General features: G+C 42.7%; 3 protein-coding genes across 6 annotated transcripts; all 3 read right to left on the bottom strand.

Annotated features, from left to right (window-relative positions):
* Positions 1-26097: 26097 nt before the first annotated feature.
* Positions 26098-35267, bottom strand: get3 (guided entry of tail-anchored proteins factor 3, ATPase). Its single transcript, XM_079500027.1, has 7 exons — positions 35068-35267; positions 33826-33973; positions 32135-32283; positions 30303-30453; positions 29375-29482; positions 28650-28847; positions 26098-27866 (listed from the first exon to the last, which is right to left on the bottom strand). Exons 1-7 carry the CDS (start codon positions 35208-35210, stop codon positions 27738-27740), a joined length of 1026 nt encoding a protein of 341 aa, XP_079356153.1. The 5' UTR covers positions 35211-35267; the 3' UTR covers positions 26098-27737.
* A 1789-nt stretch (positions 35268-37056) lies between these two features.
* Positions 37057-38943, bottom strand: LOC306921686 (noggin-2-like). Its single transcript, XM_079498931.1, has one exon. The coding sequence runs from the start codon at positions 38868-38870 to the stop codon at positions 37944-37946; it is 927 nt and encodes a 308-aa protein (XP_079355057.1). The 5' UTR covers positions 38871-38943; the 3' UTR covers positions 37057-37943.
* Positions 38944-39649: 706 nt separating this feature from the next.
* On the bottom strand, positions 39650-56776 carry LOC306922587 (target of Myb1 membrane trafficking protein). 4 transcript variants are annotated; one of them, XM_079500293.1, is made up of 15 exons: positions 56615-56776; positions 53929-54013; positions 52929-53007; positions 52687-52836; positions 51792-51926; positions 50295-50459; positions 48600-48716; positions 46655-46791; positions 46236-46287; positions 45073-45205; positions 44569-44641; positions 43172-43247; positions 41369-41422; positions 41219-41261; positions 39650-40650 (listed from the first exon to the last, which is right to left on the bottom strand). In XM_079500293.1, exons 1-15 carry the CDS (start codon positions 56685-56687, stop codon positions 40505-40507), a joined length of 1518 nt encoding a protein of 505 aa, XP_079356419.1. In that variant the 5' UTR covers positions 56688-56776; the 3' UTR covers positions 39650-40504. The 4 variants fall into 4 exon arrangements, with proteins under 4 accessions (XP_079356419.1, XP_079356421.1, XP_079356422.1 ...); XM_079500295.1 differs by having other exon boundaries at positions 45073-45208; positions 46245-46287; XM_079500296.1 differs by having other exon boundaries at positions 46245-46287.
* Between the last annotated feature and the right edge of the window lie 15313 nt (positions 56777-72089).

Raw genomic sequence — 72089 nt, 5'->3', positions numbered from 1 at the left:
CAGATAATTCTGTGGGTCCTTGACTTGAAAACATTTTGAGAACCACTGCAAAATAGGTTTTTCAGCATGATTTAGAAGTCATTTGTAGAAACTTGTAGAAAGGTCTTATTTAATTCATTAATGTCAAATGTTAATGATTAATGTAAAATTCTGCAATTCAAAATCAACACTAGTGTGTGTGTGTGTGTGTGTGTGTGTGTGTGTGTGTGTGTGTGTGTGTGTGTGTGTGTGTGTGTGTGTGTGTGCGTGTGCGTGCGTGCGTGCGTGTGTGTGTGTGCGTGTGTACACTAACTCAGTGGTTCTCAAACTGTTCAGTTGGAATTATATTTGATATGGAGACCCCAAAAATGAATCATATTTGAACTGGAGACCCCCAAAATGAATCATATTTGAACTGGAGACCCCCAAAATGAATCATATTTGAACTGGAGACATCCCACCCTGAGAAGCACTTGGAATTGTAGCAGTTGAGTTCTCAGTTCCACACAGCTTAGAGATTTTCAATTATCAGTGTTGGCCAATATATATTACTAATGACATATTACTGCTTTAAAAAGCATTAATGTTATATTACGTATTACTTGGAATCAAGAGTAATATATTACATATTATATTACATATTAACCCCCGACCTCCTGCAAAGAAAATGTACAACAAAACAATCTGTTTAGCCAGCTCCTTTAAAACTGAGTCAAACTAAATAATATAAAACAAAAATTGTCTTTCATCTTTTTCTGCTGCATATTCCACATTGTGTACAGTAGATAAAATACAGCAGTTAAATCTCTCTTGACCTTTTAAACTAAATGTTTTCAAAAGGCAGCCAACAACACTGTTTACTCTGAGTAATATGTAATGTGCTATTTTTTACATATTACATGTTTTTGGTTAAATAATTCCTTACAGTACTCAATGCTGGGTTAAATAATAATATTACAGTGATATACAACAAGTAACTCGTTACTGTCCAACTGGCTATTATAAGTACTCTGAGTACTATTATAAATACAACAAGTATCCTTCATTCATCCTCATAGTTGTCGTTGTCACACTGACCTGGACGTCACTGCCGTTGATGTTCATGACACTGATCATGCTGCGATAGGGGGGGGTCTGTTGTGTCTCCTCTACCCAGTAGATCTGCTGCTGCTGATAGTCATAGTCCAGATACCATGCGTTCTTCAAGCCCTGTCACACCACAGCAGTTGTGTTAGTCTCAGACTGGAATACATTCCAGCATGTCAAAAGCAGTGTGTGTAGAATATTGTATAGGATTACATGTGTTGTTAATTATGTCCAATGGTTTTCACCTGTTTGAGCTCTGTGGAGCTGGAGCCGTTCAAGCTGATCCTCATCAGGTTGTCTTTGTTGGCTAAGATGAAGAAGGGCTCAACCTCTGGATAAAGTGAGACATTACACTTGAGTTGGTCTACTTTTAGAAATACACAAACCCTAAAGACAAACAGACAGACAGACAGACAGACAGACACATGTGCACACCCACAGTCCCACACCCAACCACACACTCGCACGCACGCACGCACGCACGCACGCACACACACACACACACACACACACACACACACACACACACACACTCTTACCTGTGGTGTCATGTGATGGTGTAGCATGGAGAGCTGTGGAGAAACATAACAAACAATAAATGAGCTTCAGTGTAACAACAGCTGGTTGGTTGTACGGTATTTGTGGTTTATCTGTTGAAATACACGTGAAAGATGTCCTTTGGTTCTCCTCTTCGCTGCTATTTATAATTTATTTGCCCCACCAAGATGGGAATGAGTAACTACGATTTCTATCGGAGCTCACATGAAATGAAAATGGCTGGCAAGCAATAGTTTGTTGTAAATTAACAGGTTGGCTCGCATTTTGTGATTTGGTCACACGTACAGAGCTTCAGAGCACAAACCAGGAAGAGCAACTTCCTGAAAGAGAATTACTGCCTGTTTACTCTGCCACATGGATATGCTGTGGCACTATGTGTGTGCGTGTGCGTGTGTTTGTGTGTGTGTGTGTGTGTGTGTGTAAGACTCAACTGTACTCTGCCAGTCCACATGGATGTGTTAGGGCCGATTCATACTCCTATTTTACCGCTGTAGTGCCGAAATGATTTCGGCTCGTCAGACATTTTCAGTAGCACCGAAGAGCCGACTTTAGGACGGTACCCGCGCCCCCCCGAACCTCAAATGACGTCACATTGTAGGCTCTACAGAGCCGAACCGACTTTTATTCGGCTCTAAAATAGGAGTATTGTCAATGTACACGTACAGTACAGTACAGTACAGTACAGTACAGTACAGTACAGTACAGTACAGTACAGTACAGTACAGTACAGTACAGTACAGTACAGTACAGTACAGTACAGGGGTCAGCAAGTACGTTTGACCAGTAGACAATCATTAGTATTGTTTCTAATGCATTAGAAGGCGGACCAGAACATGATAAAAGTCTATTAAACAAATATATATCACACTGTTCACATTGTGAACAATGAATTCATGGACTGACCAGGAGGAGCTGAACTCATTTGAATATGAATATGTGCATGTGAATAGTGTTGTGGCACAGACTTCACTTGCGTCATTTTGCCAAATGAACGGAGCTGACCAACATGAAAGGTAGAGCATAAAGTGATCATAATATCACAGAGAGCCAAGGTATGACGAACAAAAACATTGTAGTACAATAAATAAAATAAAATAAATTGTATAGATCAAATATAGTAGATACATAGAACATTGATATGATGTTTTGTTTTGTTTTCTTTGTTTAGTTGTTTAGTTTTTTAGTTTTTGTTCTTTTCTGTTCTGTCTTTGTTCCTGTTGACTGTTTCGTCCTGTCTTTCTTTGTTTTGTTTTTTTCTTCTTTTGTTGTGTTTTTTTTGTTTGCTTTGTTGTATTATTTCACCTATGAAAGCCATTTATATGTTGGAAGTGTAGGCACAATAAGCTTAGGCTTCAGCCTACACCTTTTTGGTCAATGTTTATTTTGCAAAAAACAAAGCAGGCACTGTATGAATCTGTTTTAATGACCAAAATAAATAAACTGAACTGAACTGAGAACTGTATCATCTTCTGTAGGCTACTCATCACAGCTCAGAGGTACAACGGGTCACAGAAGGACTCCATTTCATAGATTCACTGCAATGAGCGAGTTGGTACAGCTGGAGAGACAACATGGAGACTCCAGGTAGTGAATAAACATTCTGTAGCAATGAGTACCATCAGAATATAGAGCTATTTAACACTTATTTTAACCAGAGAAAAATCACATACACTACCTTAAGTGTAATATATGCTTTGTTGTTCAACGGGTGTCGCAGGCTGGTAATAGCAGACCTACAAGCTCACAACGCGTCATGGATGCAACGTGTGTGTGGCATCCATACTCACTGAGTGAGCTTATATGACTCTTTTTGATACCTAGACAGTCATGGCAGCAAGACTAACTGTTCAGGAGAGCAGAAAAACTGTTTTTTTTATTTATTATGCAAAATGAGTTATTAGCACAGGCAGACTCTTCACATACTAGAGCATGTCTGAAATGAATGTCAGAGCTTAAATCGACATGTAAATATTAAATAAGTGCTTAAACATGTAGCTAGGTGTAATGTTAGAGACCACAGAAGTGAACCTTTCAAGCCTGTTTTCTGCAAAACATTACTCTATAAACCATATCTCCAAAACTGGCGGTCCAAACTGAACAGCAATATAATATGTCAATTTGAAGCTATATGATTCCCTGCCTTCACATGACATGAAAAAAACCCAACAATGTCTCTATCTCTATTGATTCAATAAATAAATGGATGGAGATGTTCAACAGATGAGCGATCACAGCCACACCCAGCCATCCTGGCTCCGCAGCTAACATGATTGACAGTTACAGTTGGAACCACAATGGGCCCTTACGGATCAGTAGAGTGTACAAATGGAACCCAACCGGTCCATTTGGTTGCATGTGTATACGCTCTCAGAGTTATGGGCCGGGGTCCCTGAAATAAAAAACCTTTGAGAGGCATGAGGCGCTGTAATCTCAATTCACGCACTGAGACCTATATAGTTTCAACCATGAGCATCACAACAAAACAAACAATTTCCATGGTGTTCATGATGATGACAATATGAACCGTATACATACGTAGCTCTCACAGTGAGCATAATTCAATACACTATTGCATGTATGGCGTTCACACACACACCTGTCTGCCATGCCGGGCATGATGGTTCAATGTAACTATATTAACCCTAATAAATTAAATAATGACATTATTGGCTATTTCCCCTCAATGAATTGAATTGAATTGAATTGAATTGAATTGAATTGAATTGAATTGGGGTGTTGTGCTAATTCGCTTATTTCCATCGCTCAAAAATCATTTTTTTAAATATATCCTCTCTTCGTAAATAGTATCCCAAGCGGCACACTTTACTACTTATTTTGATGGAAATTAATGCGAATTAGCACAAAAACCCAACGCCCCGTTGAGGGGAAATAGCCAATAATGTACTTTTGCACAAAATAACACCTGGACCTCTTTGGTGGGGACGTAACAACTACAAATAAAGGTAAGAAAGCCTTCTAGCATGGTATTCTCCTATAAGTAGTTCCAGTCAGTTGGTGTGGGTCTGGCGGTCACGCATCAAAAATAAATGAATCCACAAAACTAGCGTCATTTGTATTGTTGATCTATTTCTACCATATAGCGCCAATTTAGTTCAACATTGACCTCTCTGTCACATACATGGAACTATGGTTTTGTGCTGCTGGCGTGGTGATAATGGACACAAAAGTTATTTCCACGTGACAGAGGATTCCAAGTTGAATGAAATGTGCGCTATATGGTAGAAATTGGTCAACAATACAAATGATGCTAGTTTTGTGGATTCATTTATTTTTAATGTGAGGCGCCCAAACCCCCAGACCACTTAATATTCACCAAAACCAGGCCAGACTTCCCACCACAGGACTCAGGCAATCAATGAATACCTTTGCAAACCACTACATTAATGGCATGTATTTCCTATACAGCTTTACGTCCAAAAATCGGAACTAACCCTTTAAGTTCCTTCCCCTGCACACTGTCATCCAAGTATGAGAAAACAGGTGAACTTAAAGGACCACTTCACCACTTTTCAACCTATCTTCATATAATAGGTCTTCACTAATAATCATGATACAATGGCACAATTTTTTCCACTCAGGGAGGCAATTCAGAAACCCGTCCACCAGTGACATCATCGTTAGGCAGATTTTTTTTTAAACAATATTTCTTTACAAAAATGTTTAGATTTGTATTATCATGAGAACGATGGCTTCCATTTTCGCATTGCAACTTTTCAGGACTAGAAAGCCTGCAGTTTCTATTAGCTTGGATTCCCCATTGATGATGTCACTGGTGGACGGGTTTTGGAACTGCCCACAGCCCTCCTATGAGACACAGACTGGTGCCATTTTATCATAATTATTAGTGAAGACCTATATTATATGAAGATAGGTTGAAAAGTGGTGAAGTGGTCCTTCAAGAAACATTTCAACTAAGGTTGAGTATTTAAAAGCCTTTATTTGATTCATGGCTTTTAACTTGGCAAAGTTAAAAAAACAAAACAAAAAAAACAAACAAGGCTCAAGAGCCTTCATCAGGGTCCAATGCGTCCCCATAATAAATAAAGGCCAATAAAAAATGTGTTGGTCATTTTTTTCGCGTTGCCAAGCTAAAAGCCATGACTAAAATAAAGGATTTTAGGAGCCGAGTGCCTTGGAATGTTTTCTCATACTTGGAAGTCAGCCTAGTATACTACTACAAGGGAAGGAACTCATGTCTTTACACACATTTTAATTCTTTAACCCACAAATTAATATTAATTTACAGGGAAACAAATGTAACAGGGTTAGACATGCCATGGGCATGTCAAGGATATACATTATAGAACCTTCTCCTCCGCACAGACAAACTGCCTATAACATCTTAGACAGAGCAATAGTTGTTATAGGCCTTTCTCTTGTATTCAGACCACTCGTTGTCAGTTTAGCACATTTTGGGCGGGAACCCCTTTTGGTGTAAGCTTTATGCTATGCTTTAGCTATTGAAAAATTGCACATCTACAAGCTCATAGCGCGCCACCGAGTGGCGCGCTACGAGCTTGTAGGTCTGCTATTTTTGAAAAATCGACTGACATAGAAACATAGCTTTTTCAGAAAACTGTCAGGATGTATAGAAGACATTTGTAGAATCTGATCTCAGGTCAAAATGGGCTAGGTTGAGACTGAGAGGCCAGCTTATATTTTCAGAACCCAACACAACAGCTGTCGTACGATGGAGTATATATAAATCACCTGTTTGTGTCTCAACCCCACCGCCACCCACAGAAAACTAATCAGCAGCTTGCACCAAACCAACCCACCCTCCCCCTCCCTCTGCCCACTATACCTCCCCCTCCACCCGCTCCACCACAAGCCAAATTAGACCAAATGGAGGACCGTTTGCCCCTGCACCGACTTCAAATTTGACACACGTTCCACACCCCCACAGGGGGCCACTTCCTCCCTGGGATACACTGTTGTCCAGAAACGCCACAAAAGGCTCTGGTCGGCAGTGTTGATTTCGTCGACTAAAGCCAAGACGAAAAATGTTCGTCGGCTACCTTTTTTCACTGACGAAAACTAAATGAAAACTAAGCTATGATGACTAAAACTGAGACTAAATATACTGACAATTTCGTTGACAAATAAAAACTAGACTAAAATGTTAGGAAGGGAAGTGGACAAGAGATCCAGTATAAGTCATTTTACACTTGGTTGCATGCTGAAAATAGCAGATCTATACAAGCTCACAACACGTCGCAGCGTGACGCGTTGTAAGTCATTACGGCGGCATCAAGGCCCGCCAAAATACATTTTAGTCGACTAAATCAACTGTAGATTTGGTCGACTAAAATCTTATGATATTTAGTCGACTAAAACTAGACTAACACTAAAACATTCCAGGTGACTAAAATGTGACTGAAACTAAATGAAAACTAAAATCTAAATTTGCTACCAAAAACCACACTGCTGGTCGGGCTCTGCCAGTGGACCTAATGAGCCTAAGTCCCCTCAGCTGTAGAACTCCCAGCCTCTGCCTCAGCCAATTGATTGCCATGGCAACCACACACATGTCATTTGGTTACTTAACCAGTCCACTTTTCACAGTCAGTTTGCCTCTACACAAACTTCATAACACTTAAAGGGATAGTTCAGATTTGTTTTAACTTAAGCTGTATGAAATACTTGCCATTAATATAGTGGTTGCAACTGTATTAATTGATTGCCCGAGTCCCGTGGTGGGAGTTCTGCTCTGGTTTTGGTCAATATTAAGTAGTTCCGGTCATTTTGTGGGGGGCACTGCATGGGGCCACGCAGTAAAAGTATATTAATTCACAAAACTAGCATCAATTATATTGTTGACCTATTTCTAAAATATTAGCGCAACTTTCGTTCAATATTTTTTGGGGGGTATATGGACACAAAAAACATAGTTCCGTGTGATAGAGGGGCCAAAAATTAACGAAAGTTGCACTAATATTTTAGAAATAGGTCAACAATGCAAATTACGTTAGTTTTGTGGATTAATTTACATTTAATGCGTGGCCCCCTGTGCCCCCCACAAAATTACTGGAACTACTTAATATTTCACCAAAACCAGAGCAGAACTCCCACCATGGGACTCGGGCAATCAATTAATACAGTTGCAACCACTATATTAATGGCAAGTATTTCATACAGCTTAAGTTAAAAAAATCGGAAGTATCCCGTTAAGCAAATCTGGAAATCAAATCAATAGAGCACCAAAACAAAACTCCGGATCTACCAAAGCTGCGTATACACTATCAACACTACTACTGTATATGGTCCAGAATGCTGGAAATTAACCACAGAAAACAACAAATTATGCACTTTCCACACATCATGCCTGTGCAAAATCCTGCGTATATTCTGTCCCAGTGTCCCAAGACCATCTCAAACAATAACCTCCTCAACATCATCACCCAACAAGACAACATGCACAGTATAATCAATAAACAGGTGGACCTGGATTGGCCATACATGTGCTCAGAATGAAGAAAGAGTATTGGTGTACCATGTGCTCTATGCCTGGCATTGAGTCCCCGGTTCCATTCCCCAGCCTGGAGAACCTTTGCTGCATGTCACTCTGACTCTGTTTCCTGTCTCTCTGCATCAGTGGTTCCACAAACATTTTAGCTCATGACCCAAAAGAGAAATTAGTCGTTTGCCCGGGACCCGAACTAGTGAAAATAGAAGATCTACAAGCTCACAACTCATCGCTTCTCGCCACGTTGTGAGCTTGTAGATCGCCTATTGTCACTACTTTTGAAAAACATCTTTGAATTTGTTTTTAATTCATGGAAATGTGTGAATTATGGGGGATTATTTTGTGGGAAAGTTGTTTTGGAATAATAATAATTAAAAAAAAAAATTAGGAAACAAAACATTATATTTACTCGTGTCTGCGACCCATAAATGGGCCCCGACTGAGTGCTCTCTCTACACTGTGGACTATCAATACAAGCAGAAAAACCTCCAAAATAGGATACGGCACAACATCACGCCATGTCTCCACACACACACACACACACACACACACACACACACACACACACACACACACACACACACACACACACACACACACACACACACACACACACACACACACACACACACACACACACACACACACACACACACAGTGCATGTAAAGCAAACAGCAGTACTAAATGTGTTTAAGCGTCATGGTTCTCTTATAGCCGTACTAATAGGTCATGGTTCTCATAGCTGTACTAATAGTAATACATCATGGTTTTCAGTGTCATTTCACATCCACATCAAGCAACAAGTGTCATTCTAACAGAGTGTTTACCTGAGCTCCAAAGCAGGAGGAACACTATCACTGTCTCATCCATGTCTGGATTCTCTCACACTGGATTCTCAACTGGAACTTCACCGATCTGCACCGACTGGTCCTGGCTGGGATTCTGGTCAACACTCTCTGAACTTCACCGATCTGCACCGACTGGTCCTGGCTGGGATTCTGGTCAACACTCTCTGAACTTCACCGATCTGCACCGACTGGTCCTGGCTGGGATTCTGGTCAACACTCTCTGAACTTCACCGATCTGCACCGACTGGTCCTGGCTGGGATTCTGGTCAACACTCTCTGAACTTCACCGATCTGCACCGACTGGTCCTGGCTGGGATTCTGCTCAACACTCTCTGAACTTCACCGATCTGCACCGACTGGTCCTGGCTGGGATTCTGGTCAACACTCTCTGAACTTCACCGATCTGCACCGACTGGTCCTGGCTGGGATTCTGGTCAACACTCTCTGAACTTCACCGATCTGCACCGACTGGTCCTGGCTGGGATTCTGGTCAAAACTCTCTGAACTTCACCGATCTGCACCGACTGGTCCTGGCTGGGATTCTGGTCAACACTCTCTAAACTTCACCGATCTGCACCGACTGGTCCTGGCTGGGATTCTGGTCAACACTCTCTGAACTTCACCGATCTGCACCAACTGGTCCTGGCTGGGATTCTGGTCAACACTCTCTGAACTTCACCGATCTGCACCGACTGGTCCTGGCTGGGATTCTGGTCAAAACTCTCTGAACTTCACCGATCTGCACCGACTGGTCCTGGCTGGGATTCTGGTCAACACTCTCTAAACTTCACCGATCTGCACCGACTGGTCCTGGCTGGGATTCTGGTCAACACTCTCTGTCGTCTGTGTGTTTTATTAGTGACACATGTCAGCTCGTCATATCTCTTCATCAGCATGTGGTGTAAATTCACACCTTTCTTGTTTACTGCTGAAGCTCCTCCTGCCCTACATAGTGAGTGTGAACTCTGCATGCTTCACATACATTAGAATAGGCCTACATTCATTTAAACAATATACAGAAACACAAACTGCACAATATAACTCAGACATATAAAAGAAAGAAAGTCAAGTATATTCTGCTAATGCATGTCTGAACAGTATTCTTTTTCTAAGTGTTGCAGTTTGGAAGTGCTCGTTAGATATCACTCAACTGCATACCACCTGTTTTCAATTTGCACATAACGCAGGAGGCAGCAGGACATTGCTTTACTAAAAACAAGTGCTTCCAAACTCTGATGGCAAGATGGCCGCGGTCTGCAAATGGTCAATAGACCCTGGTGAGCTGACCTAAGGGTCCTGCCAGGCACATAGGCCTACTGCTTTAGCAGCTAGGTCAGTCATAATATGCTGGTGCTTGACCATGCAGAGCTCTATAAGTGAGCACTAGGACTTATAAATTATCCGTGAAAGCGACAGGGAGCCAATGCAAGGAGGCTCCCTAGCTAAACTGGGGTAATGTGACACCTTCGGCTGGGCCTGGTTAATAGCCCGAGAGTAGCATTTGCGATAAATTGGAGGCGGTCTAAGGATGCTTTACTGAGGCAGGTGAAAAGTGCATCACAGTTGTCCAGATGAGAGGATACAAAAGCATGAATTATGATTTATAATTTGTTGTGTGAGACAATAGACCTGAGCTTAGGAATGTTCCTGAGTTGGAAAAAGCATGTGCGGGTTCCTGAGGTTGGAGCGCACGTTCATTTTGGGGGGACCCAATACAGTCAGCCAACTTAGGGGCGATACAGTCAGAGGCAACAATGAGAACCTCAGTTTTGGCCTCGTTGAGCTGAAGGATGTTTTTTGCCACACAGTACGTCCTGAATGGCAGACGGACACTCCTTTAATATATTACAATTAAAATTAAAGTAATCTGGACTGTCGGGGTTAAAAGAAAAATCCAACTGTACAGTAAATCGTCCGCATAAAAGTTGGTAAGAGTTAATAAAGCATTATTTTTTCATGATTATTAGTGAGGACCAATTATGCGAAGATTGTTGAAACGTGGTGAAGTGGTCCTTTAAAAGAGCTGTCTCTATGGAGTGTTGCTGGTGAAAACCAGACAGAAATGAAAGGCAACTTGGAGAGAGACTTGACCAGAGACATGCAAAAAACATCTTTCAGAAGAGAGTTTGGGCTGTCTAATAGACTGGGTGATGTTCTGGTGCTGCTCTGCTATAGGTCATGAAGAGAGGTTGGGCTGTCTAATGGACTGGGTGATGTTCTGGTGCTGCTCTGCTATAGGTCATGAAGAGAGGTTGGGCTGTCTAATGGACTGGGTGATGTTCTGGTGCTGCTCTGCTATAGGTCATGAAGAGAGGTTGGGCTGTCTAATGGACTGGGTGATGTTCTGGTGCTGCTCTGCTATAGGTCATGAAGAGAGTTTGGGCTGTCTAATGGACTGGGTGATGTTCTGGTGGTGCTGCTCTGCTATAGGTCATGAAGAGAGCTGGGCTGTCTAATGGACTGGGTGATGTTCTGGTGGTGCTGCTCTGCTATAGGTCATGAAGAGAGCTGGGCTGTCTAATGGACTGGGTGATGTTCTGGTGGTGCTGCTCTACTATAGGTCATGAAGGGAGGTTGGGCTGTCTAATGGACTGGGTGATGTTCTGGTGGTGCTGCTCTGCTATAGGTCATGAAGAGAGGTTGGGCTGTCTAATGGACTGGGTGATGTTCTGGTGGTGCTGCTCTGCTATAGGTCATGAAGAGAGGTTGGGCTGTCTAATGGACTGGGTGATGTTCTGGTGCTGCTCTGCTATAGGTCATGAAGAGAGGTTGGGCTGTCTAATGGACTGGGTGATGTTCTGGTGCTGCTCTGCTATAGGTCATGAAGAGAGGTTGGGCTGTCTAATGGACTGGGTGATGTTCTGGTGGTGCTGCTCTGCTATAGGTCATGAAGAGAGGTTGGGCTGTCTAATGGACTGGGTGATGTTCTGGTGCTGCTCTGCTATAGGTCATGAAGAGAGGTTGGGCTGTCTAATGGACTGGGTGATGTTCTGGTGCTGCTCTGCTATAGGTCATGAAGGGAGATGGGTGTGAATCCCGGCGGTGGTTGGGGCGGACAGGTGGGGTGGAGGCTATTATGCCGGCCCTATAACACTAGCAACTTTGTTTGCAAAAAATCACACCTGTGTGAACTGAGCGGTGCAACTATACATGTATTGTTATAGTTACTGTACTCTACTGTATTGTAGTGCAGGGGTTCTCAACGTTTTTGGCCGGGGACCCCCGGAAATGCTTTGGCAATGTCTCGGGACCCCCGCCCCGCCGGCTCCCGACCCCCAATATAAATCGACTGCTACAATAACCTTTATAATAGAGACAATACACCATAAATAAATACTGAAACCAGATATAATCATTAGGGAAGGTGTATACATGTATGTGTAGGCCTACTATGTAAACTCTTAATTTCCATTGTCCAGCCATTCAGTTGCGAAAAAAAAGAAAATATATATATTTATTTTTAATAATTTGGAGACCCCCCAAAATAATGTGTCGACCCCCCGAGGGGTCGCGACCCACGGGTTGAGAACCCCTGTAATGTAGTGTACTGTGCGGGGGTCCCCGGAACATCCAGACCCCCAGGAACGCGGCCAGGGTGCCGGGCCGGTTCCGGCGGGCCGCCGGAAAAATAAGTCGCTCTCGCCACTTCAACCTATAGCGTTAAAATCAATTAAAAGCTGTTGTGGACTTCCACATGTGCTCCACACTCTGCATCTGAAGTGACGAATGTCCTCATTTAGCCATGGAGAAGTATTTAAAGTGCGAACAGTGCGGGATGATAGAGGAGCAATTACATCTAAAATGGCTGAACAATGGAGATTAAAAGAGTGAAGTGAACTATATCAATGTCGGATTGTTGGCATTTGTGAGCAGAGGCTGCACCTGCACCAATGAACTGCTATCAAAAGTAGGGGGGAATCTTTCTGCCGAGGGGCCATTTAGCATGAGCTTAAAAGCTAGAGCTGTACCTGCCCGTCGGCCTATACTTGGGAGCGATACAATGTCCGTTGTCATAGCACCCGTTTTAACTATCTGTCTGTGTCCCTTTTGTGCCCATACTGAACAGTATATGGAGATCTCTGTGGTATGCAATACCCATTGTCATAGCACCCATTTTAACTGTCTGTCTGTGTCCCACATAGTCCAGTAATAATGTAATTTGACCTCAATCTAATTGCAAAAAAACCAAACTCAGCTGATTTTGCATCTTCAATATATCCTGAATAACAGAAAAAAAGTTGCCTGGAATTGTCTGAGGGGAAAGGGTTGAAAAGGGCCTGTACAGTATGGCCACCATTGACATCCAATTATAAGGCAATATTTTCTAAATTTCTTTTTGCTTTAAGTAGCATGTGACATGTCTTCATGATGCTGAATCCATTCCAAGCATTAGTTTTGCACAAAAACACTCATTGGGCTAAATGTGGCCATAGCAACTTGCCCAAATGTGATGATGTCAGCACAATTGGGCAAGTTGCTATGGCCAAATTTAGCCCAAAAAGCAATACCATAAGATATGCCTCATTATATAGGCAAAATCTGTGAAAAATGTGGGAATTGTTAACACAATTCCAATAATGCCAATTCTCCTGCACCAAAGACGTAACACACCAAAAGGCAGACACAAGCCAGCCAGCTACTGGTGGCCTTGCACAGCACCATATTAATCCGCCAGCAGTCAGGTGTCTGCACGGCTGTACTGAATGAGGGTGATTAGGGGGGCGTCGTGTCACATAACTAGGGATACGCAGGGGGGGAAATAAGCTCAATCCACTAATATACAATAACTATCATCAATAAAGGCAGAGAAGCCCAACAGATATCTGAAAAGTTTTGCATTTGTTCACCAGATTATAAGTAGCAACATGGTGTCATAATATACTGCATCTACAGTTATTGACATATAGAAAACACAACATTATGTTTGTACAGAGATCGGCAGAGAAGCAGGTGTTCTTAGTAAGGCTCAGGCTTGTGGTCGGCTTGAAGGTTTCGCGAATTCACGCGTGTCATTTCTGGTAAATAAGCATGATGTACATCCTGCTCTGTCTGTGACCACATCCTCTGCTCTAGTGCTGCTGTCGTCTATGTGTTGATTAGTGACATGTCAGCTCTTCATATCTCATGTTCAAGTTCATCATCATGTGGTTTGGATGTATTCACACCTTTCTTGTTGACAAGAAGCTGAAGTTCCTTGTGAGTGTTAACTCTGACGGTCTGCAAGCAAGTGCACACACACGCACGCACCGTGCACGTCGCACGCACACACACACACACACACACACACACACACACACACACACACACACACACACACACACACACACACACACACACACACACACACACACACACACACACACACACACACACACACACACACACACACACACACACACACACACACACACACACACACACACACACACACACACACACACACACACACACACAGCCACACAATCAGTCTTAAAAGCTACTGCTGTACCTGCCCATCGGCCTACTTGGAAACGATACAATGTCCGTTGTCATAGCACCCGTTTTAACTATCTGTCTGTGTCCCTTTTGTGCCCATACTGTATATGGAGATCTCTGTAGTATGCAATACCCATTGTCATAGCACCCATTTTAACTGTCTGTCTGTCTGTGTCCCACATGGAGATCTCTGTATTTGTCTGTCTGCCTGTGCCTGAAGAGTGCAAACTGACTGTGAAAGGTGGACTGGTTAAGTAATCAATTGGCAGGTGTGGGGTTGCCATGGCAATCAATTGGCTGAGGCAGAGGCTGGAAATTGCACAGGTGAGGGGAGTTGGGCTCATTAGGTCCACTGGCAGAGCCTTTTGTGGTGGTTCTGGATAACGCTGCATGCCACCGACTCAAGGCCGGGCACTGCACTCCCTGTGGGGGTGTGGAACGCGTGTGTCAAATTTGAAGTCGTACACATGTCGTACACACACACACACACACACACACACACACACACACACACACACACACACACACACAACCTCAGCAAAGAAAGAAAGGAAGGACAAAAACTGCAGGGGCACTGATATCTTCGTAATAATAAAAAAGATAATATTTAAAACAAACATACAGGCCTATAGGAAGCAATGCTTTCTAAACTAGAAAACATGAATATTATCACACAATCACCAACATATTTGACCTAATAGTCCATTAAATTATTTCTGAATGAGGGTGATTAGGGGGGCGTCGCGTCACATAACTAGGGATACGCAGGGAGGGGAAATAAGCTCATTCCACTACATATGCATTCACTAATTCTGCATATTATATTCTTGACATATAGAAAACAACATTGTGCGTGTTCAGCGAATGTTTGTGCAGAGATCTGCGGAGATGGTTGTTGCAGAGAGGCAGGTGCTTTTTGCAAGATTCAGGCTTGTGGTCAGGTTGAAGTTGTCACACCGATGTACAGCCTGCTCTGTGGTATGCAGCTGTATGGCATATTCATCACCTCAAATGTAGTGATCTTTTATAGACAAGCCAGATGTATTCACACCTTTCTTGTTGACAAGAAGCTGAAGTTCCTTGTGAGTGTTAACTCTGACGGTCTGCAAGCAAGTGCACACACACGCACGCACCGTGCACGTCGCACGCACACACACGCACACACACACACACACCCACAGATGGACACACACACACACAAACACACACGCACAAGCACACACACACACACACACACACACACACACACACACACACACACACACACACACACACACACACACACACACACACACACACACACACACACACTTTTATCTACCACCAAAATGCACAACCCCCATCATATTTAGTCAACTGTCATTTCTGGAGAGGACTGAATGAATGAATGAATGAATGAATTACACTACAGTAAGGATATGTTCACACTACCTATCTTTTATGAATAAAACAAAAAAAATCAATTGTTTTTATTTTATTTCTTTTTTCTGTTTGGCCATCATGCGATTCGCCAAATATAAAAATCATCGTATTAAACTAGTAGGTGCAGCATGTGAATGTAATCAACATTGAGCAGCTGTATGGCATATTCATCACCTAAAATGTAGTGATCTTTTATAGACAAGCTGCCAGAAATGAGCACCGGATCTCTGTGTTAGTTGTTTGTCACCCCCCCAGCCTGTCAGTCAGCTGCTTTGCCTAGCACTAGCAGTGCCTACCGGCCACGGCTGCTGCTGTGAAGGTGTCTCAGTGACTGATAGCAGTGCACAGCCAGACCATCAGCTCAGAGGAGTAGCTCTGTATATTTGTGTACATTCCACAGGCCACATCTATCAGAAGTCAATTTATCATACTATCATACTATTTGCTATTCTTTTATAAGCACTCAGTTTGACCAGAAAAATGTTAAAAAAAAGAAAAATAATGTTGTGCCTGTTTCTTCAAAGGACCGTAGTGTGTACACTACCTAAGGCCTGATGGCAGACTGTTTGTGTCAGGCTGTCATTATGTAACTGTAGACGTCCTATAGGCACTGACTGGTTGTTGAAGACCCTGCACGTCCTCTTTGCACCGTAGATGAAAAGCTCTTTTAGCCCTGTTGACTCTCAACCCTTTTCATTGCAAGGACCTCCGGTTTGATATTCGGCTATGAACCCCCATTTACTAAACGCCAAAATATCACAGCATTGGAGCGCAAAGCTGTAGAAGAACTTAGTAAAAATGATAAAATCATTATTAAGTCTGCTGATAAGGTCCATTGTTGTCCAATATACCAAAGATTATATTGATTTTTGAAAGAACTTATGTGGATGACTGCTCTGGCTGAACCGTTTACCACTGATCACAGTGGTATACAGGGCTTCAACCCTGTATGAATTCCCTGGTGATGTTTGAGGCGTCTATTTCTTCTGTAGATATGTTTGGGTTGGGCAGGATCATCTGGGATGGAGAATAAGGAGAGAAAAATCATAATTTTTTTTAAAATAACATGCAAGCTGCATGTGTTGTATTATCAACTGACAATGTTCAAATTATAGTCATGACAGCAGCAACTGCCAGGCAGAGATTGGCCATTGGAACAGTCCTGGCCTGCCTGATGACTTCAGCTGTCTCTGTCTGTCTGTCTGTCTGTCTGTCTGTCTGTCTGTCTGTCTGTCTGTCTGTCTGTCTGTCTCTGTCTGCACACACACACACACACACACACACACACACACACACACACACACACACACATACACACACACAGCTTATCAACAGTTGATTTAGTGGTGGGAGGACGCATTACTCTGTTACTCCACCGAGTAAACTGACAACATTTCTGTACATCTGCTTTCTGTTGAAGTCAGATGAAATAAAAGTGTACAGTTGTCATAACAACATGCACTTACCTATTCTGTGTAACTTTAACACAGGCTGCTTCAGCATGGCTTCCTGGTAGATCTGTTCCTTCTCTATTCTGTGTAACTTTATCACAGGCTGCTTCAGCATGGCTGCCTGGTAGATCTCTGTCTGTCTTTTTTTTTTTTTTTTTTGATTGATTACTTTATTGAAAAATAAATTTCAAAAGGATAGAGTCACAAGAAAGCCGTTAGGCTTGTTTCCGTTGTGGTCCTCTTGGGGAAAGGGGAAGGGGAGCAACCTCCTCTGTCGCTCCTCTGATGCAGCTGAACCCAAATAGTTCATCTCCTTCGGTCCACTTTGATGGACGACGACATTTGAGGCCTGCGTTTACCGTTTGGGATGTGAATTTACTTGTAGACATTTCGTGCTCTTGACCGAGTGCTCTGCTCCGCTTCCTGACTATATACTCTCCCAGATCAACACCGGACAGAACAGTGCTTACATAACCAGGACCAATCCACTCTCCTCCCACAAGTCTCCAAGTAGAAAGTACTCGTTGTACTAAAATGTATTAACAAAAACATTTGTAAATAGCAGATCTACAAGTACACAACATGTTGCATGTCACAATGTGGTGTGAGCTTGTAGATCTGCTATTTTCATATAGGCCAAGTTTAAATAGGGCTCAATTGGTTAAATCTATACAAAGTAACTAGTAACTGAAGTTTTCAAATAATTGTAGTGAAGTAAAAGTACAACATCTTTGTCTCTGGAGTAGAAGTAAAAGTACAGAATATAGCTGCAAGCAGCTATAATGCAGCCCATTCAATTAACAAATTAGCATTTTAAATAGGTAGGCCTAAAGAAAGAAAAACAGGTGCACTTCATGGAAACCGCCCTTGGTTGAGGCAGTGGGTTCTCATGTAACGCCCGGGATTCGAACTCGGGCCTCCTGCGTGAAAGTCCAACAACTCATAAACCAACTAAGTGGCACTCCAAAATAAAAAAAGATGCACGACTGGCTCAGATGCAATTTCTCATGTTTATTTGACACTGATACGTTTCGGCAGAGCCTTCTTCAGAGCAGACTACAAAGTGATACTGGGGATGTGGGTCCCTCTTTTAAAACCAATATTTTGATCATCCCCACCTGTGTAGAGGGGAGGTCCTTACTTATTATCAATGATCAATTGTAATCAATTACAAAGCATCACAGTTAGAAGTTCACAATATAATCAGTACAAACATCACAGATCCTGTAAAAGTCACAGACATTTTCTTTTTTATACATTGCATATTAAATACAATATACAAATATAAATGTCTAGGGGCACAGAAAACCACATCAGGGACTCAGAACACACAGGAACTTTAAACACATTAGGCAGATTAAACATCAGGAACTCCAGGAACAACAAAACATATTACAAAAAGGGTTTGTAGGAAAAGTTATCTGTGGTTGCATAGTGCTGAGCTAATAAATCCAGAAATTTTCTCTCTGAGATAACTTGGGAAGTTTACCCCCCTCTGGTGGTGGAACTTGTTCAACCCCTACAAAGCGCAGAGATGAGGGTGAACCATGACTAACCTCAAGATATTGTTTAGCCATGGGCATTATTCAATGTTGCCAGTGCGTATAGCAGTTTTGTGTTCAGATAATCTTGTTGTTTAGGCATCTTTTTGTTTGGCCAATGTAAGCTTTTTACCACAAGGACAGCTTAGCATGTAAACCACATTTGTGAAATTACAGTTTGATGAGTCTCTTTTGTGTATACTTTTTACCTGTCAAAGGATGTGCAATTGCAATTGGTGCTATTGTTGCTTTGTGCACATCATCCACATCTTTAGTTGCCCCTGAGGGTCAGCCTAGGTGGAACGTCAGGGCCAGATGATGATGAGTGAACCAATTTGTCTCTATATGCTGCATTCACATGGAATCAGGCAAGCGGTAGACCGTCTACTGCTTAAAAATTTAATATTTTTACTGTTTCGTGCCGCCCAGCAGGTTTTGCCGTTTGCCGTCTACCGTAGACGGCAAAACGTCAAAACCTGCTGGATGGCACGGAACGGTAAAAAGATTAAATATTTTAACATTGACGCCGTCTGCCGTTACCGTCGCCGGTTCTGGCTGCCATGCCGTCCTGCTCCCGTCCACTAAAATGAAGTCCGGATTGCCGTCTACCGCTTGCCTGATGGGGGCTACACAGTGTGGGGGCTACACTGGCATGTCCGAAGGGGTTAATACGCATTAATTAATAATGCATTAATCATAAATCTAATTCATTGTGCATATCCATTCATAAACACTGTAGAAAGTGATGATGCATTTAGACCAAGTATCTTGCATTAAAAACTATAGAACTATATTTTTGGGTGGATTTTCAGTGTTTCGGGCATCAAGGGGTTAATAACAAAATATACTCAAGGGATATCCAACCCGGTCTCATTAAGAGGTGACCCCAAACTACAAGAATCAGTTGAGAAAAACACTGAACAACCCAGTTTTTTCACCCAGTGCCAATTATCTAATGTAATCCTGGGCTTCCTACACTTCCTCTGCCAACCTGGGGGGGCCAGCGGACTGACCTCATGCCTCCTTCTATGCATGAGGAGTCCAAGCTGCTTCTTTTCACCTGACAGGGGGGAATTTCCCTGGCCGGATGTAGCGTGTGGAAGGAACACGTTATTCCCGACGGTAACAAGACAACTCACCCTTTTTTCCCCTCCAAGTGAGTTGTCCGGACATCTCACCCCGAACGTCCGGACAACTCACCAGGGGTGAGATGTCTTCACTTTCGGGGGTGAGATGTCTTCACTTTCGGCCACTTTCGGGGTGAGTTGTCTTCACTTTCGGGATGAGTTGTCTGACTGAATATGTAGCCTTTGAGCTCTTTTATATACTTTACTGAATATTGCACAATAATACTTTACTGAATATAACACAAGAGTCAAATGTAGCCTACGGTCAAATGTAATGTAGTTTATTTAAATATAGAAACATTGTAAACAAAGCAGTGCAATGCACAGCCATGCACAGCCAATGAATTTCCTTCTCAGTTTGGCCAATCAGGTTATCATGCTTTTGACTTTGAAATCTTAACTGCCAGCAGTGCCAGCCAGCCGGATGAAAATCAGTTGACTCAGACTGACTTGAATGAAGCCAAGGTAAGCTAAGCTTCTAGCCTAGATCATGTATTTCTAAATTGTTAGTAGGATACAATATTGTGCTTGTTTTGTTTGTTTGTTTTCCCAAAGTAACTGATTATATAACTTGCATTTATCAATTACATGTCTGAGTAGTCTGATTATTCGTTTTTTTGAAAGAAAGAAAATGCTCTGTACATGTATTAAGTTTATTTAAGCCCTTCTAGAAATCAACTATGCTTCTTCTCTTCAACAGTTTGTTCTTCACATCATTTTGCATTTATGACAGGTTCCAGAGGTTTTAACAGGTAAGTTAGCAGACAAGGAAAACACACACACACACACACACACACACACACACACACACACAGCACCAACCTGGAGGTCAGTGGGGGAGGTTTTCATGTGAGACAATGGGATGCCAGGAAATGCTACTTCTAACTCCTCTTCTAACTTCTCCTCAACAGTATCAACTCTCTCCCCGACATAGATGGTGTCATTATAACAGGTAAGAAAATATATAGACTTTTGTTTATTTTCCCCCCCATAAGTGTCCTGTGTATTTAATTCATAAAGGCATTGTAAGTAGCCTTGCCGAGCCATGAGGCCCATAGGGCAGGAGCCTATCTCCTGTTTCTGTAGCATGAGGCAGCTTGATGTACAAGTACACCCCCTGGACATGACTAGTATGTCGCAGGGACTTACCCCCAATCCAACCTTTGATGCTGAGTGTCAAGCAGGGAGGCATTGGGTCCCATTTTTACAGTCTTTGGTATGACCCGGCCGGGGATTGAACCCCAACCTCCCAGTCTCAGGGCGGACACTCTAACCACAAGGCCACTGAGCTGGTCATAAAGGCATTGAGGGGAGGGGAATTTCCGGTGATAAGATTAGACTTTTTAATTGTGTTTGTTTAAACAACTAAATAAATCCTAATGTTTGTGTGTATTCCTTCACAGGAAATGCGTTTCCTGAAATCAAACGAATATGCTTCTATCTTCTGCTCAACAGCATAGGAGCAGGTCGTTGGCCGGGCTGCAACATCCACCCTCGCGGATTACACGTGTGCAATGTTTTTTCTTCTCCCCACCGGAGTTACCACCAAGGCTGATGCCTTCGCTAAAAGGTAATTTTATTGTATTCGAAAATGCCCTAATATGACATGTCTAGTAAGACGATCCCTATATTTGGCCCGAGCCGACCTAGTGCTGATATCAGATAGATGTGGTAGAACCATATATGGATAGATCTAACTGGTTTAGTCATCGTGACAGGCATAGTCGGAGAATATATAACAAGGGTCGGTACTATAGGTGATCGACGTAGCTAACAAAAACATCTGATCAAATGAATGTATTGTACTGTGTCTTTGTGGGCCGAATCGTGGCATCGTGGCATACAAATAGATGTTTGTATAATTAGTATCACGATAAAATAATATGGCGACGTTAGAATGACACCACCAATGAGTGATCGCGGGTAATGTAGCTGCCCAGCGTATATCCAGCACCATCGCGTCACCACATTCCACTGGCTGTTGGCTAGTAGTAGTTGCTAACAAACACTGCACAAATGGTACTGACTATTGGCCGGGCCACAAGCCCGGGCAATAGCCAGTACCAATGTTGCTGGATGATTGCGACGCAATGGTGCTGGATATACCCTGGGCAGCTAGCTACATTACCAGCGATCACTCATTGGTGTTTCATTCTAACGTCGCCATATTATTTTATCGTGATACTACTTATACAAGCATCTATTTGTATTTGTCATGCCACGACTCGGCCCACAAAGACACTGCACAATAAAATCATTGATCGCCAGCAGCCGGGTAAAACGCCATGTAATAGTAGCGTGCACTGACTACAGCTAAAATGTTTATTTCTTTTTATATATTTAGAACTGGCATCAGATGAGGAGGAGGAGGAGGAGGATGAAGAGTCAAGACTGCGATGGCGTTCTCCGACACTGAACCGGATTCATTCATTCATTCATTTCAGGGGGGGGGCAGTTTTTGGGTGTCTTTTTTATTTAGCCTACTCACACATAACCTGACTCCGCCAGATGGGGCAGCAGAGAGTACACTGGGTTCCCCCCTCCTGCTCCCATCTGGGAACTCTCAGGCAGACTTGATGCCCGGCCACAAAACGGCCTGGCCAATCAGCAGCAGCTAGAAGCGAAGTTGCTCACAAAACGGCCTGGCCAATCAGCAGCAGCTAGAAGCTAGAAGCTGCTGCTAGAAGTTGATAGAAGCTGCTGCTGATTGGCCAGGCCGTTTTGTGGCCGGGCATCAAGTCTGCCTGAGAGTTCCCAGATGGGAGCAGGAGGGGGGAACACAGTGTACACTCTGCTGCCCCATATGGCGGAGTCAGGTTAACTCACACACACACACCGTCAAGGACTGGGTTTGGGGACATTTGGGAGGAGTAGCTCTGATCCATAGCTCTAAATGCGCATTTAGAGCTATGGATCAGAGCTAGGGGAGGAGTAACTGTTTTGTATGTAGGCCTATTTATTTTCTGTAATATTTATCATTGTATTATGTTAGTAGTCGTAAAAAATAAAAGACGCTTTTACAATGAGTTAGACCTGTCATGACTATTTTGTTCACTATTGTGAGGTTTATTGTATATGACTAAGCAAGTTTCAACTGTGATTTACTCTGTAACGGTAGATGGTAATAACTCAATTTCTTTTTTATAATACAGTATACATTCAAGTCTATATTTTGATACATATCATGGGCACCAAGTCATATCAAAACAATGTCCTTGGATGTGTTTTTTATCAAAACTGTGTTTCTTCATAACAGGTTTTTGAGATACATGCATGAATAGACAAGGTACTGGTAAGACTATGTAAACATGGTATATATCAAAATGTGCGTTAGAATGTCTAATTTTACCCCAAAAAAGAATTGAGTTTATATGATGTTCCAATTTCAGAGCTATGGGGACTTTTAGCTGGATAGGTCAGATTGATCATGACTGACCATGCTATTTATAGATGGCAAAATATCTACAGTGGTACATGTGAGAAACTTTTTATTTTATTTTAATTGAACTAGACAACTCACCCTTTAAAATGAGATATTGCATGGCTATGTACGCCCAGCAGAAAAAAAGTTATTTAGAAAATAAAAACAGTGTAAATGCAGGCTCTTTTAAATGGCTTCCAACACAAGAACTAAACATTTTATCAACTCAGTTCATTTCTTTCCTGGAAGCAGACAAGTCAAGCTTTCTCTGAAGGTCTTTCGTTGTCACACATTCACAACAGAGAATTTTCAATAAATCATTCAAAAACGCCATTCTGCCATAGAGAAGTCTACAAACTATATAGAAATTCAAAGAGTTAAAGGAGCATTCAGTGATTTGGAAAAAACCCGGTCCGCCCCGGTAACAAGATGTGTACATGCACACGCTCTACAGTGGGGGAAGTACAACAGACCAACCGCACGTGCACCAATGCCCGCCCCACTCGATCATGATTGGAGGAAGGCCCCTCTCATCCTGATTGGATGAAGGCTTTGCCACCCAAAGCCCAAACCGAAACTAGGGTTTTTTGACCCCAGGGGCTCACTGGGGACAGGGAGGAACTCCTTATATGGTCAGCACACTTTATAGTAGGGAGGATTATCCAAAAAATAAGAAAAAATAAGTGATATTTGAATTAAGTGAAATCACTGAATATACCTTAGTTTCGATTATATTTAATTCCTTGAATTCAATTGAAATAGACCTATTAGACATAGATTAAATTAAAGTGTGCTATCACAACATACACTTTGCTAGGTAGTATGATGATATATATGATGTCCTGTTTTAAAAGAAAAAATATATATATAGCCTATAAAGTATATTTGTACGTCTCTAAATGTTCTGATTAATTGAAAATGGTGGACCCTGTTGTAAAAAAAAGTGTAATAATGCTTTATCGTCGTCCACAGTAACAGTTTTTGTATTGATGCTTTCATTTGAAATGTACCCATTCTGCATACTGTTAATAAATACTACCAATTAATCAATCAATTAATAGGAGTCAGACTATAAGATTCAATTCTGAACCAGTCCAGAACCAGCCCAATTAAGTTTTGCAACACACCCTGTCTGGGTTGATGTATTTGCCCACTGCAGACCAAGACAGCCAGCTACACTCAGTCAGACACTTTACTCATTATAATTCCACATACACTGTCTACAGTTATAGTGCACCATGGTGGCACTGGCAGCCGTTGAGTACACGTAGCAGCTTTATATTAGTGCCCAGGGACTAATAAATGCACTGATGAACAAGGGCGTTATGGTGGCACTGACTGACTGCAGTGCAGGCTGGCAAAGCCTGGCATATATATGGCACTGGGTGGCATGCAGGAGGTGCCAAAGTGAAGACATCATAATTCATATACGGATTTGTCATTTCAAACGAACAGACTTCAAGTCACAGTCTGCCGTACGTGTTTCACTCTTGTGCCAACTTTGTCAACAGATAGGCTACATCTACATTAATGTTATCAATGTCTGCGAGTCATTTCTCCATTGAAGCTTTGTGAAGTTGACAATACTAAATATCCATCGCTTTCAAATTTGTATATAGTCTGTCCTGGAGATTGGAGAATAAGCAGAGCTGCACAATAAACAATATGAAATCTGATGTCTTTGTTGTTTTACACTAAAAAGTTTGTCCCATAAACTGCTGACACGGTGTCAAACTTGTGTAAGTAAAATCCTATCTGCAGACATTATGATCACTCACCGACAATCAATCAGTTAGTACCCCATAAAGTGGATTCGATGCATTGCACATGTGACATGTCGATTCCTAATCCTCACGACACACCGGTCTGCTTCGTTCGTCCATTCGCCCATGCTTCTGGTGAAGTTCTGTCCATCATTGCATGGACATGTCCAGTTGTCCACCCACCCAGCCATACCTCAGGCTCTATCCACCTCCACCATATCCACTCGGTCTGCGCAAGCCGACTGTCTGCGATCTCAGGGAAAATTAGTCAAACCATGACATCATCTCCAACAACAACAACAAAGCTCTAAAAACAAGTGCAAACTGCAAAGCACATTTATTTGATTATTTCTAGGACAGTCCATGTAACATGTACTGTAGTTGGTTATCATTAAACACTGCAGCAGCTCATGCAAAACAGTAGGCTATCCTATCACTGTCCATTTGATGGTGTCCAATTTAAAATGTTAAAGTCATTCTGTTCTGGTTGGTTCGTGATGTAGCACAATTAAGATCATAACATATTTTGTACCCTCCCCTACGGTACGCCACGCCACGCCCACGTAGACACCAAAAAACAAATGATGATCCTATTCGCATTCCTACACAATGAACTGTTCCGTTTTCAGTATGTCAGATCGGCTTACAATTTCCAGACGTTACCGTAGTATTACTTGCCCAGTTTCTCATCAACAAAAGTTACAAAACTATAACACCATAATGCAATCTGTTCAGGTACAGCAGAGCTAATCAAGTTATTAGTAACTGAAACTTAATGCAGACAACACATATTTGAATATTGCTGCCACCCAGAGTTCATTTTCAAACGTACACTCTTCTGCATGCAGTATCACCTGTTCAATCTGCACATTTTGTGATGGCGGCTTAATCAGTTAATTATCAATTCAAAACATGCACAAATGCACACAAGTGAGGCATTTTTATTTTTTTTTATTTTGTAACACTTCGAACATAATTTATTAAAATTATAGAAAATCTCATAAATCCAAAAGCATTCAATGACAGGGAAATATGACTTTCCACCACCTGAAGGTTTCGCCCATCGTTTTGATTGGGAATAAGAATCCTTGGGAATAATGGCAACCACTGTGCTATGGGGAATACTTTTGTGCACAGAAAGCATCAGGCGAGCAAATCAGAATTCAACTTTTAATGAGTAGGCCAAACTTTACACTGACTGGGCAGCCTTTCTAATATTTTGTACCGGTACATTAGATTAGAAGCAACATTCAGTAATTGTTTACAATTCACTAAATAAGGCTAATGTCTTGCTATAGTGTTCCCAATCCTCCGTTAAATACAGGATGGACACTAAAGGAAAGGGGGCGAGAGCGAAAGGAGTAGCACTTCATATCGTTTACAAATGCTTGAATCCACTAGGAGGGGATGGATTGGTTAACAAGTTACAACCTGTCAAACAGATACAACTGCATTTCGAGAATTGTTTCACCACCAAAGGCTGCAATATTTAGACTTTCCTGCATAAACACAAAAGGGAGACGGGTACACATTGCGTTTTTATCAATAAATAGAACTTTAAATCCTAAACCTGGCTGATATTGTAATTTTGATTATATTTACACCCTTATCCCACGGAGAGAACATATGGCACTAAATGCCATAGATAGACAGTGCTTAACATGTGTAATAAAGAGCAGGGGTAGTGAGAATAGGGCCGAGAATGCAAATGATAGTGTACATGAAGAGACATTGCATTATTATGCTCCTGTAGCCTTTACTGCAATCATATTCGTGACTCAGATGACGGCCAGGAAAATATGCCTACAGACACCATGGTGTATTCGAATTCCAAAGTAAGATCTGTCTCTTTTCCTGCCATCACACACCCTACAACTTAACACTTTAAAAATGGGATGCACTACTTCTCCAAATTCCACATTTCCTTCCCATGAAGATACACAGGTAAAGAGAACATTTCTCATCATTATTGGCCATTTACTTTGCAACGACAAAGGTCAAATCAGACCAGATATAGAGCCCCCAAAAGAAATCCCCAAAGCAAAAACAATAAATAAAATGAACCCATGGGAATATTTGTTTTGTTTTCTGAGAATACACTGCACCACAGCAGTGGGCAATTTACCCACGACTTTGTACATTAGAGGCTGGAGATCGAGTAAGAGGGAGGAGTATGTAGTTTCTCAGAAAAAAACAAAAAAGTTAAATGCTTAAGAGGGTGGTTATTAGTACACCTTTCATGATAGATACGGAGTAAATGGTATGCAAAAAAAAAAAAAAAAAGAGTGTGAATTGTGAATAGGTTGTGTGTGTGTGTGTGTGTGTGTGTGTCTATAACTGCATGTGTGTTGATTTTTTTTTCTCCATCCATCGAGAGAATGTGTGTCTTGTCTTGCAGGAGCAGTTAAGACTTAAGAGTCATCTACTTTGGGTGAAGGAGAAAAGGACGACGGGGGATGACGTTGAGGCAGTTAACCTGCGACGGGGTGAGGCTGGTCGAAGGGGCTTGAATGAAGGAGGCGAGTTCAGACTGTGGTCGTCGAGTGTGGACTGGTGGCTTTTCCAGCGTGTAATGACATCACTTGTTGGGGGGGATGTATGCTTCCAGCAGTTGCTGAGAAAAGCAGTTGACCTTTTCTGCACCTCGTACTTCGTGGGGCAGCAGTGGTAACTTAATTATGTGGAAATCTTCATACAGGTCCTCCATCTGTAGAGAGAAATTTGGATGTTATTTAACTTTGACGATGACTTTTACACAAAAGTTATTTTGCCTGTACAATTAGTAGATGCCTTTCTCGATACGTTTTGACTTTCCATTAATTAAAAAAAGAATTCAATGATTTTTTTTTCCAGTAATTTCATGAAGAAATAAAAGAAAAATCGAAGAAATTCCATAAAGTAGAAAACAAATGTTAATAAGTAGTAGTGAAAATAACAGATCTACAAGCTCACAATGCGGCACGAAGCAAGGCGTTGTGAGCTTGTAGATCTGCTATTTTCACTAGCTCGGTCCCAGGGAGAAACTTCTCTTTTGGGTCACAGGTTAAAAGGTTTGGGAACCACTGCTATACTGTACTGCCCAAAACAACATTTGACATGCAGCGTTTAGTCAATAATTCAAATATCACTTATTTTTTCTGGATAATCCTCCCTACTATAGAGTGTGCTGACCATATAAGGAGTTCCTCCCTGTCCCCAGTGAGCTCCTGGGGTCAAAAAACCCTAGTTTCAGTTTTGGTGGCGGGTGGCAAAGCCTTCATCCAATCAGGATGAGAGGGGCTTTCCTCCAATCATGATCGACTGGGGGCGGGCCTTGGTGCACATGCTGTTGGCCTGTTGCACTTCCCCCCACTGTAGAGCGTGCATGTGCACATTTTGTTACCGGGGCGGACTGGGTGGTTTTCCAAATCACCCAAATCACTGAATGCTTCTTTAAGCACAAGATAAATAGCATACACTCACACTAACAACAAAAAAGACCATTGCATACCTGATCTAAATATTTTGACTGAATCTTATGGCGGGCCTCGCACATCCTGCACGGTCTATCGGCATCGGGGAAAACCAGCTGGTTGACAATGATGTTGTGCGTGTCGATACTGCACTTGGCCAACTCCTGGATCAGCCTCTCCGTCTCGTACAGCGACAGGAACTCGGCGATGCATACACAGATGAAGGTGGTCTGCTCCTGATGGGACAGTAGGTAAGGAGACAAGTCAATATATGCATAAAGCCCCGTTCAGATGTACAAGTTGTGCAGGCGATGTGTCGGCAGATTTGATTTTGGTGTCCTGTGTAAACGGCCGCGCACCGACTTTTGAGGCGGCAATGTCGTTTCGGCATTCATGTCTGCTAGGGACCTACAGCCGACGACTATGTTGCATTTCTGCAACATAGACCCCATGGAAAGTCATTCGGGATCAAGATACGTAGGAAAATGAGCCTATACGTTTAGGCCGGAGTTGTCCTTTAATGGGGTTCCGAGCATTACTTTCCCATGTTCCCAACCGACAAAGTGCAAACTTTTTAAATAAAGAACGAACAAATGAGTGTGTACAAGGTACAACGATCTGCTGTTACAATATAGTCATAAGAACAGAAGAGGAAAGATTCTATATGTACATTGTGGGTAATAATGAATATGCCTACATATTTAGTTATTTCAATCAGCGACAGCATGGTGCTCTTATAAGTCTTATAACGGTTTGTCCTTACAGGGTCTTTGAACTGCTCACTGACAGAGCGGATGACGGGCAGGGTCTCTTCTAGCTTAGAGGCGAGCTGGTCTGCGTTCATGTCCCCCAGACCCAGCATATTACACATCTGGAAAGATAAAGACAGATAAAGAGAGGTTCATATCCCCCAGACCCAGCATATTACACATCTGGAAAGATAAAGACAGATAAAGAGAGGTTCATATCCCCCAGACCCAGCATATTACACATCTGGAAAGATAAAGACACATAGAGAGGTTCATATCCCTCAGACCCAGCATATTACACATCTGGAAAGATAAAGACAGATAAAGAGAGGTTCATATCCCCCAGACCCAGCATATTACACATCTGGAAAGATAAAGACACATATAGAGAGGTTCATATCCCCCAGACCCAGCATATTACACGTCTGGAAAGATAAAGACAGATATAAAGAGAGGTCAGGTGGAAGAATCCAATCATCACCAAACAATTGCTACATACATAGTTGAACTATGAACTACTAGGACGATATCTAAGCAGCAACATATAAACCAACAAGAAAATGACCAGATCATCTATTTATTCATTATTTATTTTAATTGATATTATATATACACAACCGTTTATTTTCAAGTGTAAAAAAAAAATCACACCCGTGTGAACTGAGTGGTGCAACTCCCCTCTCCCCTCTCCCCCTAAACCCCCCCTCTCTCTCTGTCTCTCATAGCAGGCAACAGTGCAGCACTATCTCTCTCTCTATGTTTCTGGCACAACAGTGCCACTTTTGCCCCTACTGGTACTCATAGTCACATAGGTTAACGTCACATAGGTTAACACGGACATTGCTGTTCCTTGCACCACTCAAAAAAAAGAGAGCAAAAACGAATGAAGAAAATGAATTAAAAAGTAACATAAGTGACAGGACTTTTCCTCTTATGTCTCACCTGAGAGATGAAAGGGCTGATCTGGTTTTTAATCTGCATGAGTCGACCCAGACCTCGCTCCACGATGGTGGGGAAGTTGAGCAGCCGCAGCGTGTGGCCAGTAGGGGCAGTGTCAAACACCACCACTGAGAAGTTCATGCCTTTCACTAACCTGGTGTACAGAGAAAACAAAAGTAAAGGCCGATTCAGAAACGGGTCTCATGGCAACGTATTTCCTGTAGGCGGAGACGACATATCTGCGGTGTAAATAGTCGGCTCTTCTACTACATTGAATGGTAGAGTGAATGATGTTAGTCACTCTACCTCAAACGTTAGTCTCTCAAACATTACCCTTTTACCTGCTTTTTACTAACACTAACTTTACAAAGATGCCCAGAACATCACCAACAGTGGTGGCAACATTCAACTTTGGAGAGAAACGGAATGTCAAAAAAATACACCGCGGTGGCTAAGACCAGAGCCATAGAGTAATGGTTGAGACGAAGCAGTGAAAGGTCCTGAAAGATACATAACGTCAGTCTTACCCAATACCCAATCTTTCTGTTGTAAGAACACAAGGCTGCTGTACTTTATACCTCATACTAAGCATTTAAAATATAGGCCTAATCATGTGGGGCTAGGAAAAACTTGTGGCGAGTATAAATTAAATATGCCTCAATACACGGTGGTTCAATTTGAAGAACACAGACATAAATCCTCTGGTCATTCAAAGTGACACATAAGTGAAACTACCTGCATCTAATGAATAAATAATAATAATTTGGTCAGCACTCGTTTGCGGTATTTGTCACTGTATATTTGCATATACAGTGAAATGTGGCAGCTGCATTTGATTTAAGGCACCATAAAGCTGGAGTCAGACTGCAAGTTAAACGGGGTGATTTGGGGTCGGAAATAACCCTCCCGAGTATCGGACGTGGCGAGGGAGGAGGGAATCTCTGGGCCATGATGCCACTGTGCAGCAAGCTCAAGCCTGGTTTATTCTTTGTCGCACGATGGTGTCGAGCGGATAACATTAGGCGACATACAAGACAACAAGCTCTGTGGATGAGACACGTTGTGAGTTTGTAGATCAGCTCGGTTAGCCGCAATACACCGTGGTAAGATGAAGGCCACATCAGGCAATAGGCCCTTGTGGTTGGCCTGAGCTCAAAGGTTAAGTTAGTAAAAAATTACCGCAGTGAAATTTGTTCTCTGCATTTGACCCATCTCTTGTAGCGGTGAGCCGCAGCCAAGGAGCGGTGAGCTGCAGCCGTGCCGCGCTCGGGAATCATTTGATTCGTTGATTTCAGCACCCATTCCAACAGTTTGATGCAGAGTGCCAAGCAGGGAGGCATTGGGTCCCATTTTTACAGTCTTTGGTATGACCCGGCCGGGGATCGAACCCTCGACCTTCCAGTTTCAGGGCGGCCACTCTAACCACAAGGACAATGTCTGGTTGAGCTCCTGCAGGCTCAGGAGGATCTGATTAGAATCCCTGTAGTGTGTGATATCCTAATGCACCATTTACGATGTTTAAGATGATCTGTTGAGAAAATCTCATAAGATTCTCCTATAGTGTGTGAGATGCTTTTTTTTTTCTTTTTTTTGAGTCCAGCTCAAGTATCAGGAGCAGTGGGTGATGCAGGTGCAATGCTGCAGGGAGCAGTTAGGGGCTAAGTATCTTGCTCGGGGACACTTCCGACACGTAGACCAGGACGCGAACCTTCTGTTTCCTTACGCACTCACCTACTAAGGGTGTTGAGTGCAAGCTTAAGAAAACACTGGCCAGTTACGTCTAAACCAGCATATCTAAAAATAAATTCACACGGATGTGATAGGCATCAGCTAACCTCATGACCTCGGCGTAGCTCATGGCCTCATCGATGCCAGGGAAGGCGCTCATGGCTTCCTGCATCATCTTCTTTCCCATGCTCAGCATGTTGTCTTCCTCAAAGAACTCATCTGGCAGCTCTGCCACACCCAGGCTAGGGTCAATTTCCTGTTCACACACACGCGCACACACACACACAAACACACGATTACAAATATAGAATGTAGGGATGGACCGATATGGAAATTCTTGACCGATAGCGATGTTTAAAGTAACAATTTAATTTTGCCGATTTTCGTTTTTTCCCCCTTTTGTGTCAGGGAAACAAATTACATCTTCAATACAAGAAATAAATGTTTAGAATCTACAGCTTGGTAGTAGGCTGCAGATACACCAACACACCAACATAGCCAACGCAAAATGTGTACATGCTTATCAACAGATAAATATCGGCTACTGCCATCGGTCAATGTCAGTTTGATTTGTTGATACCGATATTGACCGATAACAGCAAATATAGGCCTATACCGATATGTGGCCGATACATCAGTGCATCCCTAATAGAATGGCTTTGGTTTATTGTAAGCTGAACACCCCTGGGCCATTTTTGTGAGGTATATAATGACGACCAGTAGACCTGTACTGAGAATTATTTCAATAAATTGAACACGTGTAGCGGTTAAGGAAATGTGACCTCAACCGTTAGTTGACAAATCTTCAAGTCTTCTACACGGCACAAGGATGACACACACAAAAGGGGTGAAACAAGCATACAGAGTTGTATTTATTTCATGCAAGATTTTGCAAAAAGAACATGGATGCTGACACTCTGGGGTGCATACTTAGTTTAGACTAGTCATTGGTTAGACATGGGTTAAGGTTAGGTTTAGGTGTGCTGCCCCGTGGGAGGTTAGGTTTAGGGTGAGGGTTTGAGATAGGTTGTAGTTGTAGGACTAATGACTAATGACTGGTCTAACCAATTACTATAGTAAGGGAATTTTATCAGGTATTTGACCAATCTGGGAACTAAATCGTTACCAAGAAATTTCTTCACCAATGTGTTTCTAAAGGTGTCTAATAACATGTACTAAAAGTTTGAAATTCAACTCCCGTGGGAAATTTGAGATATTAGCATAATATGTGACCATACCCATAACATCCTATATAAGGCAAAAAAAGTCCAAATTTCATCATTCTTTAAGTAGCATGTGACATATGGAACTAGGGTGATTTCATGATTCTGAATCCATTCCAAGCATTAGTTTTGCACAAAAGACACTCCTTGGGCTAAATTAGGCCATATCCACTTGACCAAATGTGCTGACCTCATCACGTTTGTGTGGCCGTTTTCCTCCCAAGGAGTGTTTTTTGTGCAAAACTAATGCTTGGAATGGATTCAGAATCATGAAATCACCCTAGTTCCATATGTCACATGCTACTTAAAGAATGATGAAATTTGGACTTTTTTGCCTTATATAGGATGTTATGGGTATGGTCACATATTATGCTAATATCTCAAATTTCCCACGGGAGTTGAATTTCAAACTTTTAGTACATGTTATTAGACACCTTTAGAAACACATTGGTGAAGACATTTCTTGGTAACGATTTAGTTCCCAGATTTTCATAGATTTCTCTTACTACTAGTCCAAAAACTGTCTAAACTAAGTACTGCACCCAACACTCTTCTCTACAAGCTGGGTCACTTACCATGGCAAAAAGGTTCTCATAGCCCATGACCTTAGTGGGAACCTTTGAAAACTTCTGGTCAAAAGCATCAGAGATGTTATGTGCAGGGTCTGTGGAGATGATGAGCACACTCTCTCGCACTGCAGCCAGCTGGACAGCCAAACTACAGCTAGAAGGGAAACGGGCAAAGGTCTCTGGCGGGGCACTTCATACAGACTGTAGAAGATGCACGTTTGTGACAGCAACAAGTGGACTAACTATTATTCACCTACACCAGTGGTTTTCAGACCTTTTCATATCAAGATCCATTATTTATTTGGCATTTGAGCCACGGACCACCGTTTGATGAGATTTTGCCTCTCACACCCAAGACAAACGTTGATCAAAATAACAATTCTTCTACATTCTCTAATTGTGTAGACTTCTTGTAAATTAAGTAATGTCAGATTTTTAACAGTAATTTAACTATTGAGTGTAAAATCTAAAATGAAACCAAGTGCGCCCATAACCGCAAGGGCCCGGGGTCCATTTGGTTTGATTTTACATTCACCAACTCTCCATCATTAAGCTGGGTTGAAAGCCACTGACCTACACAAATAAGTATTACTAAGTCATAGATATTAATTGATTCAAAATAATCAATCAAAGTTTTTGCTGCTATAACCTGCTAACTTTGTTTGCAGCACGCAGCAGCAGGTAACATTCCTTGCAAGCTTATGACAAGCAATAACAATTTCATTTTCTAGTATAAAATAATAAAAGCAAAAGCTGCTAACGGGAAAGAAAACGGTGGACCCTCTTGTAAACAAGTGTAATGGTGACGTCCACTCGCATAACAGTTTTTGTACTGAGTTGTGCTTGAAATGTACTGTAATTCTGAAAACTGTTAATAAATACTTCAATCAATCAATCAAGGATGACGATGAAAATGTCATCATGTCAGTTTATAACAATATAATCTCAATCTCATCAAAAGTGCTAACGTTGTTAGCCAAATAGCATATGCTAGCCAGTGGAATTTAATTCTAAGCAGACGTGATTTAAGTAGCCAACTTTGCAAACACCCCATTTTATTGCTAATCTACCGTTGGCTATCACCGTTAAGTACACCCAGCCGTGTTAAAATAAGTAATAAATACTCTTCATGGCTAGGAATCAAGTTAACATGAACGTCACTTGCACTGTGCTAAACAAGCTAGCGTTGAAACGTGAGAATGCCATGACGTGGAGTTTATTAGAAGCAGGATTTCCCCTCAAACTTACCTACATGTGGTTTTACCAACACCGCCCTTTCCACCCACAAAGATCCATTTCAAAGATCTCTGCTCGATAATGTTCTTCAGGGTCGGTTCTAAGGGTTCAACATCGGGTGCATCTTCGAATTCGTCTTCCAATGAAGCTGCCATCTTGTCTGTGGGGTCAGGTGGGGAGCTGGACCAGCTGATCCACCGTGGCTGGCTGGGGGAAGAGGAAGCTAGGAAGGCTAGTGGTTCCCAAAGTGGGGTCCGGGGACCCCCAGGGGTCCTTGATGGAGTTCCAGGGGGTGCCCACTGCCCAGCTAAATGATAGTTTGGAACCAAATGGACCCTTATGGGTCTTCTGGTCCATAGGAGCTGATAGGTCTGTAACTCTGAGTGTACAAATGTAACCAAATGAACACACTCTCAGAGTAAAATTAACATTGATTTTACAATATAAATTGGGGTCTCATAGATAGAAATGCCATTAAATGGGGGTCCGTAGACTAATGCATGTCAAAACCAGGGGTCCTTGAAATTAAACATAATAACAATTAGTGTTGTTAAGGCTAATTAGTGTCAATTTGGGGGGTCCTTAATGAAAAAGTTTGGGAACCACTGCCATAGATATATGGGCCATGGGCTGTATCACTTTGCACAGGATTGTGATGGCAGAGAGAGCAGTGCTTGTCAAACATTCATAATCCAAAGGAATACAGCCACCCCAAAGGACTACTATCCGTACCTTAGTAGACCTACTGCACACGTAAACAAAGCTGCTACCTTTAAACACATCTTAAATCTGAGTTTTTCTTATGTATACTATTTAACTATTTATCTATTATAGTGACTCATAGGAATAGACTATGTGACAACCAGGTATAGTCTGGTGACCACCGGAGAGACGGGTGACAGCCGGAATGTAGATGGCACCCGGGTGAGCAGTATGGGTTAGCGCCCCAGCCTGTGTCCTCTGTGAGGAGGAAGCCCAACAAACCTCGGTGAGGCCTTTAAGAGGGCCATTATAATCCACCACTCCTGAATGGAGTGCCTGGTGCTGGACTGGGAGTCTGGTGCAACGCACAGGTCCTGGGCCTGGTGAGAGCACTAGCAGGAGTGGACCTGGTGAGACGTAGGAGGGGCCCGGACAGGAGTCAACCCACAGAGCCTAGTCCTTCCACACGCCAGAATTTGGTTCTCCCAGTCCCGGCAGAGTAGTTCTGGAGCAATGGATTGTGTGGCCTTGCTCATTCCCTGATGGACTGATCGAGGGTAGCTACTGGGACGTAAATCGGGATTTGATCAACCCCGGCTGGGTCGCCTGAGTGAGGGGTATGATGTTGGTAGACCCGAAACCCCGTTGACCTCAGGAAACATCACTGAGGATACGTCCCATGTGCATCCATGCGATGTATTTTTTGTTATAGTTAAATAGTCTTGAGAAAAAATGCTGCTAATTTTGTCCCAAAAGAATACTTACATTGCCAAAGCATGCAAGTGTCAAAAAAAGCTTTATACTCTGTATAACATACATATAATGATGCAATGTGACATAGCTGTTTACAAAATGCTGTAATGTCCATCCCACTGTATATACTTTCCCCTTTTTCAACTGTATTTATTGTAGTTTGACACTTGCATGCTTTGGCAATGTAAACACCCGACCCCTGGCCTGGTTGGACCACACTTAAAGTATACAAATGGGTCTCAAGGGAATCTTCTAGGCCTAGGCCAGTACATGGTTCTCAAAAGGTTCATATTATCAAAGACCCCCAAATAGATTTGTCACAATCCTTCAAAGATTTTTAGATCTACAAGTTCACAACTAGATTGGCTAGATTTTCCAATAGGCTCCCACTGTATATACTTTTTTCCCCCTAGGAACCCCTGACAAAAGAACCCCTGGGATGATAAGTGAGAGTAAAAATGATTCATGCATGATGATCAACTCAACTCAATTTATTGTCATGATCAGGTTTACAAAAGGTGAAATTATTTGTCATACAAGCTCCAGAAATACATAGCCTAGAAGGAAAAAAAATGGTCAGATATCAATATGGGTAGTGTAGTGTGAAATAATGTCTGTGGTTAAAATATCAGTGGGATGGCATGAAGCATTTAAAACAGCAGCAGGTGAAACGATATTTAAGGTGAAAAACATCAACACAATTAGGCAGAACAACAGCAGCAGGTATAATGTTGACAGCATATAATAGTCATATTATATCACAATATAGGCTAGTAAGGCTACACGGAGAGAAATGTGTTGTCAGAAAAGTCTGGCGACAGGTGGGTGCAGTGCTTGTTCAGTAGTTTGATATGGTAGCCTGGTGAATTTACAGGGCAGGGGCATCAATGTCTCTCAGATGTTTATTTGTTGGTGGTGTGGGGGGTGGTCATGCATTACACAGACAGTACACCAGATGGCACCATGGGATGGTAGTTAGTGGCACTGTCTAACCATGACTGATTTGTTCCAAATCTGTGAATGCTGGCCCAGAACCTCAGAACCATGCATATTGTGGACCAAAGGGGGGCCGTTCTGGACATTAGATCTCCCCCCCCCTAATGCCCAGAACTGCCCCTAATTTCACTTGATATTCTCTGTGTTCCAGCATGGGGTGGGGGTATTGATTGATATGAGCATTGATATTTTTTTAATGTTATCCAGTCCATGCTTAGCACTTGCACAACAAAGAAATTAAACTCGTATCAAGTTCTATGGGCTATTCTAACTGAGCATTATACATTTATATTTGAGAAGTTAATGCACAAAATGTTCAAAGACAAACTTTAGCAGCAGCAACATCACTTGAACGGCATCAACAAAACAGGCATGTATACGGAAACTCTTCTTCATGCCAGTTCCAAAGACCCTGAGCCCCAAACAGTGCAAACATTTTATTTACATGAACATTTGCATGCTGTAACTACAGGATATTGCACTTGTCTCCACATGCACTTTCTAATCACGTCACCTGCTCCCATCTCAGTGCTGCCATCAGCAGTCCTCCTCAATCCACCACCTCCATCTTCGCTTCCCCGACAGTGCCATGCCAAAACCTTCAGCTGTGTCGTCTGAGCCCTCACACAAGCCATCCCTCTGGGAAAGGAACAGCTTCGCGACCCATCTGCTTTCTCGCAGTCGGTGTGACGCAGCCACCGTGGCCAAAAGACTGGACCCAAATCGACCCACTGGTAGCGGAGGCTGCACGTGCTCCTGAGCACCAAAAAGTCTCTGACCAGACGGGCAGCATCCGAGGGTAGAGAACCGAGGTCCAAATCCTCTGCTTCTTTTTCCAGTTTCCTGTGGTAGACTGTGGCGCGCTCGGTCGGGTCCGGAGAAGCACTGACGTTGAACCCGTCCTTGAAAGTGGTGTAGTTTGGCAGGTGTGCAGCTTGTGTGTCGCCTGCACGGTGGGGCACAGGGTGAGCGTCGCCCTCATGTCTTGAAGCCAAGACCCCTGCAGAAACATCAGGTGGTTGGTCTATGGACATCCAAAACGGGTCAAAGGAGGACCCCAGAACACGCAGGAGACGGGAACGGCGCAGGTGTTTGGCTTTGGGTGCGTGATGGTGGTCGTCAGAGCTCATCGACAGCGAATACGGTTGAATGGGCTGCGAAGAGGTGGTTAAACTGGCTCTCAGTTGCACCAATGCCATATTCCAAGCTGTGTCTTGTTGGGTTCCACCAGTAGTCTCATTCAGCATGAGCTCCTCCTGAGGTAGGTCATTTGAAGCAAAGACTATGATCCCATCTCCATTTAGGACAGACATACACATAATCCAGTACAGAAAGATCTTCAAACAAACCCGTCTGGACATCATGGATGTTAGGCTAAAATAACAGAATACACTGTATTGTTCTGCTTTTAAGCTGTGAGGTGGTCTGCGTCTCAGGGTAGTGAGCATACATGTGCCAGACAGTTGTGCCAGACAGGCGGTGCAGATATCCTTGAGCACTCGCACAATAACACACCAAAGTTAGTGCCTCAATGCCTTCTCATACAAACAATAGACATCTTATCTCCTATGGCTCAAAACATGACCAAGCCAATACCCAAGGACGAAGTGTGCATGGCAGGGTGTGAGAACATTTGCCTGTCATTTGATTTGAACACTGGTCACAACCCGTTGTATTCTTGTCTCGTTACTATGTAATAAATAAATGTAATTTCCTTGCAAACATGAGTTGATTAACTGTGATCTACCGAGGACATTAGCACCACCATGAGGCCGATTTGAATATGGGGCAGAGGTTCTTCCTTGGCCTACTGAGAGCGAGTGCGCAAACTAAGTTTCACACTGATCGGTTTAACTGTGTCGGAGGCTATATTTGTCATTCTGTTCAGGCAGAATGACAAACAGACGGACGGACAGACACACAGAGACTCTCTCTCACACACACACACACACACACACGCACACAGAGTACATAATGTGATGTCTATTTGAGCTGAGCTGTCGCCTGTGTCAAGAGTGTCACTGTCAATATCTCCAGTACTCAACATTCTCATTCTGTGCATACACAGTACACACCCAAGATGAGTCAGAGAACAATCCAAAGACACATTCACATCAGTCTGAAGAACAGTCCAGACTAAACATTCGTATTTCAGTGCACCGGCAGATTTATTCGAGGCTACAAAGAAATGAACCTCCTTCCACCTCCCCCTTCAAAGCCATACTTAGTTTGCACACATGCCAAACGGATTTTCAACAAGCACTTGTAAACATCTGTACAAATACCAGCTTTGTTTATCTCGTCGTGATACGTTTAATAAATATATTTGAATTCACATGAAGTTAAAACGGCACTATGTCACTTTTTGTTAACGAATACAATGAAAATTTGGCCAATCTGTATGGTGTATGAGTATGTAAATACAATATAACTTATGCAAATGGGGTGGTTGTATTGTCTCCCTGCTCTTCTATTGAGAGATTTTGATCATGTCGATAGTAGTGTCATGTCGTGTCATGTCTTACGGCAGATACAGGATCTGACACCAATTCTGACCTGATGGTCAAGATTCAATTTATCCCCTGAACAAGCAGGCAGGCTCTATTAGCTCAATGCTAAAATGTTCAGGACTTGCACAGGAAACATAGTGCAGCTTTAATATTACAAAACAGCAGAAATAGCTTAGAAATTATGTATTTGTGTAATGAGTTGATTTGCGTCCAAATTATAATAATAATTATTAATATGCTTTAAAGAGCGATACATCTGTGTATCTGTGATTATATTCAACAAAACATAAAAGCACTTAAGTAGCATGGCACAGTGCACAGAAAAATAAAATACTACAAAGGGTCAGAATGTCATCGGGTACGTGAGCAGAAACAAGAATACAAATGGGACATTTGTACAAATCCACGTGTCGTGACTTGCGTGGATGGCGACGCATCATCTGTCCTCTGACCTGAAAGTTCGCTGCTTTTGTGCAGTGGCTCCAGTTTCAGAGAGAGAACAGCTGGTCATGTGATTTCTCTTGTTGCCGAGTTGATTGTGTCGGCGGTCTAGATGAGAGCGCGGGCACGGCGGGGGGTGTACGGCTACTGTAGTCTGCAGTGTTCGCCCTGTCATCTAGAAACCTGTCAAAGTCTGAATGAAAACGATTGGATAAGGGCAAAAATAAAAGGTTGAGAGAGAGTGAGCATCTACTAAATACCTATTGGGCTGTCACGATTGCACATTTAAGTTGACGATTAATTGCTGCACAAATAATTGCAGTTATCAAACGATTTAATTGTGTTTTTGGCATTGAACATTTGGAACAATAGATTTCCGTTTGGTTTTTAGGCTTCGTAATCACAAACTGCACAGGGCACATATGACAAATATCAAATACAAATAAATTACTGATATTTAATATGTTCATACTTTATTTTATACTAAATAGTGGAAATAGAAAATGTATGAAAATGTTTAAATATGTAAACGATTATGCAAAAAAAAAGCGATTATCTCAAATAATTGCAATTGTTATTATTATTATTATGTAGTAATTGTAACAGGTCTACCTAAACAGTAACTTGTTAATTGAGAGAGAGGGAGAGAGAGAGAGATAAATAATAGAACTAACTAAAGAATAGAATAACTAATAACTAATTCAGTCTGTACTGTAGTAGCTTGCACTAAAATGACAGTGATAGTAAGGCGTACTACTTACCTTCACTGGACACACCTTCACTTACTGCAGACTGCTCGTCTTGCTATTTCAAACACAGCAAACCATGTAGATTACACTCAGCATACAGTACACCCACAAGCTTAAATAGTCACCGTTATACATGGGTGGAAAATAAATGTAATGTCTCACCATATCTGAAGATAACCATCTGTCGATATCGTCCAACGTAGAGGTTGGTGGCATCTAAGGGAACAAGAGACGAGAGTAAAAGGCCAGTCCACACCTCCTTGCAACTCCTTGGAACACGCAACTACTTGCAACCATTAACCCATTTAGACCTGAGGACGCATGTGTGTCATATTATAGCTTTAAACCCATTTTGGGCGGGAACCCCTTTTGGTGTTTTAACTAAGCATTATGTTATACTTTAGCTATTGAAAAATAGCAGATCTACAAGCTCATAGCGCGCCACCGAGTGGCGCGCTACGAGCTTGTAGGTCTGCTATTTTTGAAAAATCGTAAAAATGCGGCACAAATCTTTGAATATATATTCTTTCAAAGCGAACGTTTTTTTTATTTCGACGTCAGGCCTGAATGGGTTAACAGGTTGCAAGGAGTTGTATTGGTACGGTCCATAGAGTCAGAAAAGGATAGAGACAGAACCCCCCCGCTATTAATTTAGATGGAAGTTGCTCAGTGGCGTTTTGAAGCACCAGGAAAACTGCCGGAAATACAATTATAACTCAATGGCTCGTGTGAGCGAAAGTTAAGCCCGGACCTGAAATCTGAGGTCCTCGGATGACGCACGTTACGCACATGACGTCATGAACGTCTGTCCACCTCCATGAACGTGCTGCAGTTCCACTTTTCGCCAGTAGGTAGTGGCAGCTTCAACATTGGATAGCCTTAGGGGGCTTGGTACTGTCTGGCCTTTATTTTTATAATAAATATATATATAAATATACATATTTATTTTTTCAAGTATGATTATTTTTGTGCGGTCCGGTCCCCTGTTCAAATATGATTATTTTGGGCGGTCCGGTCCCCTGTTCAAATATGATTATTTTGGGCGGTCCGCTCCCCTGTTCAAATATGATTATTTTGTGTGGTCCGGTCCCCTGTTCAAATATGATTATTTTGAGCGGTCCGGTCCCCTGTTCAAATATGATTATTTTGTGTGGTCCGGTCCCCTGTTCAAATATGATTATTTTGTGCGGTCCGGTCCCCTGTTCAAATATGATTATTTTTGGCGGTCGGGTCCCCTGTTCAAATATGATTATTTTGTGCGGTCCGGTCCCCTGTTCAAATATGATTATTTTTGGCGGTCGGGTCCCCTGTTCAAATATGATTATTTTGTGCAGTCCGGTCCCCTGTTCAAATATGATTATTTTGTGCAGTCCGGTCCCCTGTTCAAATATGATCATTTTGTGCGGTCCGGTCCCCTGTTCAAATATGATCATTTTGTGCGGTCCGGTCCCCTGTTCAAATATGATTATTTTGTGCAGTCCGGTCCCCTGTTCAAATATGATTATTTTGTGCAGTCCGGTCCCCTGTTCAAATATGATTATTTTGGGCGGTCCGGTCCCCTGTTCAAATATGATTATTTTGGGCGGTCCGGTCCCCTGTTCAAATATGATTATTTTGGGCGGTCCGCTCCCCTGTTCAAATATGATTATTTTGGGCGGTCCGGTCCCCTGTTCAAATATGATTATTTTGTGCGGTCCGGTCCCCTGTTCAAATATGATTATTTTGTGCGGTCCGGTCCCCTGTTCAAATATGATTATTTTGGGCGGTCCGGTCCCCTGTTCAAATATGATTATTTTTGGCGGCCGGGTACCCTGTTCAAATATGATTATTTTTGGCGGCCGGGTACCCTGTTCAAATATGATTATTTTTGGCGGCCGGGTACCCTGTTCAAATATGATTATTTTGCCTGAAAAGGTTGAGAACCGTGCTGCTCTAGCTTAGTCGTGTCTGTGTACTAGTACTCACCGCTCCAGTGACCTGTAACCTGGTGTCTAGGGCCTCGGCGAGGCCCTCCACCGCTCCAGGGTCCTCGTACCGTACGCTGGGACAACATAAAACATACAGTGTGAGCAGTGGTGGGGAAGGTATGACATGGAGAGAGAGAGAGAGCCTCCTGAGGAGGACGGAGGGAGCGCTCCATGATCACGGTCAGAGGAGGACGGAGGGAGCGCTCCATGATCACGGTCAGAGGAGGACGGAGGGAGCGCTCCATGATCACGGTCAGAGGAGGACGGAGGGAGCGCTCCATGATCACGGTCAGAGGAGGACGGAGGAAGCGCTCCATGATCACGGTCAGAGGAGGGCCTCCTCCTCTGACCAGAGGAGGAGGGCCTCCTCTGACCGTGATCATGGAGCGCTTCCTCCGGTCTTATCACATTCAGGACGGGAACCCCTTTTGGTGTTTTAAGCATTTTGTTTTGTTCTAAAGAGTTGGCCCTATAGTGCCACTATTTTTAATATAATTGATATGCCCTTTATGCTTTTTGCAGCCATATCCTTCCAGATGCGGTGGGTGTGTCTTGCTTGATTTACCTCATTGCAACAGAGCTTGTTCCATGTTGACCTGCCCATATGCTGTTGTATATAACACGCCTACTTGATGTTTTGTACTCATACCTGACGAAGACCCGTAAGGGTCGAAACTATTTTTTTTCCTGGGAGCAGAGACACAGGGCAGTATTATGCGTGTCTTAAGTACCAGGTCTGGTCGTGGTCAATGCTGTTTGGCCACTCAGAATAGCCAAATGGCATTGATCACGCCTCCAGGTCTTAAGTTAAGTAATAAGACCTGGTACTTAAGACACGCAGAATACTGCCCACTGTGTGCGGACAACCCTTCCTTTCCATTGTACGTATATTTTTGTCTTAAGCATTTTGCTAGTGAAAAATAGCAGATCAAAAGCTCATAGTGCGGCACAGAGTGCCGTACTACGATCTTGTAGATCTGTTGTTGTTTTTTTTTTAATCGCAAATCTTTGAATATACAGTATATTCTTTCAGAACGTTTTAACTCAAATCTTTGCTTCTGGGGACCAGAAGCAAAGCCACCGAGCGCCACCGAGTGGCGCGCTACAAGCTTGTAGGTCTGCTATTTTTGAAAAATCGTGAAAATGTGGCGCAAATTTGGAATATATATATATTTTTACTCAAATCTTTGCTTCTGGGGGAGGTCTCTGGAACAACATATTTTCAGATGGGGGTCGGAGGCCAATTACATATCATTTTTGGCGTCCTTGACATGAAATATTGAGCACCACTAATACAGAAACATGAGGTATTTCAGAACACTGTCAGAATTTAGAAGGATTTTTTTTTTTTTTCCCGACGTCGGGCCTAAATGGGTTAAGGCGTTCTATTCACACCTTTTCCTCTGCTCAGCCAGGGAGCTGCTCCTCGTCTGTGCAAACATGTCAAACTCCTCCTCCTCGGCCACACCTGTTGGAAGACGGGAGACGATCATATTTTAAAATGTGATGATGATACACAGCATTTTTTAACGCTTTGTTCTGTAGGGCTGCAACTATCGATTAAGTGAATGAAAAAAACAAACAAAAAACAACTAAATCGACTTAATACAAATGCGTCGTTATGCAACACATTGTGAGCTTGTAGATCTGCTATTTTCAAAAGATATTTTTATACATTTGAAAACATGAAATGGAACATTCTGCATACCGATTACTTTCTACCTTTGGTACTTTAAGTACATTTTGATATCAATACTTTTGTACTTTTACTCAAGTAAATTTAGAATTCCGGACTTTTACTCGTAACAAAGTAGTTCTGTACTATTGCAGTATAGATACTTTTACTTTGAGTGCTTTACGTTGAGTACTTTTTTAACTCACTGGCAGTCACTCACTCACCGAGCTTGGCGTCCTGCCTCTGATTGGCTGGTGCGCTAACTGTGGGCTGGCTGGTTGTGCCGATGACTGCTGGTTGGCTGACAGTCTGAAGGCTGGGAGTGAGGTCAATGAGCTGGGGGCTACTGACAGGGTCCTGCTGGACGCACACGCACGCGCGCACACACACAGTCACACAGACGTTATTCACTTGAATTTACTTCTACTTTGTGTCTACCCTTTTCATGTCAATTATTTATTTGCCATTTGAGCCACACAGACCATGAGATTTAGCCTCTCAGACTCAAAACGTATAATACAGTTGGAGGCCATCGATATTGTCCTTTTCTTTTTGCTGAGGTTTGTGTGATCTGCGCAAAAGGACAGTTAACCCATTTTGGGCGGGAACCCCTTTTGGTGTTTTAAACATTATGTTATAATTTAGCTATTGAAAAATAGCAGATCTACAAGCTCATAGCGCGGTACCGAGTGGCGCGCTACGAGCTTGTAGGTCTGCTATTTTTGAAAAATCGTGAAAATATTTATTTCAGAAAACTGGAGGATTTAGAAGGATTTTTTTAAATTTTGAGGTCAGGCCTAAATGGGTCAAATGATAAGGGACAATATCGGTGGCACCCAACTGTATGTTGTCGTCGTTGGATAGGATTTTGTCCACAATTCCATGCTGTATTGATGTGGCATCATAGGAGATAAACAGGCAAACGTTGATCGAAATAACTCTTCTACACATACTCTAATTGTGTAGACCTCTTGTAAAGTAAGTAATGCTGAATGCTAAACAATATACTCTTGAGAGCGTAAAATTGGTTTTACACTCTCAAGGTCACCACTAGGACCACTGATATAAACCACTGATATAAATGTAAACCCAAACAAAAAAGAAGTGAAATATGTTTGTTAACCCATTTTGAGCGGGAACCCCTTTGTGTTTTAAACATTATGTTACACTTTAGCTATTGAAAAATAGCAGATCTACAAGCTCATAGCGCGCCACCGAGTGGCGCGCTACGAGCTTGTAGATCTGCTATTTTTGAAAAATCGTGAAAATGTGGCGCAAATTTGGAATATATACATTTTTTTACTCAAATCTTTGCTTCTGGGGGAGGTCCCTGGAACAACATATTTTCACCCAAATAAACCCAAACAAAAGAGAAGTGAAAGATGACCTTTCTCACCTGTCCCGTGGCCGTGCTCTGCGCCTTAGAAAGCCTCTCAAATCTAAAACACAATGGTGTGCATCTTGTGAGTGTAAAATTAAACAAGAACACATATATATAGTACCTCATGCAACAGCATGTTGGGCAGATTTAAATTCCCACCTGAGATGTATACAATGACATGATATGATATATGATACGATATAGTACTTTATTGTCAGTTTGAACTGAAATTTGTCTTGCGACCCAGCAGCCCTTGCATGCAACACATTATACACACATTTGACATAATACAAAACAGAAAAGAAAATACAATTGCATACTGTACATAGAAACATGTATGCATGAGCAATGTCCACAGCTCAGGGCAGGCTAACACTGGCCAAAATCCCCTCAAGACGTGTTTCTCAAGAAAGAAAAGCTCAAACCTCTCATAGCGGATGAAGGTGTTATTGAGGTCGTCGTTGACCACCAGCAGCTCTGCGATCAGTCGCTCATCCAACAGCCTGGGGATCAGCTCCACCACTCGGCTCTGCATGCTCTTACACACCGAATACAACTGCTGCTTTGACACAGGGAACAGAGGAGAGAGACTTAATACAACTGCTGCTTTGACACAGGGACCAGAGGAGAGAGACCGAATACAACTGCTGCTTTGACACACAAGGACCAGAGGAGAGAGACCGAATACAACTGCTGCTTTGACACACAAGGACCAGAGGAGAGAGACCGAATACAACTGCTGCTTTGACACAGGGAACAGAGGAGAGAGACTTAATACAACTGCTGCTTTGACAGAGGGAACAGAGGAGAGAGACTTAATACAACTGCTGCTTTGACACAGGGACCAGAGGGAGATGAGAGAGACCGAATACAACTGCTGCTTTGACACAGGGACCAGAGGGAGATGAGAGAGACCCAATACAACTGCTGCTTTGACACAGGGACCAGAGGGAGATGAGAGAGACCCAATACAACTGCTGCTTTGACACAGGGACCAGAGGGAGATGAGAGAGACCCAATACAACTGCTGCTTTGACACAAGGACCAGAGGAGAGAGACTTAATACAACTGCTGCTTTGACACAGGGACCAGAGGAGAGAGACCGAATACAACTGCTGCTTTGACACAGGGAACAGAGGAGAGAGACTTAATACAACTGCTGCTTTGACACAGGGACCAGAGGAGAGAGACCGAATACAACTGCTGCTTTGACACACAAGGACCAGAGGAGAGAGACCGAATACAACTGCTGCTTTGACACAGGGAACAGAGGAGAGAGACTTAATACAACTGCTGCTTTGACACAGGGACCAGAGGAGAGAGACCAAATACAACTGCTGCTTTGACACACAAGGACCAGAGGAGAGAGACCGAATACAACTGCTGCTTTGACACAGGGAACAGAGGAGAGAGACCGAATACAACTGCTGCTTTGACACAGGGACCAGAGGAGAGAGACCGAATACAACTGCTGCTTTGACACAGGGACCAGAGGAGAGAGACCGAATACAACTGCTGCTTTGACACACAAGGACCAGAGGAGAGAGACCGAATACAACTGCTGCTTTGACACACAAGGACCAGAGGAGAGAGACCGAATACAACTGCTGCTTTGACACACAAGGACCAGAGGAGAGAGACCGAATACAACTGCTGCTTTGACACAGGGACCAGAGGAGAGAGACCGAATACAACTACTGCTTTGACACACAAGGACCAGCGGTAGTTGAGAGAGAAGGCCTCAATCTCTAATGCCTCATTTATACGTTTCAAATTAAATAGTACTCAACGTACTATTTAATTACTATGTAATATTATATGCGATTGCTTTTATACATTTTTAACCCACGATTTTGCAACCCATTTTTTCACCCAGTGTCAATTATCTAATGTAATCCCGGGCGCTACACTTCCTCTGCCAACCTGGGGGGGGGCAGCGGACTGACCTCATGCTTCCTTCTATGCATGAGGAGTCCAAGCTGCTTCTTTTCACCTGACAGGGGAGAGTTTCCCCAGCCGGACGTAGCGCGTGGAAGGAACACGTTATTCCGACCAGTTCCTTTCCTCTCCATCAGGCGCCCCGGCTGGCCAGGGGGAGGTAGTTTAGAGACCAGGATTACTGCATGTTTTTGTGAGAGTACCTACCCTAGGGGACACGGGGAGAACATGCAAACTCCACACAGAAAGGCCCCTTTGCCAACCCCGCCTCGGGTATGGGCACTGATGACGCGGAGGAGGGAACACGCCGCCAGCGCCCACAGCGGGAATCGAACCTTCTAGCTGTGAGGCGACAGCACTACCGACTGTGCCACCGTGCCCCACTATATGTGATTTTAAGGGCATAGCATGCACGCGCGTACACACACACACCTGCAGAAGCTCTCTATCGTCGTGTTGGCTGCCTCCGGGTGTGAGCTGGTTCAACATGTCAGTCATCACTGTGAGGTTACACTTCACCAGGGCCAGATCACCTCTCAGTTTCTGCTCCTGGCAACAGAAACATAAAAAAAAAAAAAAACATGTTCAAGAAGAATGGCAAGAATCAGCAGCAATAGTACATAACCTACATAACACATATACCTTCATTAGTATATGTGCATTGTTTGTATGTTTGGAATCTTAATGCTTATTAAGATTGATGGATTTTTCTTAGTAGTGCATCCAAGTCCTAAAGGTGCGACGTCTAAATTGCTAGAGACATTTGACATGAGTATCTGTCTCCTTATTATGCACAGCATCAAGAACAAAAACAATGTCAGCGTTCACTGTGAGAGCAGCCATGATGAATTCCTGGAATAAAATCAATATTGTTCTTTAGTTCTTATCAGGGGTGTAGTGTGTGTGTGTGTGTGTGTGTGTGTGTGTGTGTGGGGGGGGGGGGGGGGGGGGGGGACGCGGCCATCCCCCCACTTCTCTCACGTCTAAATGTATTTTTTGGGGCAAAACAAATATGTTTTTTGACCTGTCATTTACTTTTATCATGTTTATAAATAGGCTATACACGTCTGCATGTTTTCAATAGTGTGTCTGTGCGCGTCACGCACATGCACGCAAATGCGCGTGCATGTGTGCGCGCACGTGTCTTATGGGGCGTCGCCCCACTTGGAAAAGTAGCACTGTGACTACAACACTGCAGCGGACACTCCTGACAGTGACCTGTAACCGGGGACAAGAGGAGGCGGGGTGTGTGTGGACTCTGTGTGGCCGTAGCCTGGGCAGCGTTCGGGTTTATTCCCCCCGGTTTGACCTGAATTAGGCTATGGTCCCCCATTTAATGGCATTTCTATCTCTGGGACCCCAAATTATATTGTAAAATCAAAGTTAAATTAACTCTGAGAGTGTACAAATGGAACCAAATGGACCCTAATGGGTCCATTTGGTTCCATTTGTACACTTTCTGAGTTACAGACCTAAGGGTCCATTTGTACACTCTCTGAGTTACAGACCTAAGGGTCCATTTGGTTCCTAACTATCATTTAGCTGGGGACCCCCTGGAACTGGCATAAACAATGTGGCCAGCCTGTGACAGTGGCAGTAATCAAATTATAAATTAAATTAGAATTTAATTAAATCAGAATTAGAGTTTAGAAATTAAATTAGAATTCTAATTAAATTAGAATTTAATTATTCCATTTTCTTTTTATAGGTGCTTCTTAAAACAAAAATAGCATCTCTCATACCAACTGGCTTGTAGGCTACAAGTGTAATACCAATAATGAATGTAAAAAAAAAAATGTTGGTCAGTGCTCCTAATTTTTTTTCTGGTGCTCCTTCTTTCTACAATTGGTAGCACCAGTGCGACCAAGTAAAAAAGTTAATTTCGAGCCCTGAATCTATGACATCAGTTAGTTCTCAATAATATATATATGACTCCAACTTTAGGCATGGTTTGAGCCTGGGCAGAGCTCAGAGCCCCTTGACTTCCAGAATAGAATTCTAGTTAAATATTTCAAAAGGTTTGAAACAAACAGATCTCTTTCTCTCTCACACACACACACACACACACAGGGCCCGTAGGCCAGGTGTACAGACAGAGACAGTTTTATTTATCTCTGCAGTAAGTACCTGCTCAGTAGTGATGGAGACGGGCCCCTCACTGGGCTCCACCATCGGGGACAAAGTCCCCTGAGTAGGAGCAGGGGGAGGAGGAGGGGCTTGTTGCTGGGGCTGGTGCAGACTAGGGACAGTGGTGGCAGGGGGTGTTTCAGCAGAGCCGTTTTCTGGAATGCTCTGCAAGATGAAGACAATAATAATAATCCCGAAAGATATTCGTCTACACAGTTCTGTTCAAACAACCACATCAAAACAACGCATAGCACATAATAACACCAAGACAAAACAAAATTGTGGGGCAGTTTGTATAATGCCGTGATGGCTGAGGGTAAAAAAACTCCTATTAAAACAGACCTTTTTTTCCACGGCAAGGTTCTGTATCTTTGTCCAGATCGATGGCATGACGTTAAAAAAGCGATAACAGGGGATGATCAGTGTCATTTGATATTGAAAGTGCTAGCCGTGTGATGGCCTTATTGTTCATATCAGAAAGTGTGGGTGTGGGAACTTCCGATGATCTTGGAAGCAAGATGTGTAATACTGTATACTAGGTTACCCTGAAATGTGTACATGTGTACATACTGTATAGGTTAACCTGAAATGTGTACATGCATGGCAGTAGGACAGGGACGTCTGCTAAATGTTAAACGTGTGTAATGTGCATGTACTGTATGTATATCGCAGTCGGGCAGAAACCTTGTATCTCCATGTTTCATCTTTTTATGTTCTTGTCTAAAATGAATGCCCGCCCCACTTTGTCATAATATGACAGTGTGGTGCAAAAGTAGCAACAACAATGGCCAATCTACAGGCTCACAACACGTTGCCATGTGACACGTTGTGTGAGCTTGTAGAAAATGTAGAAGTATAATAATACATGGTTAAGTGGTGGTATAATTAGTCATCATTATAAAAAAGCAGTTAAAAAAAATGTCATGTTGATTCGCTGATATAAGACTTAAAAAAAAGTATATATTCTTTTAAAACGTGCTTCTCGATAATTGGGTCCCAAGTTGGTTTATTGGTTCTAAATATCAGCTTTGATATATGTTGGGTTAATTTGCCCAGCCCTGGCCAGCAGACAGACAGACAGACTCACTCTGTTTGGCGTGTGGATCGGGGAGAGACAGACAGACAGACTCACTCTGTTTGGCGTGTGGATCGGGGAGAGACAGACAGACAGACTCACTCTGTTTGGCGTGTGGATCGGGGAGAGACAGACAGACAGACTCACTCTGTGTGGCGTGTGGATCGGGGAGAGACAGACAAACAGACTCACTCTGTTTGGCGTGTGGATCGGGGAGAGACAGACAGACAGACTCACTCTGTTTGGCGTGTGGATCGGGGAGAGACAGACAGACAGACTCACTCTGTTTGGCGTGTGGATCGGGGAGAGACAGACAGACAGACTCACTCTGTTTGGCGTGTGGATCGGGGAGAGAGCAGACAGACAGACAGACTCACTCTGTGTGACGTGTGGATCGGGGAGAGACAGACAGACAGACTCACTCTGTGTGGTGTGTGGATCGGGGAGAGAGCATCGAGGTCTGTCATGGGGAACTCCAGGCCTCGCCGCCTCAGGTCTTCGTACACAGACACGACCCCCGACAGAGAGGAAGAACTACGGAACGCGTCGGCCCACGACTGAGTTCCACAGAGACATACGGGAAAGAAAGAGACGACGGAGAGAACATCATGCACGTGTGCATTTTGACAACTCATTTTGATTTGGTTTTAGTCATAGCCCTAAATCTTGCGCCACCGCTAAACCCCTTATCCCTAAACTTATTTGCCATTTTTTACTATTTTAAAACATTTTAAAATATTACAAATAGCCGATCTACAAGCTAACAATGTGTCGATGTAGATTGGCTAGTTGAACTATTTTTTAAATGTTTTAAAATAGTAAAAAATGGCAAATAAGTTCAGGGATAAGGGGTAAGGGGTGGCGCAAGATGGAGCCCATAGTCTTTTGAATAAAATTCCATTTAGCTTTAAAGTCACATTTTAGTCATCTGAAATGTTTTCGTGTATTATAGTCTAGTTTTAGCAGACTAAATATCATATGGTTTTAGTCGACTAAATCTTCGTACTGGGCGATTAGGGTGTTAATTTAGTCGACCAAAATGTATCTTAGCAGGCCGTGATGGCGTCGTAACTCGTAATGCCTGATTTATAAATAGCAGGTCTACAAGCTCACAACGCGTCACACTGCGACGCGTTGTGAGCTTGTAGATCAGCTATTTCCGTAGTTTTACTGGTCTTCTTCTCCACTAGTCCCTCCTTAACATTTTAGTCCAGTTTTCATTTGTTGACAATACATATCAATTTGGTGGTCCAATTCGAGCGCTAGTCCGACCGATGTTCCCAATGCTCCGCCGGAGCTATGGCAATGATCACCCACCTGTATTAGGCTGAGAACCCTCTCATGGAGAGCTGTAGGAGGGTTGTACTTGGGCAGGATCGATCGGACCAGAACCCCTTCAACAAAGTCCTGGGATGCCACCAGAACATGGAACCGGTGGCCACAGTTCTTCACACAGGTCTCCAGAACCTATCAACCAACGGATAAGAAAGATGCAAATGGAACCTTCATTATGTAGCCTACAGCTTGGAACCCAATCATCTGATAAAACAATGACTCACTGTAAGAGAAAGCATGATCTCTCTGAAGTTCTTGTTATCCACAATTCTCTTCTTTAGAGCTTTGACTGCATCTCTGGGTCTGAAAAAAGAAAAAATTACTACTGTACTGTATATACTCTTGTGGACACATGTTTGCACTTTGATCTGGGATTACCGAGATCATGCTTACATGAAAGACATCCACATGCAATTAAATCACTGTGCATGTTGAACATGAACACACCAAACTATGCATACGGTAGCCTTAATCAGGGAGATACAAAGCCTATTCCATGACAGACAAGGTACTGTATAGTAACGTTACATTAGCATAATCCATTATTAGATCATTTGGTCACAAGAGGAAACAAAATATACCAAACAGAAAACACTGTAAAGTGTCTATAGTTCACAAATTAAAAGACTGTTCACCAGATGGCGACTGTTTGCAGCTATACTGTAGCTGATGAGGGCTGGTACTCAAAACTGCCAATTAAACCATGTCAAGGCTTTTAAGATTTCTTTATTTGTTGCCAGAAAACTGCTTTGTAAAGATATCAAATATCACAGAGGCCACACGGTACAATGTAGTGGTCTGTAATGGTAGTGAAACTGTCCAAAAATAACTCATAACATTATATATCTGCTGTCACGATTATGACATTTTACATGATGATTAATTGTCACGCAAATAATTGCGATTAACGATTACAATTATTTTGTCCTGGGAGCATATGAATAAAAAATACATTTCCGTTTGGCTTTTAGGCATTGAAGTTGCACAGGGCAGATATGACAAAGATACAAAGAAATTACTGACATATTTTATAACTTTATAATTAAACGCATCACGATGCATTGTGAGCTTGTAGAGCTTGAAAATGTTCAACGTGGAAACGATAATGACGATAATGCAAAAAGAATTGCAATTTATCTCAAATAATTGCAATTAAGACAATTATGAAATAATAATAACAGGCCTGTAATATCTGTTGCCAGTTGTGCCGTGCCCATTGCCTACCCGTCATCTGTCTCGTTGATGATGTCACAGATCTCCATGTTAAGACCCCAGTCTTCAGACTGCAGCAGAGCATTGGTTGCTCTCTCTGTAAGCACAGATGTTGTTATGAAACTCAACACACAGAGATAGATAGAGGGGGGAAAACAGTGTCAGGTCACACTCACAGTGCTGTGTTGTGTATTCATCCGGAATCCAAAGGAAAGTACGCACATCTCTAACAAACTTTCAGGTGCCGAACAAAAAGATACATACAGGAGAATAAGAGAATGTCCGCACACTGTTGCTACTCAAACCTTATGGGTCTTCGTCAGGTATGACGAATTAGGGGTTCGAATTGTTGTCACCCCTTAAAAAAAAATTAATTTCCAGTGGGAGCTACTCAACTGTTGTGATATTAGCCCATGCACAGTACATCTTAGTCTATGTACTTGAACTTGAGATACAGTGTACGTGATATGTATTGTGTACTGCCGGTACTGTAGCATGCTTTATAGATAGGCTACGAGAGACATCTAGGCGACAGCAAGGTCAGCCTTGCTGCAGTAGGCACGTTCTTCTGTCTCATATCTTATTGTTACGTCATTATGATCCAGCACTATATACGTTTCCTGTTTGTGTAATAAACTTTGTGAACCTTAGCGTGATACTGTCTCGTGTCTCGTTAATTTGTTCTCCCGGGTACCCGCCGGCCGCCGCCGCAGTCGCCGTACCAAGGGAATACTTCAACAGGATTGTCACACACCACCCAGCCTGCACACACTACCTGTCTGTCAGAACCAGACGAGGGTCCAGTATTTAGATTACAACACTCAACAGTGTGCAGACATGAATAGGCTCGGAGTAGAGTCGCTGCTTCTTCGCCTGGAAAGGAGCCAGCTTAGGTGGTTCGGGCATCTGGTTAGGATGCCTCTCGGGCGTCTCCCTAGGGAGTTCCTCGAGGCAGGTCCCACTGGGAGGAGACCCCCGGGGCAGACCAAGGATCAGATGGAGGAAACACATCGACTCACTGGCCTTGGAACGCCTCGGGATCCCCCAGGAGGAAGTTACTATGTTGCTCTGTGAGAGGGATGTCTGGGGATCTGTTGCCCCCGCGACCGACTACGGATAAGCGTTTGAAGATGGATGGACATTAATTAACAGTCGATATAATATAGCCTAATAGAAAAGAGAAAGAATATATATATATATATATATGGTGTCTATCTGAGATGGGTTATGACAACACCGCAGTAACAGTGAACAACGTTGAGACTTCACCACCAGACATAAAGGCTACTATGAAAGGCCAAACAAGCATTTTCCTTCATACAACTCAGTGGGCCAAAGCCAGCTTTCTGTTATATCACGTGTGCTTCTCATAATTCTCCAAATCTCCTTCATTCCTTTCCTCTCTGCACTATTCCCTTCCCCCCCTCCTACACACTCTCACCTCTGCCTCTCATGAAGTCTCAATCCCTTTTTCACCCCCTCCCTCCCTCCTTTTCTTTTTTGCTTCACAACTGTTTCATGTGACTGCAGTCAGCTGCTTCTGTTCACATTGGGCTGATGATGGGCTCAGAGGCAGCTGAAGCATTTATGGCATTAATGTGTGATAGAAGAAAGTGTGCAGAGGAAGTTGTCTATATTTGAGATGCAAGGATGGTATTGTGACTACTGACTTGTCTAGCAGCATAATTTGATTGCACAAGAGGCCATTTTAGCCAGAATAAGCATCATCATCATCATCAGGTTACAACAGCAGACCATGCTTCTGTCTGTCGTCACCATGGAAGACAAGTCAATGCCTTTTCGATACTAGCCTATAAAGATAACTTGTCATATGAATAATATTGAAAATTACCCCAAAATCCCTGCTGAGAACCAGCATTCATCTAGGAGTGTCATTTACAGTTTATAGTAAAGATATGCTACATCTGTACGGGAGACGGGAGTAGCCTATAGCCTTATAGATTGATTGAATACATTATTATCAGTTTGCAAAAGAAAAGCACAGGATAGTAGCCTTTAGAGGATTTAAAACCCAGGAAAGCCTATGGCTTATTGTTTCCATTGGGGTCCTTCATATTCAAATTGGAACATTTAATTTAATTGCATTACAAATAGGCTTATAAATAGCCAAAGTTAACTTTACAGTGAAGGAGGCAAGGCACATCTGTATGGATGTCATGTGACAGTTGACAGTAAAAAGTATAGCCTCCATCTGTATGGGTGTAAACTTCACAGTAAAAGTTACATCTGTAAGGGTGTAGTCAGAAAATACTGAATACAGCTTACTGTAGCCTATGGTCCGGGTGTTAAATTATTATGAGGATACCGTTTAGTTTACAACTAGTAGCCTAAAGGGCTGTTTGTTTGAGGAAGTTATCGCATACCACCAGATTGGTCAACAGAGGTGTCATTTAACTCCGAACAACGAATCAAATTAAAGATCGCGGCAATCAAGACCCACCTCTCTCCTTTTATTGGTTACAAACACGTACTTTCAGATTATGTCAAAATTGTTGATCAATGATCATTTTAAACAAATCCACGAAAAACCGTCGTCTCTTCTCTATATGTATAACTGAGAACAGCTTATATTAGAATAATTACGGTTATTTAAGAAATGTCATAATACTTTAATAGGCTTAACATTGCATAAAAACGAGCAGCGCATTCTGCTGGGTTTATGTAATTTAAAACTCACCAATTCTCTGACCGACAGGCGTTGAAAAGGGGCTCCCTATAAAGAAGTCAATTTTATCCCCGAGTGAAAACATCTTCGGAGATGATGACAGATGAGAAACACACACACACACACACCCACACAACACACACACAAGCTGTTGCCAGACGGTCGAAAGAGCTGCGCACGTTCTCGGCTGCGCGTAGCTTAAAGCTTGAGTTTTTAGACAGCTGGTGGATGGACATTAAGCTCCACCTCCGCCGAATACTTGCGCGACGGCCAGATTCCCGGAAACGCTCTACTCCGCTCAAGTCTTCCGCGGAGGTGGAGCTTAATTTCCATCCACCAGCTGTCTAAAAACTCAAGCTTTAAGCTGCGCGCAGCTTAAGAAGTGCGCAGCTTAAGAAAGTTTTGCGCTCAGGTGTGGAGACGGTGACAGTCACTGTTGAAACTTCTTTTCAACAAGTGTCCACAACGCGATATTTCCTCTACTACAGAATAGATACAACAGCATACAGCAGGGCGCACTGCGTTTTCATGGTCACGTGAAAGGTCCAAGCACAGGAAATAGCGGATAAAGGGTTAGAGTGCAGAGCAGACCACAGGCTCGCCCCTATTTTGTTATTTCGCTGTGTGAAAACCGGCATAGACTGTAAAAAGTGGTTCCCAAACTGGCCCGAGGGGGTCGGGGTCCACAATTTTATATATAAGACACATTTTTAAGGCCTTAAGCCCCAAATAAAACACTTTAGACCAGGGGTCATCAATGTTTGCCTGCATGTTGGCTTGGGGTGGACATTTTTGTAAAAAAATTTTTTTCCACAGACACATAAAATGAGTGGACAATAATATTACCATTTACCAGAAACACAAAGAGATAGCCCTGAATGACCATAACAGGTCTGTATAACTCAGAGCGTGTGCAAATGGAAGCAAATGGACTCAACCCATTTGTAAGGGGGTTAAGGGAGGTCCTTAGATCGTTTCCCGTTTGTCATATAGACCTATAGTGGACTCAAAATATGCCATATGGCTTATTTTGAGTCACTGGGCACTGTACTCCCTGTGGTGGAACGTGTGTGTCGAATTTGAAGTCTGTGGGATGAACGGTTGTCGAGTTACATGGATTACAGACGTACACGTATACAGAGACGTGGTGCACTTATAGTTACTATAGACCGGTGCCCGGCTGTAGAGCACCGAGTCGCTAACGATGGATGTTGGAGATCCATGCCCCACACGGCTATGCAATACCTGTTGTACCCATGTCAGAGTACCCGTTCCACCCATCTGTCTGTGATCCCTTTTATGCCCATATATTCTGTATCTGTCTCTCTGTGTCCCTTTATTCCTCTATATGGAGTTCTGTGTCAGGCATGCCCAAATATGGAGTGTTGTGATGTCAGAACAGGTCAGCTCCATATATGGAGCCTGGGCAGGGGCCCTGCGTCCAGAGCCCAGGCAGAGGCCTTTTGTGGCGGTTCTGGACAACCGTGGGTCGGACCGACTCGACACCATGGGCACTGCACAGCACTCCCTGTGGGGGTGTGGAACACATGTGTCGAAAAGACGGTGCGGCGAACGGTTCTCGAGTTACGTGCATTACAGCCGTCCACAGTACACACGTACAGACAGACGTACAGGCAGATAGACAGACAGAGGCGTGGTGCATTAGTAGATAGATAGATATAGTTTGACAGCTCCAAACCTCCTAAAACAAACTAATTCGACTACTTCTCTGGCTGGGGCCCATGACCCATCTTTTTGCAACCCATTTTGAGAGTCTATAGGCTGGCTCCGGGTAGAAAACAGAGTTAAGCAATTGAAATTGGGATTGACATTTAAAACTGTAAATGTAGCTTTCATGCCCTTTATATGCCCTCAGTACCCATATACGACTACCTCAAAAAAGTGAGTGACACCCACAGCCACAAAACTAGAGGGAACGAACAGGAACAACAGGCCTGAAAATGAAAAAAGGCCTTTCAGCAGGCTAAAGGGATAGTTAAGTGACTACCCCCACCTCTTTATACCCCCCCTTATTTTTCCCCAATATCTTTTTGAGGGGCAATATGCCCAGCTTTGAGGGTTTGTGTGAACACAAACATTGGCTGATGACTGGCTGATCACCCCTTTGCGATGATTTGATTGGCTGAGCAAAGTACATATTGAAGATAAAAGTGAGGGCAGAAAAGTGAAGACGCCAAAAGTGATTGGCCGGAATAACATTTGTGATGATTTGATTGGCCGAGCGCGGAATGTGATGTATGATGAAAATGTATGATGATAAGGGTTCCCCTCACTTCACACAAGTGTGATTTTTTTGTTTTACATTATTATTACTTTTTATGATGATTTGAATTTTGTTGTTATTTTTCATGTCATGATTATGAATTGAATACCCAGGACCTCAATGGAAACATATCCGGTGATATCCTTTTGTACTGTTTACATTACATTTCTGCCAATAAAGTATTCAATCAATGAATCAATCAATCAATCAATCAATCAATCAATCAATCAATCAATCAAAGAGTATGTGCAGGATAGAAAATGTCCTGCTTGTAGTTCCATAATGTTAGCACAAGGTGGAAGCAAAATACTCACTAATGGGTCCCCCAACAAGGAACTTTGGCCAATGAATGTGTTATTCTGAAAAGAACATACCTTCTCCACTAACAGTGATATGGCATTTATTAAAGTGGTGAATAGTCCATAACCTATATCAGTGGTTTTAAACCAGTGGTCCGGGGACCACCGGTGGTCCATGACAAGGTTCCAGGTGGTCCCCCAGCTAAATGATGGAGAGTTGGTAACCAAATTAACCCTTAGATCTTTAACTCTTGAGTTCATTTGGTTTCATTTTTACACTCTCAAGAGTTACATTATTGTCAAACATCCGCATTACTTCATTTACAAGAAGTCTACACACAATTCGAGAATGTAGAAGAATTGTTAATTTAATCAACATTTGCCAAAAGCATGGAATTGTGGACAAAATCGTATCCAACGACAACAAAATATAATTGGGTCTGAGAGGCTACATGTCATCAAATGGTGGTCCGTGGCTCAAAAGCCGAATCAATAATGGGCCTTGAAATGAAACGGGTTGAAAACCACTGACCTATATTGTCGACATATTTTGTCATGTAATCGTTTCTCTACACATGCTATTGTAAGTCTAGGAAGCTGTGCAGATCATGCAGCCATGCAGTGAGCAAAGTGTGTCTGACTACATAATGTGGCAAATTATACAACACAAGTAGTAACATGAGTAATGATGATGTTTTACCCATACCAATTTGTTTCAGTAATCAAAATAGTTTATTTAAATTTTTTGGTGACCAAGTTTTTATTAATCATTTTTCATTTTACAAATCCCCCATCCCCCCAACCACCCACACGGTTCCAAAATATCGTTGCAACAGGAAAGACATTTCGTCAGTTAGCTCGACATCTCACAACATATATAGGCTGCATGGCTGGTAAACTCAACAATGAAATTGAAAATAAAAAAATAAAAATATAACAAATTATAATTGTGCTTTGACCTTTTCTATAGCATATGTAAGTGCCTCAATAGACTGCCTTTTTGCTACATTAGCTCTCGCAATTGATATTTCCAACCCTAATACATTCAGAAATAATATTTTCCATTTTTTTTGCAGCAGTAACTCCAGCAAAGAATACTTTTTTTTGACTGACTGGCAAGGAGAGTGTGGAATCATCATTTAATAACAATATCTGAGGAAGACATAGCACCTCGATTTTGAACAATTCTGATAATGTCCTGGCTACCCGAGTCCAGAATACCCTAACTCTGGGACATTCCCAGAACATATGCATAATTGCATATATATGTGCCCACATAAAATAGTTTATTGATATCATTTCATTATTAAAATAGTTCATTTGATTCTTTCCATTGACCCCATCCGGTTCCTTCAAAGTTTAAATATGTGTTCATGCATGGCTTGTGTCTGGTTGGTTTGTTTACCATGCCCTCAAACACAGATCTCTGCGTTTTCACTGGCAGCCAACTCTCCACATTTTGTTTTGACATTTTCTTTTTGCTCAGAGGCTCAGTGACCACCACACTGTGAGAGCAGAGCAAAGAAGAGGCCCTGGGTTTGAATCACGCTTTTCGTGCTGTGTTTGCCTGTTGTTCACGCAGGGTTTCCTGCGTGACCTATTAGTCCGGCAGCCAACATAACAGATTTCTTTTGTTTAAAGGTATTTAAAAAAAATTGTGGCTTTCGCCTTTTATTTGATATTTATTTATGGGGGGATAGACACCTAGCCTGGCTAATAAGCCAGACCGAATCAGCCGTTGGCAAAAACAAATTGCCTGCCGGCGGATTACCCTAAATACCACACGACAGTGTGATTTGAGTCTGGCTTATTAGCCAGGCTAATAGACAGTAGGCTGACAGGAAATGGGGGGGAGAGATGGGATGGGTGACATGCAGTAAGGTCCACCCAAGGTGCCTGGACCGCTGAGCCACGGCCCAGGCCAGGTATATCGTTTTTTTTTATTGCCCTAAAATATTGTCTATATACATACATTCATGAATCCACTTGCTGACCTGCTGTCAGCATTGAGCAATCTTTTTGTATAGGGGGATATAATGTGACCATACCATTAAAGGGATATTCAGTGATTTCACTTAATTCAAATATCACTTATTTTTTCTTATTTTTTGGATAATCCTCCCTACTATAAAGTGTGCTGACCATATAAGGAGTTCCTCCCTGTCCCCAGTGAGCCCCTGGGGTCAAAAAACCCTAGTTTCGGTTTGGGCTTTGGGTGGCAAAGCCTTCATCCAATCAGGATGAGAGGGGCCTTCCTCCAATCATGATCGCGTGGGGCAGGCCTTGGTGCACGTGCTGTTGGTCTGTTGTACTTCCCCCACTGTAGATCGTGTGCATGTGCATATCTTGTTACCGGGAGGACTGGGGTCTTTTCCAAATCACCCAAATCACTGAATGCTCCTTTAACATCCTATATAAGGCAACATTTTCAATTTTTCATTATGCTTTATGTAGCATGTGAAACTAGGGGGTTTCCATGATTCTGAATCCATTCCAAGCATTCATTTTGCACGAAAAACACTCCTTGGGCTAAAACCCGCCATAGCCACTTTGGCCCAAATGTGCCCAAAATGTGCTGACCTCATCACGCCTATGGCCGTTTTTAGCCCAAGGAGTGTTTTTTGTGCAAAACTAATGCTTGGAATGGATTCAGAATCATGAAAAAGTCACATATAAACCCATATAAAACAAATTAGAAAGTGGATTCATGAATGTATATATATAGACAATATTTTAGGTCAATAAAAAAGAACTATACCAAATTTCCCACTCCACACCCCCGGCTGCTGGACTAATACAGGTACAGGCTCCTTCCTATCACTTCCCTTGACCAAAATGCACTGTCCTTGGTCCCTGGGTGCATGTGAGCTTGTAGATCCAAAACGGATCATACTATGGCTATTTTATTTACAGAACAAATTAGTTTACAAATTGTGTCTGTACTCTGACTGTATCTGCTCAGGAAATTGAAACTCTTACTTTTCACTTTCATCATCTCCTCTCCTGGTATGGGAATCTCTCAGTTTGTAGAGATTAAAAAAAAACAAGCTCACCCAGGGTAGTCAAGATCATTGGAGACAAACAAACCATAACGCTCCATAACCAAAAATAGCCTACCATTATTTTCCTGTCCTATAAGTTTATCATCTGTATAGCTCGTCAGAAATACCTTTACTTTTTTCGCCACTGGTTTGGAGGGCTCGACCAATTTCTACCTATATGCAGGGGTAGCAGAGTGGCTCAGAGCCTCAGCCTGATAACCTCAAAAGTCTAACATCTCCCCCGGTCCATAGGGAATCGGGATATCCCTTTGGTCTAGTGGTTAAGACGTTGGACTTTCACATGGGAGACCTGAGTTCGAATCCCGGGCGTTAACACAGGGATATCCTGACACAGGACCTCTTCTCTGAGTTAACAGCGGTTCCAAACGGGGCTATTTTTTTCAGCAGCATACAGTGCAGTTACTACGGTATAACAAAAAAGCATTTCCCCTCAATGTGTAAATACATGTTTTGGGCAGTTCGGACAATGGCATGATGTTTGCAAAATGGGGACCATCTGCAAACATTGTAAGCCAGTTGTAGCCAAATGGAATTCCAGAGAAAATATGTACATGCAGATTGAGTTTGGGACAACATTTGTTTGTAGTACAAACATGATCACATGCTGCGTCACATTGCTGCGTTATGGGAATGCATTTCATATACCCGGTAGTAGGCTATTTTAAGGCATTTGTGTATTGAGGTTTTTAATTTATACTGACCAAAGGGTGTGCCAAAGGGACATTTCTGGACAATCAGGGTCATCACAGGGTCACAGGAGGATAAATCACTTTACGGCCCCTTCTCTTTTCCACCTAAAGAACTTTAGTTTTAGAACTGGTTCCGTTCTAGATTCATGGAACCTTGGAGCCTTTCACAGATTTCCTTTTTGTTCCTGTTCTGAACCAACTTTTAGGGTTCTGAAAAATTAATTTTCAGTGGAAACACTAGTCCTGAACTGTTTCAATATTAGGCGGGAAAGAATAACTGAACCGGTTGAACTCCGGTGGAAAAAGGGCTTCATGGCTCATGTGATGATCACCCATCACATTGTATTGTGCTGAGATCCCTCAGGTTCTCATGGAGAGCTGCAGGAGGGTATACTGGTTGGAATTTGGGCAGACCAGAACCCCTTCAACAAACTACTGGGATGCCACCACCAGAACATGGAACCGGTGGCCACAGTTCTTCACACTAGAACCTATCAATCAATGAGAAAGATGCAAATACAAATGGAACCTTCATTATGTCATTATATTGATTTGAAACCCAATAATCCAATAAATTCCCTTCTTTAGCTTTGACTGCATCTCTGGGTCTGAAAAGAACGCTGGAGTCTATCCCTGTTACAATGCACTCGACCCCTGGAAGATGGATTGCTGAGGTGGAGCGCAACAGCTACCATCAGCGCAGAGGACTTAACCGCACAACCTGCTGCGCCCAAGCCATGCTATACTCATACACTGAGATGGCGGTGCCCGTGATCGATTTTCACTTTCATCATCTCCTGGTATGGGAATCTCTCAGTTAGAGATAAAAAAAAAAACAAGCTCACCATGCAGGCTAGTAAGATCATTGGAGAGTGGAGACAAACAAACCATAACACTCCGTAACCAAAAAGGCAATTCAGATATACAATGATTCTACCCACCCTCTTTGCCCTGAATTTGATCTCTTACCATCAGGCAGGAGGTACAGTGCCATTAGCAAAAAAAGAAGGGTTACAAGACTTCATTTTTGCCAACTGCAGTGGTCATTTTAAATAAGAAAATGTTTAGCTCTACCACCTATTGATCCCTACAACACATGATCACATGTTGCTGCGTCATGGGAATGCATTTAGGCTATTTTAAGGCATTTGTGTATTGATGTTTTTAATTTATGCTGACCAAAGGGTATGCCAAAGGGACATTTCTGGACATTACATTTTCTTCATGTCAGTAGTAGTACAACACTTGTACAACACATACAACACTAGTACAACACATGTGACGATAGGAGGTCATCACAGGGTCACAGGAGGATAAATCACTTTTATTTTTCATGGCCCAAGCCATGCTATACTCATACACTGAGATGGCGGTGCCCGTGGCCGTGATCGAACCCATGACCTTGTGGTCCAAATGTCGAGAGCTCTACCGACTGAGATACAGACACAGACACACGTAATTAACTCAAAAGGTGTGCTCCTCTGAGTGCAGATCTCTGTCAGGCGACTCAGGCCTGGTTGTGGCTTACCCAGGAGGACTGTGTAAGCCACAGGGTAGTCTCTCGAGACAGACTGTTGACTCGAGACTGTCACGGGGTAAACAACAATCAGGACGCAAGGAAACTGGGGGAATTTGTTTGTATGACAAATCTGCAACTGGTTGCGTTTGTGGTGCCCCCTACTGAAAAAAGTGAAAGTGGTTGTGGAGGTGAGCTTAGCACCCCTCAACATCATAATTCCAAATATGATTATATGTTGAGTTCATATCGATATACAACGTTTTTTTTGTGCGCTAAGAAATAGGCCCACCAAAAAATATGTGAAGGCAATTACTGCCAAACGGTGTAGTCACACTGTCACAGTGTATCAAAACCCTGTTTGACAGCCATTGTGTTGTCACATGACTCCCTAGAGCATTTGTGCCTAACTCGGTGCAGAAAATCACATTTCAGTAGTCTAGTAGTCCCTGTTAGCTCCGAGAAGAGGTCCTGTGTCAGGATATGCCTGCATACAGGTATGGGTCGAGTCCTCCAAAAGCAGTGGCGAAAACACTGCCTCTCTGCCGGAGAGGCAGCATTAGCGCCTCCCCTGGTCGAATGTCGAATGAACTGCGGTCAATTGGAAAATCTAATTCAGCACCCGACCAGGGACTGCCCATTAGTCCGAATGGCACCATTCGACCAGGGGATGGACAAAAACATGTTACTGTCTGACTTCATAAGCTATGTAAGCGGTTGTTTCACCCCGGTCTAAAAAAACATTATTTTCCTGTCCTAAGTTTATCATCTGTATAGCTCGTCAGAAAATACCTTTACTTTTTTGGAAACGATATTGCGAAGAGTGTTTTCGCCACTGGTTTGGATGGCTCGACCAATGTCTACCTATATGCATGTGTAGCAGAGTGGCTCAGAGCCTCAGCCTGATGGCCTCAAAAGTCTAACATCTCCCCAGGTCCATAGGGATATCCCTTTGGTCTAGCGGTTAAGATGTTGGACTTTCACACGGGAGACCCGAGTTCGAATCCCGGGCGTTAACACAGGGATATCCTGACACGGGACCTCTTCTCGGAGTTAACAGCGGAGGGTGAGGTTCCAAACGGGGCTACATTTTTTTCAGCAGCATACAGTGCAGTTACTACAGTATAACATTGTAGTAACTGTGGCTCCCCCTAAAAAGCATTTCCCCTCAATGTGTAAATACATGTTTTGGGCAGTTCGGACAATGGCATGATGTTCTGCAAACTTTGTAAGCCAGTTGTAGCCAAATGGAATTCCAGAGAGAATATGTATGCAGATTGAGTTTGGGACAACATTTGTTTGTAGTAGAAAAAGTAGTAATCAGTCCCGTCTGAACTGAGTGTGTGTGTGTGTGTGTGTGTGTGTGTGTGCTGCAGTGGTCAATGGGTATGGCACTCAACTCACTCACTCACTCACCCACTCACCCACTCACTCACTCACTCACTCACTCACTCACTCACTCACTCACTCACTCACAGACAGACTCACCACCATGGGAGCGAAAACATCAACCCCGGTCGGCCATTCCGGTCTGTAGTGCGGCGGTTAAGCTCATATATGGAAGGTATTGTGCATTTTATGACTAAAGCATGAAACTTTCAGAATATCATCTACACACCCCAAGGTTTGATTTCAGACGTGGAACCACTTTCTGACTGACCTCTGGTGACCTTGAGGGGTCATTGACCTCAGAATTGCATTTTTGCACGTTTTGCTCCATTATTTTCCACTATAATAATTATTTATGTTTGTTAAATGGAAGTTTTGTTCTAATGAATGACAACTTAAAGCCCAATAGTCTACAGAGATGGTGAATCATGTCAACTTTTATGATATAAATGTTATGACATTGTAATAACATTAAAAACATCTATAGAGAGCGGTTAAGCTCATATATGGAAGGTATTGTGCATTTTATGACTAAAGCATGACACTTTCTACAGTGCTAGCAAAATAAAATAAAGATGCAGCTCTTCATAGAGCTACAAAAAGGACTGTATGAAGAGGTATAAGGAGATGGTCATAGCGAAGAGTAAAAAATGACAAGAACCACAGAAGAGATAGTTGTCGTTATTTTAACATTATTGTATTGGTCTTAATCTTTTTTTAATGAAGTTATGGAAGAAAAAAAATACAGAAAGACTTGATTGATGAGTTTTTTTGGTTTTTATATCCAATGAATATCGTTACAGTATATTCAAAGGTGCTATAGGGCATAGCAGTGGTGGCTATTTTATGGTTCCATCCATCCAGACTCCATTCATTTTTCACATATAGAGATTTCCAAACAATATATATATCAATCCAGGATCCAGGGTCCTGGTAATTAATGACCATAAATAAAAACAAAACAAAGGCTATTGTATATTATATAATTAAATATTTAAAAATAAATCACAGAATCAAATGTTTTAACGTCATGATTCAGTACGGTCCTGGATGGCTTGATTCTATAGGCTTATTATTTATTTTATATAAATATTCGTAGAAATCTCTATGGGGGAAAAACAATGGGGTCTGGAACGATGGAACCCGAAAATGGCTGCCACTGCTATTGTATGCCCTATTCATCTCATGATTTTGGTTTTGGGGGCAGCATGGCGAGCTTTCAGTGTTCATACGTTTTGGGGGAAGTAACTGTTGGATACTCTTAAGCCTTCTATACCAGGTGGCAGGAATTTAAGGAGATGTTGGGAGATAATATGGTACCATTTCTGTCATAACACTTGCTACTAGTGACATCGATGGAGAATCCAAGCTAAAGCAAAATCAAATTAAAACATTTAAATGTTCGAAATGAAAAACCTGCCTACCGACAATGTCACCGGTAGGCAAGTCTCTGAACTGTCCACAGCCCTACTCTGAGACACAGACTGAGTGGACAAAAAATGTACCATAATGAGCACTAGTGAGTTCACTTAGAACCACAACCTCACACTCAATGGTCTTTTTCCACTATCTTCATCATCTCTCTCCTCATTCCCTTCAGCCTCTACATCTTCTTTGTCTTCATCTTTGTGTATTAGACCTTATACATTACATTACATTACATTACATTACATTACATTACATTACAGTCATTTAGCAGACGCTTTTATCCAAAGCGACTTACAATAAGTGTATTCAACATAGGTAGGGAACAAAAACTACTAATCACCAGAAGTCTTTAGTGCATTTTCTGCAAAAACAAGCAACCAAGAGTATACCTAGCGCTAAGGTAAAAGTGCAATATATCAGCTACCTATTTCCTTAAACAGATGAGACAAAATAGCTAAATCAAATGAGCATGAGCTAAAACAATTAAGTGTATCGACTAAACAAGATCCAATAAACAATACAACAATAGAAAACAAGCGTTCGTACAACTAGTTAACAACAAGTAGGTCAGGCAGAGAGGAAGGGTAGTGTTTCCTGAAGAGGTGGGTTTTCAACCTGCGGCGAAATATGGGCAGTGACTCTGCTGTCCTAACATCAGTGGGAAGTTCATTCCACCACTGTGGGGCCAGAACAGAAAAGAGTCGTGACCGTGTGGATCGGCCAGAAGGACCCTTGAGTGACGAGGCAATCAGTCGCCCCGAGGTGGCAGACCAAAGTGGTCGGGCAGGGGTGTAGGCATCGACCATAGCCCGGAGGTAGGAAGGAGCTGTTCCTTTCACTGCCCTATAGGCTAACACCAGGGTTTTGAACTGGATGCGAGCCGCTACGGGGAGCCAGTGTAGAGAACGGAGAAGGATGGTTGTGTGGGAGAACTTGGGGCGGTTGAACACCAGACGAGCCGCAGCTTTCTGAACAAGCTCCAGAGGTCTGATGGCAGATGCCGGAGCACCAGCAAGGAGGGAGTTGCAGTAGTCCAGGCGGGAGATGACGAGAGCCTGGATGAGCACCTGGGCTGCCTTCTCCGTATATATTAACCATATTGGAAAATTCTGTTTTCTGCTTCAATTAGGTTATTGCTGCTCAAGGCCGTCAGACCTTTGAGGTCAGGGGTAGTTGGGGATTAAGGGTCTTGCTTATGTATACCTCGACACATTGCCAGGGCCTGGAATTGAACCTGGGACCTTCTGTTTCCCAGGTGGCTCATTCAGCTATGGCCATCCTTCTTGTGAATGGGTTGTAGAAGTTCCAACAGGAACTGTATTGAGAGACTAGGCATGGTACTTTCTCACAGGGTAGGAGAGTAAGGAGACAGTATCACAAGCACAAGCATCTGATAACACTCGATGCCTGCTTTTATCACAGACATGTTCATCAATGTTCCAATGCAGAGTGTGCATCATGCCTTGCTTTCAGATTCCAAGACGTCCGATCATCTACCTCATGAGCCACTGCTGCCCCGTCACTCCACTGGATTAGACATGTCATAAAATAGACCGAAAGACAAATTATTATATACTTTATGCAAATTATGCAAATGAGGAACAATTTCATAATTTAGTTATGGCAAGAGATTAATTTATGTAACATAATATAGATGTAGACTATAAAATAACCTTGATATGTTGACTAAAAGCAATAACACTATAGCTAATTCCTAATTTGTACCTATGTTTTACATAATTTATGCCAATTATGCTAATGAAGAAAGGGTGTATGACTTCACCATAATAACAGATGCATTTCTGGATATCACAAACATACACTTTGACTCTTAAGTCACCTTTCAAAGTTAAATGGATGCAAAATGATAGCCATTTCCAGTTAATTTGCTCATTAAGCTTATTGATTTGCTCATTATGCTAATTACTCAAATTGTCCAACATATAACTTTTAGCAAACAATCATCATCTGCTAGCCTATAGATGACATTTTAATCATAAAAGTTTAAAGGAAAAAACATTTCTGGGTTTAACATGGGCAGTTTACAGCATGGTTTGACAGCCCGAAATGTGTACAGCCTCTGACAATTTCCAGATGTAAATTCAGAAGTGTTTCCACGTCTAAAAACAAACCTCATGGTATATAGAAACACTGTAGAAAGTGCCATGCTTTAGTCATAACATGCACAATACCTTCCATATATGAGCTTAACCGCCTCACTCTCTCTCTCCGCACTATCTCTCTCTTAGATGTTTTTAATGTTATAACAATGTCATAACATTTATATCATAAAAGTTGACATGATTCACCATTTATGTAGACTATTGGGGTTTAAGTTGTCATTCATTAGAACAAAACTTCCATTTAACAAACATAATAAATTATTATAGTGGAAAATAATGGAGCAAAACGTGCAAAAATGCAATTCTGAGGTCAATGACCCCTCAAGGTCACCAGAGGTCAGTCAGAAAGTGGTTCCACGTCTGAAATCAAACCTTGGGGTGTGTAGATGATATTCTGAAAGTTTCATGCTTTAGTCATAAAATGCACAATTGGTTTGGTTATCCGCCGCACTACTGGTGGAGATAGTGACATATAGCAGCGCATACCTAAACGCAGAATGCGTATGCGCTCGCGTGTGCATGCGCGTGTTTGCGCGCGCAGTTGCATTGGTTGTAGATGGATCCCTCCTCCTCTCTGCTCGTTCGTCAGTGTTGCCATGTCTGCGTATTATAAGCGGCTCTGGGCTTGTTTTTCAGTAAAGTTGCTTGAAAATATATGGTAGTTGCAGCCGGGTTGCTGTTTTTTGGGGCTTGTTTCTAAAGTGTAGTGTAGTTTAGGCTTCCTTTGTGTTGTTTAGACCACTGTTTCTCAAACATTTTCATGTCAAGGACCCCCAAAATAATGATGTATTTGTCTGCACTACAGACAAATACATGTGTGTCAAATTTAGCTCCCTTGCATTCTTTGATAGCAAGGTGTGTTCAAAGTGAAGCAAGCTCCTGTTCTTTAATAATTGTTGCACCAAAACCCTGCCGGTGAGTAAATGATGACCCAGACAAAATACTGCAGTTTTTAAGGAGCCCAAATAAACCGACTTTGTGGATGTAACAACAATAATATAATACATAGGCCCCATGTTGGATTTTTAGGGGCCTCAAATTAAAATCAAATAGATTGGAGAGCTGTATATAACATGGTGGTGGAGTCTCCCGTCTTTCTGATGGATGAGTATAAGCAGTTATTTCCTTTTAGCGTAGCTCCTCAGAGTCATGTGGGAGGGTAGGCAGGGACGTGCACAGGGATTTGGAAGGGCAGGGGCCGAAATTTGAAAAGGGCCCTTGCGGCGCGACACCACACAATTTGGGTTTTATTTAGGGGTGCCAGTGCCAGACACCATTTTGCGGGGGGTGGGGACACAAGGTTATACTAAAGTAAATATATACTTGAGTCAATCAGTAAATCTACACTCTCAGTATTGAGCAAGATATGATACAAGTTCATAGAAGAAAATGTGATAGATGCTTATTTACTCAATCAGTACAAAGCTATAGGCCTAGTATTGAGCAAGATATTGACATTAATTCCATGATGAGATTGAGATAGATCATAGAAAAATAATATAATTCTTTAAAGCAATTACTGTGTCCCAGGGATAGTGCTACACAGCATACACTAGGACTAGGCTGTGTAGCACTATCCCTGGGACACAGTCTTCGACAGATACTGCAGGGAATTTTGTCCATGCAGCGATGAGGTGAGAGGTCCACGTTTCCTGCTGTCTCCTTTCCTGTTGTCCTGGATGGATTCCGCCCTTGCCTGTTCGAAGGTCTCGATGCCTTGGGGAACCTGCAGGTGCCTCCACCTTTCCCTGTCAGCAGCTGTAGGCCTATATCCTCCCAGTTTGCTGCATCGATGTTGCAGCTCCTGAGGCAGTGTTTCCACACTTGGGCAGACAGACGCGGCCGTTTTCCGCTGTCTGCCGGCGTCTCTTCCGGGTTTTTAGACAGTTGGTGGATGGAAAAGAAGCTCCACCCACACGGCTGAATGCCGCGACGGCCAGATTCCCGGAAACGCTTGCCCCAGCGGCATTCTGCCACATGGGTGGAGCTTCATTTCCTTCCACAAGCTGTCTAAAAACCCGGCAGACAGCGGAAAACGGCCGTGCCTGTCTGCCCAGGTCTGGCAACAGCTAGGTTGGCCTTCAGGGTGTCTCTGAAGCGGAGAAGGGCTCTTCCCTCCTTCTAGCTGACCGTAGAGCAGCATCTTTGGTATGTGGCTATATCAGGCATTCGGACAACATGACCTGCACCGGAGCTGGGCCTTAATGATCAGGCTTTCAACGCTGCATGGGTAGACCCAACAGTAGACCACACTTAAGTTCTGCAGGACCTCAAGGTTAATTGAGGAGATCTCATTGGCGTTTGGCCCCTAGACTGCTTGAGGCCGCATGTTGGATTTGAACCCCTGCTCATTTTATTAGGATAGGATGGCTCAGGCCAGGGTAGAAGACAGAATACAGCAACTTACAATGGGCCTGATAGGCCTATACACCATCTGATACCCTGTGTACCTGTGTAACTACTTTACACTTTACAGGCCCTGCGGCCCCTGCCCCTGACTGTTTGAGGCCCTATGTTGGATTTATTTAGGGGTCCCGAATGAATTGGAAAGCTTATATATAGTTGTGTTGTTAAAATGTTTTTGAAACATTTTCCATTTTCCAACATATTCCACAATTTATTATAGTAGTATATTTATTATATTATTACTATTATTGAGTGGTGCAAACCACTCCAACAACCAGCTTTGTCTGTATC

The sequence above is a fragment of the Electrona antarctica genome (genome assembly GCF_951216825.1).
Source record: "Electrona antarctica genome assembly, chromosome: 4".
Taxonomy (NCBI): domain Eukaryota; kingdom Metazoa; phylum Chordata; class Actinopteri; order Myctophiformes; family Myctophidae; genus Electrona; species Electrona antarctica.
The sequence above is the reverse complement of the archived record's forward strand: the minus strand, read 5'-3'. Positions and strand labels throughout refer to the sequence as shown.

Coding starts and splice junctions, on each gene's coding strand:
- get3 (XM_079500027.1), bottom strand. CDS start 35,210: ATGGCAGCTTCATTGGAAGACGAATTCGAAGATGCACCCGATGTTGAA. Junction 33,974..35,067: donor GTTGGTAAAACCACATGTAG/GTAAGTTTGAGG, acceptor TTTCCCTTCTAG/CTGTAGTTTGGCTGTCCAGC. Junction 30,454..32,134: donor AGCTACGCCGAGGTCATGAG/GTTAGCTGATGC, acceptor TCTGTACACCAG/GTTAGTGAAAGGCATGAACT.
- LOC306921686 (XM_079498931.1), bottom strand. CDS start 38,870: ATGATGTCCAGACGGGTTTGTTTGAAGATCTTTCTGTACTGGATTATG.
- LOC306922587 (XM_079500293.1), bottom strand. CDS start 56,687: ATGTTTTCACTCGGGGATAAAATTGACTTCTTTATAGGGAGCCCCTTT. Junction 53,008..53,928: donor ATCAACGAGACAGATGACGG/GTAGGCAATGGG, acceptor TTCTTTTTTCAG/ACCCAGAGATGCAGTCAAAG. Junction 52,837..52,928: donor AGATCATGCTTTCTCTTACA/GTGAGTCATTGT, acceptor GTTGGTTGATAG/GTTCTGGAGACCTGTGTGAA.